The sequence below is a fragment of the Lissotriton vulgaris genome, chromosome 9, assembly GCF_964263255.1.
Source record: "Lissotriton vulgaris chromosome 9, aLisVul1.2, whole genome shotgun sequence".
NCBI lineage: Eukaryota > Metazoa > Chordata > Amphibia > Caudata > Salamandridae > Lissotriton > Lissotriton vulgaris.
This window is the reverse complement of record NC_141697.1, coordinates 262,895,864-262,967,952: the sequence shown is the minus strand read 5'-3', so window position 1 is coordinate 262,967,952 and position 72,089 is coordinate 262,895,864. Positions and strand designations below refer to the sequence as shown.

At 46.3% G+C, this 72,089-nt stretch overlaps 1 protein-coding gene across 1 annotated transcript; it reads right to left on the bottom strand.

Moving 5' to 3' along the window:
* Positions 1-15,979: 15,979 nt before the first annotated feature.
* Positions 15,980-64,762, bottom strand: BATF (basic leucine zipper ATF-like transcription factor). The gene is made up of 3 exons (XM_086936616.1): positions 63,986-64,762; positions 34,024-34,128; positions 15,980-16,744 (listed from the first exon to the last, which is right to left on the bottom strand). Exons 1-3 carry the CDS (start codon positions 64,052-64,054, stop codon positions 16,547-16,549), a joined length of 372 nt encoding a protein of 123 aa, XP_086792742.1. The 5' UTR covers positions 64,055-64,762; the 3' UTR covers positions 15,980-16,546.
* Positions 64,763-72,089: the final 7,327 nt, after the last annotated feature.

Genomic DNA, 72,089 nt, shown 5'->3' with positions numbered 1-72,089 from the left:
TCCCCATCGACCTGCCTAAATTGATGTGGGGTCCCCCTCCGATTTGAAGTGTACTTACTTTTTACCAGTGGTTACTGGTTGTGTTCTACATTTCCTATTTGGTGCTACAATTACTCTATGTTCTAAGTGCTATTCCTACAAAGTGCTATTTCCACAAAGTGCTAGTTCTGCCAAGTGCTTATTCCTGACAGTGGTCCATGTGGCCCTGTCCTGTGTATATAATCCCCTGTAAATTCCGCCCGTGCCAGTGGCACAGTGTAAATTGTGTGTTTATTATCTAATGTGTTTGGTATAATACAAAGGCTATTTTTATATATAACCTTGTGTGGAGTTTCCTTTGTGATGGGCCTTGGGTGTTGTTGCTGGGTGCGCAAGCAAACTCTTTACACATTGTTTCCGGGATAAGTCTGACTGCTCGTGCCAAGCTACCAAGGGGGTGAGCAGGGGTTATCTTGGCATGTGACTCCCTTTCCCTGACTAGAGTGGTGGTTTCTGCCTGGCTTTGGCGCAAACCTTAGCCAACCAGAAATCGCCATTTCTAACATCGGTGCAAAATGTGCTCGGGCAGGGGCTTCAAATACCCCAATGCTCAACTTCGGGATACCTTGGGAAGTAGGTGCAGTAGCAAAAATGCAGGATGTCCAGGAGTTCCGGTCCCACGTCTCTCGTGTCAGCTACAGGTCTCAGCTCTGCTGGGAACTCGTGTCAGCTTCAGAGATGTCTGGAAGTCCATGTCCTGTGTCGCAGATTCTTCAGGATCCGGCAGGAGCCTTGAAAATGCAGACTGGCAAAGATGCTTCTTTGGCGCCTATTTGAACAAGGAGATCACTTCTTTATCACAAGGGAGATTCTTCAGTCTTTCAGTCAAAATGAAATGTCTAAGGTCCAGGATTTCTTCTTCAGAGTTTCGTCCAGGGTAATCTAAAGTCTTAGTGACTGGGTTCTTATTCTTATGGTAAGTTTAGGGGTTGGACTAACTATAGGGTCTCACCAATTGGAGGACCTGGGGAGGGGGGTGTTTATACCCCGTTCCCTTTGTCCAGTTTCGCGCCAGAGCTGGAGCAGAGTGCCCCAGCAACCAGTTTGAACTGGGAAATGCATGGAGCACTTTGTGTGCCCCAGGCAGTGTCTGAAAAGCATTCACTGAATGCAACCCACCCTGCCCCAATACACTAAAGCCTGTCTGGGGAGGTGCCAGCACCACCCTGGACAGGAAACCTATTGTCCAAGCCTCCCCTGCCGGAGTTTCATCCAGCAGCAGGAGGGCAGACTTGTGTCTGTGGCAGCAGCATTCATTTTGTGATGCTGGGGCTCTGTTTAACTTTAACCGGGTATACCAGTGTGTACATGTCTTCTCCCACTAGAAGCATGGAATGCTACCCTGCTGCCAGAACTGGCGGTGGGTAGTATTCCAAAGTGTTTGACACCAAACATGACATGTTTTGATAAAGCCAAACCAAAGTTAGCATTAACCGCGAGGATTATAATGCACTTAAGAGTATATGGTATGGCTATATCATAGAACAGCTATAAGGAGATATTTCTGAAAGCTGCAGAGGGGCTCAGCTCATGCTAGGACACCCTCTCACACAAATCCAAGCACTCTGCCTTCAGTATTGTCAAGGCCTGCCATAGGAGTGACTTGTAGGTTAATATGTGTCTATATGTAAAGGTAGATATAGGTATACTATATCTAAGTAAGGGGTGCTTACACCACCTTACCCAGGCTTCAAGTGCAGACCTGTGGTGTCAGTATGGAAGGCTAGCCAGGGGTAGCATAATACATGCTTCAGGCCCTGGTAGGCCTCTGGGGTACCTATGCCCTGGGTACCTAAGGTACCCTATACAGGGACTCACAAAGGTGACCCAGTAGCCAAAGTGGTATGTACCTAAAGTACATGGTATCAATTTAGAGAGAGAACAGCTAGGCTGTGGTCCTGATTAGCGGGGGCACAGCCAGACTAAAGTAAAAAAAAACTGTGAAACACAGCAAAAAGTGGGGGTAACCATAGGAAGCAGACCCTACTCTCCTACAGTCTGCTTGTTTGTTTCTGAGTGTGTGCATGCTTGAGAATATATAGCATTGTGCCAAACAACATATAACAGTATGACATTAAGAAGTTGCAATATTAGAAAACAAGGAAATATTAACATATCTTGTTTAGCTTTCATTTTGTGTAATGATTTAACCTGTTTTGTTTACATAAATGCATTTCTGTTGTGTTTTGATATCTGCTGCAACTGGTATAGAAGTCATTAAGTATCATTATTTCTTGCCCTTAGCCCCACCCATAGCCCTGCCCACTTGCCAGAGCTCTAGCTCATTTTAGTTAGTACCTGCACCTATTTGTTCCCATTTAAAGCACTGTAGTGCAGGTGATTTTCAAACATGAAAAAGTGCACGGAAATATGAAGGGCAACAGGTAAAAATGAAAAAAGGAAAAGGCATTCATATAGGAGCGAGGGGGGGGGGGGGGGTGAGTGTGCCCACCATAAATACCAGAGTCAAAAAGGAAACTTTGAAACTTACTGCCCCCCACCCAAAAAAATGACCAGCGATTAATGTGCAATTAATGGTAAATAAGCGAACCCAATAAGATAAATATATTTCATTTTCAATCTTTATTTCGACCATTCGGTCATAAAAGATACACAGTACAAATAAAATCACATGTAACTCTGTCATAAACAGATAAAACATTGAGTACATATGTTAAAAAGAACAGACATAAAGACATCTTAAAAAAGAGCAGCATTTCTAGGTCCTACCCAGCATTTTTTAAAAAGCGATTACGCGTGTACCAAACATTAGTAAAGAATTTGGAAAGTGCAAAAACAGTTGGGCCGGAAACATCGGATTTTAAAATCCTATACATTGGTGCATATTCCCTGCCACCCAAATTCTTTATCAAGGGGAGGAGCCAGTATTTTCTAGCTGCCTTGTAGGCTGGGCAGAAGAAGATCACGTGCAAGTCATTTTCCTCTTTGTCAGCACAGACAGGACAGTGCTTTGTGGTGGGGGCCAATGACCAGGAACTTGTAAAGGACCGAAAGGGCAATGTACCGTATCTCCATTGGAGGAACAACTTCCTAGCAAGTGTGGGATATATAGGGTCCAATGCCTTCTCAAATCTATAGAGATCCTTACTTTGCAGGAACACAAATGATAGGGACCCCTCTGTCTGGGTAGCTTGGGCCCTTGCCCTTTTGTGTTCATGATACAAATTCGCCAGGGACCTCTTGGAGATGCTTGGTGCTATATTTGCCGTCTCAGTCCACAAATCAGGGAGCCCCAGTTCCGCGCAGGTAGCTTGGATGTTTTTGACCCAGGGAATGCTCAGCACCTTGGGGTGATTCAGTAATTCGACCAGTTCCGCCCTATAGTCGGCAAGATCATTGCTGCTCCATAGCCTACGCCAAAAGGCAATGGGTCTCAAGCTTATCTCGTCAGCAAGTGGTCGTAGCCCTAGGTCAAGCCTCAAGGGGAGGAGCGGAGCACTAGGGGGAAGTGCGGCTATCTGTCTTATGAACTTATTTTCTGTTAGTGACAGGTTCCGGCATGGCATATGACCCCACAATTCAGCCCCGTACATAATCGCCCCCCTAGCCTGGGCCTTATATATCTGAATTAAAGCCCCCAATGGGCGGTAGGACGAGCCGGTCATCATCCGGGAAATACCCCCAGTAGTTTGTATTAGTTTAAGGTTTGCCCTACTCTGATGGGGTTCCCAGGTCATGGTTTCGTTGAGGGTCACACCAAGATATTCAAAGGTGGCTACTCTCTCCAGCCGCACGGCTCCCAGTTGTGGATTCGGGCGCTGTTTCAGGCTCGGGTTCAAAACCATGAATTTGGTTTTTGTAGCATTAATTTCTAGTCCTCTATCAAGGCAGAAAGCCACAAAGGAATCAAGTATCCTTTGTATGCCCATGGGTGTTTTAGATAGCAACAGTGTGTCGTCCGCAAACATAATTGCGGGCACCCTGCTGCCATTTAGTTTGGGGGCGTCAGTATAGTCGGTGGCATTGAGATGGGCGATTACCCCGTTGACAAAGAGGCAAAACAGGGTCGGCGCCAGCACGCAGCCCTGTCTTACCCCTCTGCCAACGGGGAATCTGTCAGTCAATTCCCCCGACCTCCCACACCTCACACGGGCGTAATTGTTGTGGTGCAGCCTCTGCAAGATCAGTAGGATATCTGGGGGCACACCCATCTCTGCCAGGACGCGCCAAAGTTTCCCCCTGGGCACCAAGTCGAAGGCGGCCCGTAGGTCCACAAAGATTGTGTACAAACTGCCGCCCTCGAACTTTGCTGTCCTCCAGTAGATCAGATTCAATCTAAAAACCTGATCCACTGTGGATACCCCCTTCCTAAATCCCGCCTGGTAGGGACTAAGGGCGCCCACCTCCTCCATCCAATCCTGAAGCCTGTTCAGCAAAACCCTGCCGAACAGCTTCTGTGCTACATCTATCAGACTAATCGGTCTGTAGTTGACTGGGAGGAGGGGCGAGCCCTTTTTGAAGATAGGGACCACCTCAGCCCCCAGCCAAGTACTAGGGATTTCCATCCCTCCGAGAACACTGTTAAAAAGGGCAGCAAGGTAAGGCGCCCAGATGGTGGGCTCCTGTTTAAACAGGTCCCCCGGTAGCCCATCCAGTCCCGGCGCCTTCCCCGAAGCCAGACCTGAGATAGCAGCAGTAACCTCACCTAATGTTATTGGATCCCCTTGGCAGCCCGGCCACTCCACCTCAATAGGAGCCTGGAGTTCTCCCGGCTCAGAGCTGTATAGGGACTGGAAATGGGCCTGCCACACTCCAGGTGCTACATTGGGCTCTAATGCCGAATGTAGACTCCCTGATCCCCCATTCACGGTCCTCCAGAACAAACGTTGGTCTTGAATCGCTAGGGCCTTAGTGAGTTCTTCCCACTGGTTTTCCTCCCATTCTACTTTAGCCTGGACAAGAAGCTTCTTATAGGCTTGCCTGCTTTGTTTAAGGCGTTCCCCTCCTATACCCTCCCTAATTACTCCAAGAAGTTCTGTTTTGGCCCGTCTACATGCTACATTGTACCACTGTGTTTTGCCTTGGCGCCTTTCCCTTGACTTTCGTGAGCTACAAGTGAAATGAGGTGCCGCAACTTTTATAAGTTCCTCATGGGCTTCAAACAGTTTGCTCTGTGAGTCTCTATTGTTTGCCTCGATGTCAAGGCTCCCCACGATTTCCAAGATGGGAGTAATCTCCGCATAAAGCAGAGGGAGTTTATCCTTTTTTGTAACCATGTGTTCCCACCTGATTCTTCTCCTGTTGTTATCCAGGAGAAGCGTGGGGTTGTTCCCTTCCTCCTAAGACACTGAAGCTTGGGGGCCTGGGTGGACAAGGTCAAGCTCAAGGGCGTTGTGGTCACTGTCGGTCCTTTCCATCACCCTAAAATCCTGTATTGTCGACCACCTCACTAATTGGACCAAAACGTAGTCCAAGTGGGACTCTCTCCCCCGTCTATTGTAAGTATTTTTACTGGGAATGTCGGATTTCGTTCGCCCATTACAGGCTCTGAGTCCGAACCTTAGAGTAAGGGCAGTAATTTGGAGTGCTAGTGGGGTCCAGGCTTTCGGGGGTGGAGCTTCCACCAAGGGTACTGCCCACCTAGCCTCTTCTTCCGATGAGAACCCTTCCAGAAGGCCGGGGAGTGGCTCAAAATGAGAATTAAAGTCCCCACCCACCACATAGTATGAATCAGTCGGTAGTTCAGATAAAAAATTTGAAAGTTCATCAATGGTTGGTGATTCCTTTGCCATTCCCGTCGGCCTGGAATAGATGTTGACCAGCAGAAGTTTAACTTTGTTTGGCCAAAGTAGTGAGACCACAAGGATGTCATCAGAATTAAGCGGCCACCGTGTGGCCACGCAGCCCAAATGAGCTGCAACCCACGTCGTGAGCCCCCCTGATGGGCGGCCTTTGCCTCCCCACCTTGCTGGGATGGAGAATGATGAATAGCCTTGATGTCCGTGATCCTCTCTGGCCCAGGTTTCTTGGAACATACATATGTCGCCTGTCTCGATGTAGTTTGCCCAGTCTGGCTCATCCAGTTTGTTGGCCAATCCCGCGATGTTCCAGCAAATTAGCTTCAAGTGTTCGGGGGTGGCGGTTGCCATACCATAGGGGATAGGGGAGATGATTCCGGGCCCCACTTCTGTTACAAGGCCTGCGGCAAGGGCAAGGTGAGATGTAGGTGGCTCAGAGAGTCTAAGCACACCATTGTCCGCAAGAAAAAGGACCTTGGCTGTCCCCTCAGCTACAGCTACATTATCAGCGGTTAGGTGAAAAGATTCGCTGATGCCGTAGTCAAGAGCCACTAGATCGTTCGATGGGCCAGGGGTTGTGCCAGGGGCCACGGTGGAAGGTTCAGAAAGTCCGCAGGAGCCATTATCCCAGGTCACTGGCTTGTAAACAGTAAGTCAGTCCACCCCGTCCAAGCCATTCAAACAGTTGAAGCGATTAAAATGGCAATAGGGTGTGTCCGGCGGTTGGAAATGCGGGCGTTGTGCATGGCCCTTGTGTCTACGTCTGCGTTCCACCATTGTCCAATCATCATACGATGGAACCTGGTGCCTACGAATGGGGGGGAAGAAGAAAGATACTGGGAGGGCCTGTATGGTAGAATCCAGCGATCTATTTACTCCTCCACAGATGTGCAGAACAGTGCCCGGGTCTTTAAAAGTTACCAGAATACAGTCCCCTATTATAGTTTTTCTGGTCTTCCCTAACCAAGGGACCCTTCTCACCATAATGATCTCGTTGTTAAAATGGGATGGTAGGGGTCGGTTCCAATTAAGCCATTTAATGACCTTTTTCTTTAGGGATTGATCATCTTCATTTTCCCCTGATCTTAGTTGGGGGCACCTGCTAAAACCACCGTTAGGCTATTAGCTTCTGGTGGGAGGTCTGGCCTCCGTGGTCTTGGGGCTGGCTGGACTGGAGAGTGTGGAGGGGCAGTGACCTCTTCCTGGCCTCTTCCATTAGTCTCCGTTTGAGATCTATGTGGGGCATTGTGTAGGTCTATTGCTTTGGTTGTAATGCTGCGCCTGGAGTGGGATGGCCATAAGAGGTTGCAAAGGGGGGGCAGATGGCGCATTCTGGGGGGGGGGGGGGGGGTTTATTAACATTTGTTACAGCTCCTACTTTTGGAGGGTTCCCAACAGAAGAATAAGTTCCCACTAGCTTTGTTTGCTTACTTACTAGGGTGTTCAGGGTAGTAAGGGATGTTTCTAATAAAGTGAGCCTAATCTCAACTTTTTTCAGACTATCGCTAATGGGCTGCAGGAGGGAGCGGATTAAGAATTCGATACTCCCTGAGGCTGTGAGTGGAAGGATTATGTTCGATGTGTTAGCCTCTGGTTCTTTGGTGGTAGCAACTATGGTAGGGCTTTGAGGCTTAGGAAGCGGGATGGTAGGCACTGTCTCAATAGCCTTCCCCGGTGGGAGGATGTTAGTATGTTTCTTGCCAAAATCAAGGTGAGATATTTTAGATTTCCCCCGTCCCCCAATTGACTTCCTGGCGCGTTTACTAGGCGGAGGCCTATGCACCTCCACCACTACGTTTAGTTTTGGCTTGCTCTTCTTCACTATTTGCATAGGGGGAGTTTGGGTTACCAGGTTGACAGGAGTAAGAGAGGACTCTTGGGGGGCTAGCTCTGCGTTTTTTCCGGGCACTCTCCCTGGGGTGGAGGAAATTTCCCTTAGTAAAAGGGGGAAGTCCTCGGGTGTCGGGTTGTTTAAGCTGCTGGGGGGCGTGCCTTCCTCTTGGGAACTGGGGTAAGGGATAATGTCACTCAGTGGTCTGTTTTTCATGGATTCAATGGAGCGCCTGCGCTCCGCCCTACGTTTCTCTAATGAGCTTTCCTTTCCCGCATCACCCTTAGCAGATTTAAAATAATTGTCCAAAGTCCCTGTACTGGAGGCCCCATCCCTAGATGGAGTTTCTCGTGATGATGGCGAGGGCATTGCCTTACTCGTTTTGGGGACTGGGATCAAGGGAATGGGCCCGGCCCGGCCTCCTTCGGCCCCGGACGGCCACAGACGGTCCCGCCCTTGTCCCGGGCTTCTCCCGGCGCCCTCCCGCGCGCTCCCGCGCAGCGGGGCTATTGCTTCCTCTTTATGGATTTACAGAGTACACCGAGGGGGCGGGGCCGGCAGGGAGAGGAGCCCAGCTGTAGTCGGGCGCGCGGGGACTCCTGGTCCGTGGAGTCCTCCGCTCTACCCTCGCAGCCCTGCCGGTCTTGAATTCACCAGGTGTTGCCCCTTGCAATAGACAGCCGCTGGAAGCCGCAAAGCGGGACCCGCGCAGCGGGTCCGGCGAGGCGTGGCGGCTCTCAGCAGGCTGAGTCCGGGTCCGAGGATGTCAGAGGTCCGTGCAGCGTGATGACAGAGAATAATAAGATAAATATATGAAACTGACAGGGGTTGAAGTATTAATATATAAGCAGTGGAAGGGATGCTAGCGTAGAGGCATGGGTCGAGATACTAAGGTATAGGGTTTGGTAGAGGGAGAAGCTGGCCTAAGTATAGGAACAAGGATTAATAGAGGTGGTGAGAAAAGTGAAGAAGGGTTTGAGGTCGGAACCCCTCCACAAACAAGAAAAGAAAGAGCAGACAGAGAGGAGGGAGACTAGGACAAGGGGAGCCATCATAAAAAGGTAATAAGGGGCTATGTGCTCCTGGAAAAGGGTTGGTTGTTTTTATGATCGACAATCGCCAGAATGGGTGTAAAACTATGTGAATGCTGTTCACTTTGAAGAATATCGTGGAAACAAGCTTCCTGAGCGAAACTTTCTCCAGATCACGTTTCTTTAAGTAGGTTTTTATCCAGAATCCAAATAATCTTTCAACACATATTGAAGCCTGACTCTGCAGCACACAGGGACACAGCACACACAGATAGGAACAGTGTGACTCCCCACCACACAGGAGCACAGCACACACAGATAGGAGCAGAACGACTCTACAGCACACAGGGGCACAGCACAGAGATAGGAGCAGAATGACTCTATAGACACACAGAGGCACAGCACAGAGATAGGAGCAGAATGACTCTACAGCACACAGGGGCACAGCACAGAGATAGGAGCAGAATGACTCTAACGCACACTGGAGCACAGCACACACAGATAGGGGCAGAATGACTCTACAGGGCACAAAGGTTACTGTAGCTTGATACTGCATTAGATACAAGCCCGAAGGGGGGGCCTGGCTTGGACGCCGTGCAAGATGGCCGGCTAGCTGCGGAGCTCCGCCGCATCACCGACTCTCCAAACAGTTTTCCCGATATGAAGGGTACTGTTTCTACAGCGGCTTGACAGCATTCGGCACCGGAATCGAAAGTGAACATCTGGGTTGTTTTTCCGACCCCTTGCGTGCCGTTTTTCCAAATAAATCGCGACACGCCTGTCGCGTATTGGTAAACGCGCGTTTTTGGACAGCTGCCATTTCGCGCTCACTGCAGCGTTAACGGACCTCTGTCAGCTTTCACGTCCTTCAACGCTGTCTTCTCCGCTTTCTGCATCTTCATTTTGCGGATAATGTGGTAAGCGCCAAGTCATTCCTGATATTTATGACGCGCCCTGCCTGAATTGAATTTCTCGCTCAAGATGCGACTATTGTCTGTCACACAGCCGCCATTTTGAATGCGTTTATAAACGTGCTGCAGCTTAATTGAATATCAAGTTTTCTCCTCACGGCTGGTCAGCTTGAACATTGTTTTTCTGCCCTATTTCATCACTTGCTTCGATGCTGCCATCTTCTACAGAATGACTGTCGCACTATTGATATATACTACGTTTGTTTCTGTGTATTGAATGAGCATCCTTCATGTTCTACCTTCGTCTGGATACACCGCAATGCTTACATAATTGCCTCTCTTAACTGCCTACAGTGAACCTGATTATTAGGAGGCTTCCACCCTTTTTTATTATGTTTAGTAATTGTGGATTCCAGGATTTCCTCAGCCCCTTGTGAATACGCTCCAACCATTCTGCGTCTTCTAATATTTCACATGTCCTGGATGGTTCCTCTATGTTATTAGCTTCTCATTGTTCCACTTGACAGTCTTCTCTCAGTGATCTTATTGAAGCCTGTCAGTAGAGTTTAATGTCCTTCGTTTGGCTCTCATTCATGCAAATGGTAACTCTACTTCACTAACTTTTACTATTCTCATGTTATCGTTACACTGGTCTTTCTCGTATGGTCAAGCTACGCAAGCCTAAATTTATATTCACTTCCTCTGTGAAGAATCCATTACCTCCTCCTGCGGATTCACTCGCCTCCTCACAGACTCTCAAGATGGCGACCTCTACTTCTCAACGTTCTTCATCATTGCAATCCTCTTCAAATAAAGCTTCACCCCCGGCGTTTTCTTCCAAACGACTAAAGCAAGATCCTCCTTCACCGGATAAATCTTCCTCTTCATCATCCATCGATTTGATTTTGGAAGAAATACGGGCGTTACGCCCATTCGTCGAGTAAACAAGTAGGGATATGCAACTTTTGAAAGATAAGTGGGAGACCATGGATAATCGCATCTCCTCCATTGAACAACAAATTCCTGAAGTTCAATCCAACACACAACGCATCACCTCTTTGGAAAAGACTGTTCTCTCACTCCAACAGCATACAGAGGATTTGGAATAACCTACGCGTTTACGGCCTGCCAGAATCCCTTGAGGGGGATGACCCAGTCACTTTCTTCACCTCCTTCCTTCCAAAACTTCTGGATATGCCGCCTTCTACATCCATCAGCATTCAAAGGGCTCATAGACTTGGTCCACGTACAACTACATCTACAAAACCTCGAGGTGTCATCATTCTTTTTTTGAAATTCACGGATCTTCTTTCCATTCTTTCTGCAGCTAGAGCTAAACGACAAGTATCCTGGCAAGGTCAACGTGTGTTTCTAACTCAAGATGTATCTAATGCCACTGCCTCTAGACGTAAGGAATTTCTTTCCCTTCGCCCCTCTTTACGCTCCATGGGAGCCCGTTATGGACTGTTTCATCCCTGCACCTTCAGAGTGACTCATCAAAATAAGACTTGGTCCTTTCAAGATCCTGGTGAACTCTGGAACTTCATCCTTCTGCAGAATGGTGGTGATGGAATGGAATCCTCCCCTTCCAATAGTGGCTAGCTGGTTTTACTATTTTCTTGCCTCTAATTTCTAGATGCTCTATTGGTTCTTATACTTATGCACTCCAAGTTTTTGTGCTTCTCGTTCTTTCTCCCATTATTCATTCTCCTCTAGTCTGTTATGGTGTTTATTTACAACTTATATCCCGTTTACTTGTATTTTATACTGTTTCTATCCTATATTCTATTCTGTTTTCGTTACCACGACCCTCTTATTAATTGTTTTCCTTTCCTTCTCTTACAGATTTGTACTCTGCTGATTACTCCCCTTACCCTGTTTCATCCCTATGTAGTACTATGAGGTCTTGGTGCGGTCTTGTCCCTGCTCCTGGTCGGATCCGTCTTGTTACGCTTCACCACTTCCCCATTCCCATTATTTGCGCTCCTCTTCAGGTATGTTGTTTACAGTCATCCTTATGGATTTGTACTGTCTTCTTTGTCTATTCTGTCTCTTTTTTTCACACTAATTTTTCTCCCTTTCCTGTATCCCCTCTTTTCCCCATTTCCCTAGTTCTTCTCTCATGCTTTCTTATTTCTGGCCTTTGTACACCTACTCATTCACTCTTATTGTATTTTTTGCACTCTTTGAATTTTAATTGTTTACTCTGTTTTAATATTGAAAGTTGTTTCATGGAATGTGAAAGGTTTTAATAATGCTATTAAGCGGCAGAAAGTATTATCTCACCTTTCCTCTTATTCTCCTGATATTGCCCTTATCCAAGAAACCCATCTCTCTGAGGTTGAATCTTTAAAGTTGAAAAGACAATGGGTTGGTACTGTGTTATTCTCTCCGGCCCCTCATAAAAAGAATGGAGGTGCTATTTAGATCCACAAACGTCTCAAATGCAAGGTTGTGCTTGAGGAAAAAGATGATGAAGGTCGTTGGGTATTAGCTAAATTACTTATTAATGGAATTCCGATTACTTTGTTTAATGTTTATTGTCCCACGAATTTTGATTCTTCTTTTTGGCCAGCAATTACTTCCAAATGTATCCAACATAAAGATGATTGTTTCCTTCTAGGTGGCGATTGTAATCAAATAGTTGACCCCTTCATGGATCGTAAATCCTCCGTCCGCTTCACCCCACATAAGTCCCATAAACAGTTCTTGGATACTATTGCACAGGTCCACCTTGTAGACTCTTGGAGACTCACACACCCAGACACTTTAGATTTCTCTTTCTTCTCTCCCCCACATGCCTCCTTCTCTCGTTTAGACTATATTTTTCTTTCCTCTTCTTTATCTCAGAATCTTTTATCTTCCTCTATCGAACTTATCATAATCTCTGACCATGCTCCTATTGTTACAGACTTTGACCTCCTTCCTCCTCTTCCTAAATCATCTCGCTGGCGTTTCAATTCTTCCCTACTAACTGATTCCAATTTCTCCACCTCTTTCCGCTCTTTTACTACGGAATTCTTTCAGCTCAACTCTGATCCTCTTATCTCCCCCCATGTTTTATGGGATTCTTTCAAAGCTACAGCCCATGGTTTTATTATTGATTATGTGTCTAAAAAGAAAAAGCAGTTTCTCCAAAAGCGTGCTGTTGCCTTGGCACATATTAAATCTTTGGAGCATCAGTTTTATACTTCCTCCCCCCAACATATGCCCTCTGAGCTCCTTCAGGCTAAAATTGCCTTCAACAAACTTATCACTGATTCGGCCTCTTCCTTCCTTCTTCGTAGTAGCGCTCGCTATTATGGAGGTCGTAATAAATCAGGCAAATTACTCGCTAATTACCTCAAGTCGCGGAAAGAACGAACTTTCATAGATTCCATCTATTCCCCTTCTAATGTTCTGTTACATACAGATAAGGATATTTTACATCAATTTCAATCCTTTTATGAATGTTTGTAGACTCCCGAAAATCCCCCTTCACCTGCCCTTCTTCAATCCTACTTTGATAATATACCTCAATCAGATACTTCTCATCTTCACTTCACAGACATCGAAACTGACTTTACCTTACATGAACTTTCCACTGCACTGTCTTCCCTTACCAAAGGTAAGACTCCGGGTCCCGATGGTTTTCCTGTCGAATTTTATCTCCACTTTTCTGATCTTCTTTTGCCCAAACTTCTTTTCCTCTTTCAATCGTTTTGCTCCAATGGTCTCGCTCAAGGTTCCTTTCAAGATGCCACTATCGGTCTTATTCCTAAAGAAGGTCGCGATCCTAAGTTCTGTAGAAATTACCGTCCTATCTCTTTGGTTAACGTTGACTATAAACGTTATGCTAAACTACTATCCCTACGTCTTGACCCCTTCATGCCATCCCTTATTGGGAAAGAACAGTGCGGATTTGTTAAAGGTCGTCTCACCTCAGATAAGTCTAGACTTTTTCTTAATGTTCTAAATAGAGCCTCTTCTCTTTCTATCCCCCTGGCAGCCATTTCTGTAGATGCTGAAAAAGCTTTTGACAGAGTTGATTGGTCTTTTTTACTAGCTTCCCTAAAATGGCATGGCTTTGGTCCTAAATTTATTTAGTTTATTTCTTTAATTTATTCTACTCCCAAAGCTTCAGTCCTTGTCAATGGTCAGCTTACTTCATCTTTTACACTTCAAAGAGGGGTTCGTCAAGTTTGTCCCCTTTCTCCGCTACTCTTTATCTTAGCCCTTGAACCCTTTCTTTCCTCTATTTGTAACAATTCTTCGATTTCTGGTTTCCCATATGGAGACCATCAACTCAAGTTATCTGCTTACGCTGATGATATTCTTTTGTTTATCTCAGATCCAGTTTCCTCTGTCCCCTCTTTGTTGGCTGAGTTTGAGAAGTTTTCTCTTGTTTCAGGATATAAAATTAATTCTGATAAGACTGAAATTCTTCCAGTGACCAAATATTGTCTCCCACATTTCTTTACCTCCACAGGCTTTGCTTGGAATAGTAATAAGATAAAATATCTAGGAGTTCTTTTTTCCAACTCTATCTCATCCTCTATCAAACTTAATATGAACGCAGTCATTTCTAGAATTGAACGATTACTGTCCTCCTGGAATCCCCTCTTCCTTTCTTGGTGGGGGCGTCTTGATTCTATCAAGATGATGATTGCACCTATTCTGATTTATTTATTCTCTATGCTTCCTGTCCACATCCCGACCACTTACTTTCGTCGCATTGATTCTATCCTATCCAAATTTCTTTGGAAACAGAAAAAATCTCGTATATCTATATCGACTCTTCGCAAGCACAAATCGAATGGAGGAACTAATTTTCCAAATTTTCAACTCTATCATAAATCCTTCTCTCTTCGTCAAGCCTCTCGATGGTTATCGTCAGAGTTATCCCCTTTTTCCCCCCTTTGGCTTCATGTTGAGCGTTCTTTATTATTACCCTTTTCCTTTCAGGATGTTCTTCGCTTTACTTCTAAATCTCCTTATGTCACCTCTCCTTTGTTCAAACATACCTTTTCTCTTTTGAAACCTTTACTTTCCCCGCTGACTGTTTCTCGTGAGTCCTTTCTACTTTCGCCCATTTGGTATAACTCACTTATTCTTTTGCACAATAGACCCATTTCCTGGACCTCTTGGCGATCGAAAGGTATTATTTGGGTTCATCATCTCTTTGATGGCTCTTCACCTCGCTCTATTCCTCAATTTCAATTGCAATTTCACTGTCCTCCCTCATTTGCACAGAATATTATATCCTCATGGAAATTATCCTTGATCGGTATTACACTTTACCTTCTTCAGAACTACCTTCCCCTTCTTCTCCTCTTCTTTCTATTATTTCCACTATTCCTAAAGCCTCTCTTATTTACCGCTTCTTTTCCGCCCCCAATCCTGAGCGCCCCAAATCTAAGATAGAGTTAGCCTGGGAGAAGGACTTAGCTTGTTCTTGGTCTATCTCTCTCTGGGATAAATTATGGATCAAAACTTTGAAGACCTCTCGCTCTGCATCCCTCACTCAATCCATCTTTTTCTTCTATCATAGACTTTACCTTTCTCCTCTTTCCCTGTCTCGTTTCCTTTCTTCTTCCTCCTCCAACTGCTGGACCTGCAATACACCTGAGGCTGATCTTTTTCACCTTTTCTTTCTTTGTCCTTCTGTCCAAGTTTTTTGGAAAAAAGTTTGGTCCCGCATCTCACGCATTTTCACATTCTCCGTTCCCTACTCCAATTCCCTTATTTTTCTAGGTAGTCTTTCAGAATCTTTGAACCTTCCTTCACATTCACTAGGTCTCCTTGACCTCATGCTAGCCCATGCACTTCAACACATTGCCTCCAATTGGAAGTCACTTACAAAACTCTCCATTTGTTGTTGGTGGAATCTCCTGTGTCATTCCCACAGACTTGATGTTGCCTTTGCCTCCTCTTGTAAACCTCCTCGCAATGTGAAGCTTTATTGGTTACCCCTTACCTTGTATCTAGATCAGTCTGTCACCAAAGCTTATACTCCATTTTCCGCTGACAATTTTAAGCCTCCTTGAGCATATACACTTCTGCCTGTAGTTTCGTTCTTTTACATTTCACAGTTTAGGTCTTTCCACCCAAGTTGTAATTGATACTTCTGTTTTTCTTATTGTGCATTTGTTTTCTGGTTTTACTTGCCGATACTATTTTACGCATATACTTATATATATCTATGATTACTATTAACATGGTTTTATTTCCCCTCTTCCCCCCCCTTCTTCCCTTCCCCCCCTTAAAAATCTAGAAAATGCTTGGTTTTTCTTTTTGTGCCACCAGTAGTTTAGTATGTTTTTTTATTTCATATTTCTCTCATTTACATTGTACCTACTGTTGTCACCTCAATATCCTGTTGTTTTCAATAAAGCTTTCAAACACAAAAAAAAAAAGGATACAAGCCCGAAGATGACACTGTGTTTCTTTACTAGTACAGATTGGTAATATCACAGATAGGCTCTGTATCCTTGTTTCTGATCCACTGATGTTTATTGGTTACATTTCCAGACTCCCCTTTACAAACATGTTTCTCACCCACAAGTGGTCGGTGACTCCGATTCCTGCCACCGATTGGTCAAGCCAGTGCCACTGGTTTCTTGCCAGTGTGATGCCCTATCCCAGTGATTCACCCCATGAAAATGCCTAGTTGTGAGCCAGATACTGACCAAACCAGTCTTCTCTGACATGAAGGACCAATTCAAAAGGTTCACGTTCCTCTTCTGTGATATGGAGGATGACCACTTCAAAAGGCTCCTGTCCCCTCCCCCACCAGTGCTGAAACACCCCACTTTCCACTGTTCGAACCTCTGTGGACCCGTGCTCTCATTTTTCACCCAAAAGACTTTTCGTGTCCTTGATAACAGAACAAAGCTTAGGGACTTGGAGACAGAAACCAAGCAGGGGCTGGTGCAACTAAATGCATCCCTTCAACCGAGGCATTAGTTTATCCGAAATGTCTGTCGGGCACCTGGGTCAGTGCTGAAACCGTGCCGAGCTAATGATTGGCTGGAAGGCGCGTGGCCCATAGGAGACGTCAGGGGGCCCGGAGGGCAGCAGCGAGCACAGGGCCTCGTGGGAGCTCAGCAGCGACGAGAAGTACTTCACCTCTTCCGTCAGGCGGCGCACTTCCTTGCGAAGGGCGCTGTTCTCCCGCTCAAGGCCCTCACTCTCCTGTCAGACAAAAAACACGGAGGTTAGTGAGAAACACAGGCCTAGGCCCTCTGACTAGTCTTATCTCTAATTTACACACTTCATCCTTTGTAGGTTTGGAAGAATACAGCATTCAACCCAAATCTTTCAGCCATATAAGAAAGAACTTTGTGTATTTATGGAATTGTGACTTTAGAAGCAAGAGAGCTATGCAATTATTGAGCATTACGTGTGGAGTCGAGCAGTTCCACCCTCCTCAACAAATTTAGGGGCATATGTACGACAAAGTGGCGGAGTGATGGCTTAAGGCCTCACTCCGCCACTTCTGAAACGCAAGGCTGCACAATATTTACAAGGATATGGTGCAGCCTTGCGTTTACCAGTGTAGTACCAACGCAGGCACCCTTGAACCATAGCGTAAGGGTGTCTGCGTGCAGGGGAGATTTGTTTATGTATAGGAAGATGTCCTTTCCCCGCACATTAACAATCCTAAAATGCCATTTTGTTACTTTTATGTGTGCTGCTTCATGTAGCACACATGAAAGTCACAAGTGGCATTTTATTTTACAGATTGTGTATGTACAGGAAGGGGAATCTTCCTGTACATAAACAACCCATGGCAGTTTGCTTTTTTTAGGTCTCGCCTAGCGTTGCAGCACGCATCCGCTGCCCGTGCGAGACATATTGTAAGAGAGGAGATTTCAGAAGGGGACTTGAAGCCCCGCCTATCATTTTCATTGGGTCGCGTCAACGTTTATACTAAACACTGGCTTCCTATTGAAAAGGATGCTTCTTGGTTACCGCCCTGTCTCCCTTTTGGATGGCCCATTCAGACTGGGTCGACGGCTGTCGGGAAGGGATTTCTTATCTCAAGGGGGCGTGTAAGTGTGAACACATCTGTTTCACTCTGCCGCATGTTCATTTTTGCAGGTCCCAACCACTCCACCCCGTCAGCGTCTGACCCTATTCAGCCCTGCTCTTCGTACTCACTGTTGTTTCACTCTGACTTCCCACTCACTGCAAATAAATGGTACAGAGTCGAGCCCACACTTTGCAGCCCTTAACGCTGTGCCTCTGACCTCACCCCGAGTACCCTTATCCCTCTCTCTCTCTGCCTCATTCTGCAGTTCACTCCTTCTCCCTCCTCACTCCCTCCTATCCTCTGCCTCCACGTTTTATCCAGCCCGACCTCTTTGCTGAGCTTCTGCGCTCTCTCCGCAGCCTCTGCTGATGCCCAGCCCATACTGTCTCTCTCCCTCCTTCCCCCTCCCTCCCCCTTGTTTGCTCCATGGTCATCTGCTGTCTTTTTGTTTGCGGTAGAAACAATTTCTCTTGTCCTGTAGCCCAGGCTGGAGGGATGGAAGCCCTGTGTGCTGGCTCTGCAGAGCAGGGCGGACCGAAGTGTTGCCCCCACCTCAAGGAGCCCCTCTCTGCCCGCTCCACCCCATGGGCTCTGGGAGCATGCAGGGCAGGAAACTTTTCGCAATCTTGGGGGGCAGCCGAAGCATTTGACCCCTCCCCACATCTTCCACTGCCAGGTAAGTTTCTCTTGTCTTTGCTGACATGCGCGAGGAGCAGTATTTTACCAACCCGGACCTGCATGCCGGGACACTTCTGAGTAGCCGTGTGCACTATAAATGGAGGATAACATAACATAATGTGCATGCATTATGGGTCGTTCTGGGACACATCTGTGGTGCGTGCACCCGGCCGTGCATTGCTGTGCAGTCCTGCTGAATACAACTTTCTGATTCTTATGTTGAGTGGCGAGGGCAGGCTGTTTTACAATGTACACTTTGTCAGGGTGCTGTGTGTACGACATTCTGCTCTGGATACTGGCTGTGCACGCTTTTGACTGCAACATACTGTTCTGTTTACTGTCTGTAGCACATATTCGCTGACTGTTACAGCTCACGGAGGGTGTCTCGTTTTCTACATGTTGCCGTCTGTGATCACACCGTGCAGGTTCTGTCTGTCTCATATAGTTTTATCATGCGGTGCAGAGTGTAAATGTGCAGATTGCTGTGTGCACACAGCGTGCAGTGTCTCTCGCATGCTGTTGGTACTGGCTGCCTCGCTGACATTGTGCAGGCTTCTTACAGAGCCTGCCGCAGATTGTGGGATGCAGGCTGTGCACAGTTTATGAAGAGTGTGACTGTGTCTGAATGTGTACTTGCATGAGTTGCACAGTGTGCTGATTGCTGGCAGTGTACACAACATATTTTCCAGTTGAGAATAAGAGCAGATATCAGTTTAAGACTAATGCAAAATGTACTGTCACTAGGGCAAAAATGCTCAGGAATGTGCCTCACACCGGAGAAATGTATGTGATCAAGAGACAACTTTGAGGTGCCCTACTACCTCTGACAGCAACTGAAATGCTAATGCACTGCAACCCTCTCATCTTCGTATGATCTTGGTGTCCATGTTAGAAGCAACAATTGATACTCAGAGTGAATCTTGTTTTTAAGTTTTATCTGCAGTGATAGAGATATCACACCTACATCTGCAGTGATGGCGATCTCACACCTGTAACTGCAGTCATAGTAATCTCACACCTATCTGAAGTAATAGTGATCTCACACCTATATCTGCAGTAATAGTGATCTCACACCTATATGTGCAGTAATAGTGACCTCATACCTATACCTGCAGTGATAGTGATCTCACACCAATATCTGCAGTAATGATGATCTCACACCAATATCTACAGTAACAGAAATCTAATATCCAGAGGCTTTTTACAGAATGGGTGAGTATATGTAATATCCACACGAAGTACCTTTTTACACAATGCATGGGTATATGTAATACCCACTCAGAGTCCTTATTCCAAAATGGGTGGGTATTAACATTTTAAAAGCATTATATTTATGTTGTAAAAAAAATATCACATTAATAAAAGCCAGTACCATTTACAATACCAATAATTCACACTAGTACAAATGCAATGCAATAGATTTTGCAGTTACAAAAAAGTTAGCTATTGCCATTTTGCATTACAGCATTTGCTTTATGTTTCATGAAGGGAAAAAAAAGAATGTAATTTACAATGCGGATGGCTCAAAATAATGTCATTGCGAGACCTGTTGCATTGTAAATGCTAGTTATATGTGCTGAACAAGGCAGCACACATGAAAAAAGCAAAAACAAGGAGAAATAATGCATTTCTCCTCGTTTCGGCAAGTTAAGACCAGGTTTTCCCTGGTCTTAATTTTGGCGCTGCCTCCTATGTACGCTGCCCTTGTACATAGGGGGCAGCATCAAAATCAATGGGTGTTTTGGTGGAACGCCCACCACAATACCCACTGCATGCCCCTTTAACGCTAACCATAGTGTGAAAGGGGGCCTTATTTACAAGGCAGTGTTAAGCCACATTAAGTGACTTAACACTGCCTTGTAAATAAGGCTAATCCCCTAAGACCACCACAGCGTCGGAAAAAGTGACATTGTGGTGGCGATAGGGGCTGGTACATATGTGCCTTACAGTTTTCAGCGAAGGCGCTGTTCAAAAACACATCCAGCCTTGAAAGAAACTATCCTAGAACCAAGCATTGAATGTTCTCACCCCTCTCTACATGCTAGAGAACCTGCCTATAGTCCTCTTTACAAAAAAGATGACTTTTTGTATATTTTGTGACTCAATTGTATTAAAATGTTCCTTACCAATTAGGGCTAATAATGGAAACATTATTTTTTGACTTTTTGCCACTGTACTCCTTGGCTGCAATAATCATCTGTCTTGTCCCATTACAATGAGTTACTGCAAGCTACACTTCATGTGCGAAGACAAATGTGACCACAAGCTAATAAAAAGAGCGATCTGAGCAGAGTAAAAACTCTGCTTTTGCATATGTAATTTCAAAAATGTTAATAAGATACATGCTTTTTTTTTACACAACAAAAATAAAATAAGAGCAACTGTCAACATTATAAACTTGAAATGTACTTTTGAGTTGAATATGAAACGTGGGAAAATGAAGGCATGTCCAGTGCAATGTAATTGTGGTTGTTAAATCGTTTAATATATGCCAAACACCTTGGGGTGAGTAATGGAATTTAGCTTAACAAACAGTGCATTTACAAAGTTGTCTTGGTAGAACCAGTAAGACTAATATATCACATAACATTGAGTTGTAACAGTGCGCAAATGGGCACACCGTGTTTGGCATACATGAGCAATCTGGCAGCCTTATGTCTGTCATATGTTATTAGCAGAAAGATGCAGATGCTGAATTGCAGTGTTACATGTCCATCATTATACCACTAAGCCCAATGACAGAACAAGCTTGTAGAGGGCGCTGTATTGTTATCTGCAGGCAACCATGCCAAAGAGGCCAGGGATTGGATGAAAGTGACAATGAAGTATTCCATCACCACGTGGAAATGATTTCTAAGCCGGGACGGAGTTTGCGGAGCACTCCGCCAAGCTATGCACAGTTCAGCGAGCAGCAAAGTGGTTAATTTACGCTGTTCGCACTGATTTTTAGTGCTGGGTGTTTGTCCCGCGCTGTAAAATCAGCACGAACGGCATCTTGCACAACGTAAGCGGGCGCTGCTTCTTTCTGCTGCTAGAGTAGGAGTTCGACTTGAGTGGCAGCTTCCTCAATGCGAACGAAATGTTTCTCAACTCTAGCGGTAGCGGCAGTCTGTGACCGTCCGCTTCGAGAAATCCCACAGGAAAGTAGTCTAGCATTGGATTTTCCTCGCTCGTGCTCATTTTTATGGGTCCAAAAAAGGTACTACCAGCTTTGAATTGCTGCAACTTGAAGAAACAGAGTAAACACTAAAGGGTAAAAGAATGTAAAAATACAATGGCAATGTAAAGGACTGGCCCAACAGAGCCTTAGATCTGTAGTGCTCTTTTCTTTAGGTGTATCTATACATGTGATCAAGCAAACTTCCATCACTCACAGTCCGAAAGAGTCAAAAGCTGAAGTGTGCGGACCCACTGCCTCTTGCTGTTTCCCGTGGTGTGTGAAAGTGAGATGTGAATGACAGTTAAAAAGTCCAAACGAAGAGGTCTGACCTAAAACCCTTCTATGTAAGTATATGTGTATTTATGTATGATTTTTTTTAAATACACGTGGCTGGCAAAATGAATAAAGCTGTCTCTATGCCTAACCCAAAAAAGTCTATTAAGATGAAGAAGGACCTATGGGAGATGTGGATATTTCACAGAAAGCCGAAGTTAAAGGGTTAGTACAGGCCACAACAAATCACAAGAGGTTTAGAGTCAGTCATGGGAAGCTGGTAGGACTGAGAAAAAATTAATGAACAAGCATAGCCCGCCGCATGTTGGACCTCCCTCTGAACAGCAGCATACCTGCTGACAGCGCTGTGCAATGTCACTGTGGTTTCCTACAACTATTTAGTCTCTTGAGAAACAGTTCGTAGTAGGTCCCTGGTGTCTCTCAGGCTGCCTAAAATATGAGCAGACTCCTGGGTACCAGCCAACTTTCACATTGAGACCGCAGCAGAAAATAAAGCTGTACAGCCAAAGTGTGCACTAAATGCAGAAATGCCTTCATTACTTACTGTTAACCCCATTGCTTCAATTATCTCTGCAAAAGGCTGGTAGGAGTCCCCTGTCCCTGGAGGCAAAAATGGTTCAGGAGGGGAGCTGCAAATCGGTTTCAGATCTCCTGAAACATCTCCAGAGCTACATAGTGCTCCAGGGTAGAACAAATTAATGATTGAATGCGTGAGTGAATGAATAGTAGAAATCTTCACTGTATACAGTAACTTAAAACCATAACACCAGTACAGGAAGGATGGAAAGATAATGGAAAACATAGGGTGAAGCAACTTGTCTTTGCCCCCACTCACACAGCAGGACACACACTCCACCCTGTCTTCGCGGTAGGAAACAGCATCTTCATCAGTCACACCATGGAACTGCTCTGGACTGACCACCACTGCATCCATCTCTCCTTCAGTAAACCCACTGCACACAAACACATGCGCCGCCTCCCACACAGAATCTGGAGCCTCCCACACAGAATCTGGAACAAAGTCTCTGAAGAACACCTCATCCCTGCCCTCACCTGCACTCCACCCCAACTACGACGACGCCAACAACGCAGCAAGCACCCTCCACCAATAGATCGCGAACTGCACCAACACACTTGCCTCCCTCCAGAACACCAAAAGACAACACAACAAGAAAGCAAACTGGTTCACCATGGCACTCCAAGAATCCAAGTGCTCCTGCTGATGACTGAAAAAAGACGTGGAGAAACAGCAAAACCCTGGAAGCATGTTCCGCCTACAAAACAGCCGCCATGGCACACCACCAACTCATAAAATCCACAAAGAAGAACTTCCTTCAAGACAGAATCCTCTTCAATGCCCACAAATCCAAGGAACTCTTTGCCATCATATAGGAATTTTGCCAAACCCAACAGCGAAACAACTGATAACCCCCTCTCTCAAGACCTCTGCAACAGAATCAGCTCCTTCTTTCACCTCAAGATCAAGACGCCGTACGACAACTTCGATGACCAAGAGTTCTTCACTGCCCCACCCCCATTCCCAGCGATGCCACCCAACAGACCCTTCTTAACTGGATTCCACACACAACAGAAGGCACGCTAAAGACCATGCAGAGCATCCACTCCGGAGCACCTTCTAACTTCTGCCAGCTGCACATCTTCCATAGGGCCGCCATCGCACCCAGGCTATGTAAAACCATCAACGGCTCCATCGAGACCGCCACATTCCCTCACAACTGGAAGCGCGCCAAAGTCAACCCCCGCCTAAAGAAACCCTCCGCAGACCAGAAGTACCTCGAGAACTTCAGGCCCATCTCACTGCTTCCTTTTGTAGCCACTGTCATCGAAAAGGGCGTCAACACTCCGCTAGCACATTTAATTGAAGCCAACTACATCCTAGACACCTGGCAATCCGGATTCCGCAGCAATCACAGCACCGAGACCGCCCTCCTCGCTGCCACAGATGACATCTGTGCCCTCCTCAAACAAGGCAAAATGGCTGCCCTCATCCTCCTGCACCTATCAGCATCCTTCAACACCGTCTCCCACCACACACTAGCCACCAGACTCCATGACGCCGATATCCAAGGAAAGGCCCTAGACTGGTTACGTTCATTCCTCACAGGTAGAACACAGAGAATAAGACTCCCCCTTCCTCTCAGGACCGACAGAGATCAAATGCTAAGTAGCCCATGGATCCTCCCTCAGCCCCACCCTCTTCAACGTCTACATGGCTCCCCCGCATCCATCGTCAGAAACCATGGCTCAACATCGTCTCCTACGCCGATGACACCCAGCTCATCCTTTCCCTCACCAAGGAAACCAACATCACCTGGCGCAACTTCCAAGAAGGGATGAAAGCCATTGCAACCTAGATGAGGAACAGCTGCCAGAAACTCAACTCGGAGAAACAGAAGTCCTCATCCTCGGCTCCACCCCCTCCACATGGGACGACATCTGCCCTTGGAAACCACCCACCCCGACGGACCATGCATGTAACCTTGGCATCATACTGAAATCATCGCTCACTATGAATCGCCAGATCAACGCCATTTTCCCTGCATGCTTCAACACTCTCTGTATACTATGTAAGACATTAAGGTGGATTCCCCCTGACTCCAGGAAAATGGTCACTCACGAAATTGTCACCAGCAGATTGGACTGCGCCAACACCCTCTATGCCGGAATCAACAAAAAACACCTCTGCAAACTCCAGACCGTCCAGAACGCTACAGCCAGACTAATTCTCAATATCCCACGGCACAACCACATCACCTGACACCTCCATGACCTCTACTGGCTCCCCGTCTAAAGAAGAATAACTTTCAAGCTAATCACGCACGCCTACAAGGCCCTCCACAACATTGGACCTCAATAACTAAATGTCTGCCTCTCCTTCCATGCCCCCAAGAGAAACCTCTGCTCTGCCGACCACTCCCTAGCTGCCGTCCTACACTTCTACAGGACCAGAGGGTGTGAAAGGTCCTTCTCCTACCTCGCAGCCAAGACCTGGAACGATCTCCCCCTTCACCTCCGACGAAGCCCAACACTGCACCAATTCAGGGAAGATCTCAAGTCCTGGCTTTTCGAATGATCCCGAAGGAGCTGCACACATCCACCCCTCAGCGCCTTGAGACCCTAACTGGTGAATAGTGTGCTCTACAAAACCCTGATTAATTGATTGAAATCGCAACTTAAAGTGACTGTCACCAATTTGCCCACTCTTCTGATGTGAATCGTAGAGTGCAGAGAGATGATTATCTATCCACAGGTTCAAGTTAAAAGATTCGGAACACGTTTCCCAACTTGATTTACATTGAACCTCACCACCATGCTGCCTGTTTTTCCCACAACCAGGTGGTGTTGGGCTGTGTGAACTTATCTTAGCAGCACCTACATGTCGACAAATAATTTCTTACAATTGCAGGACCAGTAAGACCCTTGTTCTGAGTAGTGATCATGTAAGTCCCCCAGGTTAGCTCATCCAGACCCGGAAGTATCAGAGGCTAGACCAACAGACTCAAATCTCATAGAGTGAAATCCTGGGCCAGGTGTGTCCACCACTGCTCAGTGTCCAACATCTCTTCCATCACTGAATTAGCCAATTTGTGGAGGTAGGAAAATCTGTCCTATCGTTAAATGATACGTTTTGCTGGTGGACACAGATGTAGAACTGCATAACAAGCCACAAAAACTGATGAGACCAGCATACATGAGACACACAGAGACAGAAAAAGATTATGGTCGTCTGGCAGTTTTCAGTGTCGTGCCTTGCAGAACTTGTATCACCCTTTTCTCTTGTGGGTAATGCCTCCAAATTCATTCTGGCATAGCTGGGAGTAGGCCCATGCCTTCATGCCCGGAGGACCAGCTCTGGCACCACTGTGCCAGTTGCCATTCCCGGATAGCACAAGCCATAGGGTAGTATTTCTTGAACTATCGCCTGCAGCAGAACACCTGAATAGAGAAGATTTAGACCCAGAGCTACTTTCAAAGGGAAGAGCATGCTTCCAGCTGTGTCAGAACTAAAAAAGAGCCCTTTAAGGACTTATCAGTACTCCTTCTGTATTCTTGTTCTGGTTTAGACATGGTGCCTGTCTGTCACCAAAGTCTCTGTCACACTCGATGAAGCACTCACACCATCACAGAAAGCATCAGCAAGAAATCTAGCCTGTAATTCCATAGGTGGAAGAAAAACAACATTCAATGGAGAGAATATGGCGCAGTGGCCAAAGATGCCAACTCCAGAGCTAGGGATTCGGGTTTGAGTCTCGACATCAGCTCAGCATCCTGTGATTCTGGGCAAATCACTTAATCTCCCCAGGCCCATGGACCGCAACTGGATATCTTCATGGGCGATAAGCAGCATAATATAAATCTAGAAATTTAATTTAATGGCTTTTTGTCCTCTTGATCTCCCTATAAAACAAGCATTTGCAATGCAATCTGTCTCACCTTTGGGACCTTATATGTATTTAGCTATGCAGCACATTAGCCTAAATGCTGAAACATCTACTGTTCTTTAACTGGGAGGGAAAATAAGCACCAAACTGCATGACACGCCAGGAATGGAAACACATGGAGAGAAATATTGCCTTTCAGAGGGAAATGGTATAGTCCAAAGCTCTGTTTTTAATATAAAATCCGGGCCTTCAGCGGCCATATTACTAAAAATACAAAATGTATTTTATTGTCTACGGGTGCTCGTAGAAGACAATTGCTATGGACTGGAATCTAGAGAATGCCATAGTGAATCTGGTATTTTCCTGTCCTCTGCTGGTCGTTTTGTATCAGGAAAGCTAAATATAGGCAGTGGCCAGAAAAATTAAAAAAAGAAAGTCCCTCAGCAGTAAGTAATTCTGGTATTTTACTGACCTCTACTGGTCGTTTTCTATCAAGACAGTTAAACAGAGGCAGTTGAACTGAAAAAAAAGTCCCTAAGCGGAAGCAGACAAGTTCTAGGGCTGATCTCCCGAGCCCACAAAGTACATACACATATAAGTATATACTAAAGTATATATAAGAGGTCTCGATTTCTCAACCTAAATAGGGCTACAAGTACCAGAATGTAAATAAAAACACTGGGGTGAATGAACTACTCATGCCTGAACTTATTATACCTGAAAGCTCTGCAAGAGGACCAGTGGTGGACAGGAAATATGTGCATACCAGGCCCGTACTTTACCGAGTTGGTATAGTGAGTTAGAGCAACCGTCTCCAGGAGGGTTGAGCAAGGAAGTTATATGTGTCTAAATTAAAATTGAGTACATTCCCTCAGAGCCAGGTTAGCTAGCTGATGATTCCCCCGTCCCCAAAAGCAGCCGCCTAGTTCTCAGCCTCCCAGGAGTTTATCTGAGTACCATATGGCCAGTCCAAAACTGGGGGTTCAGGAAATCAGCCTGTACCACCCGAGGAGCATAAGGGCTTCGCATAATTAGGGTACAGAGTCTGTGGATTGCGCTTGGTACTGGAAATAAGGTAGTGCGGTCAAGGGTGCATACATGGCCCTCATTTCTAGACCTCAATGCACTTTGGTCTGTGGGTGTGCACTATACGTCCACTGATATTTCTTGCCCCTATTGCAATCCACAGGCTTTTTTTTCAGATCGTGTTTTCTTCACTGACCTCTGTGAAGGTGTTCAATGAAGGCAAGGGTTCCATGGGCCCTAGAGCAAGCAGGAGAGCCCATTATAGGAAAATACAGCAATATTCAGCATTCAGTGGGCTCAGACCTCTGGGCCCAGCTGCCACTGCACCAGCAGCACTACAGATTAATTTGTCCCTGGGTAGTGCCGCCACTGCACAACTTCATTTCTAGGCCGTAGTGTGCGCAGGGATCTATGCAGGTTCACTTTCTGCTCACAGTGCGTAGTGTGATCCACGTGGCCTCATTTTGCTTGCACCTTGCACAAGCAGGCACCACATCCTCTTTTAACCTTTAGATCTCGGGTGAGCACTCCAGGCAGTCCTGGCTTGTTTCGTCCACATGGCTTCGCTGTAGGCTGTACACCATCTTACCCTCTTGTTCCCGCTTCATACTATGGCCGTTTTGGGCGCCTTTTCTGCCTGTGGCGCAGACCTCGTGGAGCGACACCTTATTTCCGTTCACTAGTGCAAGCTGCAGGTGTCATGGCCCATTTCCTGTTCCCATTTCACAATTCGGGATGTGTGGCTTACTTTCGTTTCTGCGGTACATACCACAGGCTGCACTGTCTCCTTTCTTGTCACTTGCACACACCATTGCTAAACGGCTCTATTTCCTGCCACAAATACAAATTGTAAACTGTAAGTCCTAGTTACGTGACTCAGGTGTGGCTGCTATGTCTTAATTCCTGTCCACAGTGCAGACAGCACACTGCTCAACCACAGTCGGTCTTCTCTACGCATTTTGGGTTCTATGGCCTAAAAGCCACATGTAGCCTATGTCTTCAGCTCACCTTTTGGAGAACCAACCCCCAGTGCTTAATTTGTACAAAAATAAGGGCTGAGGCTCTCGTCAGGAGGCAGCTTGCACCAGCCCATTTCTCTTGTTAGCGCTGCCTAAAACAGAACCAACGACTAACCATGAAAGTGGGAAAAGGATGTGGCACAATAGCCAGAGCTGCCGACTTCGGAGATGGGGAACCAAGTTTGAGTCCCGGCGTTGGTTCAACATCCTGTGATTCTGGGCAAATCACTTCATCTCCCCCTGCCTACCATAAATGAATGTGTCCTTAACAGGGGCTCATGAAAAGTGCAGGTTGTGATGATTAAGTGCCGGTGCTGAGCACCGGAAACCATCGGCTCAAATTAAGCACTGCCAACACCATATTTAGAACATCTGTCAAGCAGGCAGGGGTTTCTGTGCCTCCAGCGGAACCGCCAGTGGAGTTGCAAAAGTGTTTTTTTAAAAACGAACTCCCAAAGCAGAAATTTGTTTTCAGGAAAAAACACAATGGTCATGGCGTGCAGAGTGTTTTCTCCCTCCGCATGGGAGCGACTGTACGTTTCCACTAAACAGCACCGCCGTGCCTCGCACGATGTCCAGCGGAGGCTCTGCCGCGATGAGATCCCAGCACTTCTATCGACTTAAACAGAGCGGGGGAACCGCAAGTTTGGCCCATCGCCCTTTGACAGTGAGGATCCCGTTCCGCAAAACTCGAAGGACCATAATTATTAAGGTTTTGCGTCGCCGATGCACCACGCAAGGGGGCACAGCGCGACGCAAAACCTAAGTGAGATTTATCAAGCCTGGCCCTGCATGACTTGATAAATCTAGAGTAACGCATGCCAGCGCAAATATCTGCTTTGTCTTACTCTGCCCCAGGGAGGCGTTCCATGGGGGTAGCATGGGTATCAATTTTACCGATAGTGGCTGACCTGGGAATGTGTCAAAATGCAACGTCTCCCTGAGTGAGGCGTAACGGAGAGACATATCTTCATGTCTCTTCGTTTTTTCCTCTTTCTACGAGCGCTGAATTCTGCGGCAAACATAGAAAGAGGAAAATGCCTCTCAGGATGCCCCTTCCTGCACATAAACAATCCTGCTTATAACGCAGGCCCCCATGCACCATGGTGCAAGGGCGCCTGCGTTGGCGCTAGGCAGCCAAAGGTGCACCAATGCTGGAATTCACCGTATAATGCTAAATAAGGTGCATTCCTGCCCTTTCACCTAGCGTAGCAAGATGGCTTGCTGCGTTGAGTGATAACTTGATAAATATGAGCCTAAATTACTAACTGGGTCCCTTTCATTGGGAGGACTAGTTTGTGGGCTGCATGGTCTCATTTTACACCCATGTTTTGTACCCTAGACTCACAGATTTATGTCCTGTCCCCAATGCACACCAGACTCTACATCTTTCTTCCTTCTTACTTGTTACTTTGGTGCCAATTGACTGCCTAGCCTCATTTCCTATCACTGCACTGATGTTCACACATAACTTGAGCTGAATGCCATGATTTCCAGTTTGCAGTGTATTGCATGGCAGCCTATAGAGCCTAGTTGCCTGGAACGTGCACTGAAGGCTGTAGTGCCTTGTTTATCTCCTATATCTTGCTTTCATGGTCAACTGCCTGCCAGGCAGCACACTTGGGGACAGATGTAGGTCACCAAATACCGGTCGGTATTGGCCGATTTCGGCCGTTACCGACCGGTATTTGGTGATTGAGATGTAGGGGGCCTTAAATTTACCGATTCGGTATATTTACAGAAACGGTAAATTTACCGATTCTGTAAATTACCGAATCGGTAAATTTACCGAATCTCAAATTTGTGATGTAGGTGGCACTGAAAACAGTGCCACCGGCCCTTAAGAATTCGTATTTACCATGACATACTATGTCCAGAATTACAGAATCAGTAAATACCGATTCATTAATTACTGAATCATACCGATTCAGTAATTAATTTGGTAAAATTACCTACATCCTGATTGCCAGTTCTTAAATACCAAAGCGGTATGACTCGGTATTTAACCCTTTCGATGCTGATGACGAGCTCAGCTCGTCATCACCCACGGGTGGCGTGTGCTGATGACGAGCTGAGCTCGTCATGTAACGCGGCTTTTAAAAAAAAGCCGCACAGCGCAAAAATCGCCGCAGCAGCGATGCGGTTAAGAATCGGTAATCTGGGATTACCTACATCGGGCCCTAATAGTTTTGACCAGCCTGGGTCACACCACTAGTGCTGCTGGCAACTATTTCCCATGAGTTGAAGACCCTTTAATGTACCTGCTGTGTGAGCATGCCAACATCTGCCCAACACTGTCTTTATTAGAGTTGGCTTCAAGGCGCTCTGACTCATACCTTCTACAAAGGAGAGTTAGTGGGCATAGTCACATCCAAGCCTACCAGACCAGCCACAACAAGCAAAAGATAATATTGGGGATGTCAGCCACAATGCCCTAAACAAACTCAGTCTGCCCCCAAGGAGTTATATCAGATATGGACTACATCATTCAAAGGTACCACAGCCAACTAGCATTGGTAAAGCCAAAAAGGGGTTGCTATTGTTTTTTTACTAACACTGGTCAGCATCAGATAAAAGAAAAAAAAATGGTTAATGCTGAAGCTGAACAGCATCGGGGGAAAAAGCAGGCCGATGTATTTAATCAAGTCTGCGTCATCATACATGTCATGTATGTGTCATGACACTACATGGCCCCGCGTGAGCACATATACACACACGCATGATTCTATTCTGAAATATTGAGTACAAGAATATTGTGGCACACTAATATCATAGCTAAAAGATCAAGGGACAAATATTGACAGGTAAGTGCATCTAGGGAAATAAATCTTTTCCTATTTCCTCATCTATGTACCTCTGACAATGTGTATATCGTCAAAGTACATAGATGTAGAGTTAGGTATTGAAAATCTATACATACTTGCATTTTGATATTTTGTCCCCGATGTTAGAGTCCCACAAAATTCTGTATGTATTCAGGATCCACAGCCACATACATGTGTCACTATGTATGCACACCTATTCATCATTAAGCTGTGTTGGATATTTTTTTTTCTGTTTACCATTCCAAGATGGCAGACTCATATCTAGGATTGATAAATTACAAAAATATAAAAAGTGCACGAAAGCATCTCATTTAGAAAGGAGCTGTCTGGCCGCAAACTGCAGTGGCAAAAATACAAATAAATAGATATTTTTTTTAAATCATGAGGCAGAGGGGTGGCAGTGGGCTTTAAAAATGCTGCAAAATAATGCTAAGTGGGACGGGTTGGCATCAGATGAGGTAGTAGGCAGAGCAATGCGGAGAGCGCAAGTGGGGCGGAATGTAAGGAGAAAGCAGCGCATAAGGGAGAGGGTAAGAAAACGTATGCACTCCCATGGGATCTTAAAAGAAAAAGAAGAAGGATAAAAGTCATCTAATGAAAAGTATGGTAAAAAAGCTTAGATTCAGGAATGGGAGAACTACAGGAAGAAAAAGAAAAGGCATCTAATAAGAAGCAAGGACATGGGATTGACAAGAAAGCCGATCAATGGTAAGCAACAGGCTGACCCAAAGGCCAGCGTATTGTACACAAAAGGTCTTCAATAATAGACAGCTAAAAGTCGTCTGCAGGTGACACCTAAAAACTACATTGACCAAAAGATGTTGGAAATAGCTCAGTGCTCAAATAACAGCCCAGGATATGGCCCAGGTGTTTCAGTGTTCTTGCCGAGAGTCAGAATGGGCTTGCATCAAACCCATTATGACCCATGCATCTGAAACTGAGAGGTGTACCCCAGCCCGATATTGGGGGATACCACTTACCAAGAATGGCCAAAATATCAACTTTTCTTATAAACAAAATAAAATAAATCAGACGGTCACACGTGCAATACAATTGACTGCATTTTTGCAGGCACTGTCGGGCTCACGTGTCAGATTAAGTTAAAGAAACAAAAATGCAGCTGGAAAAGACAACACTGATCGCAATAAGAGAAGATAAAAGGACAGGGTCCACTGACCCCCTGGAAGATTGTAACTAGTTGCTTAATATTTATAGTACAATGAAGCAGCTGGGGATGTCATGTTCAACACTTCCTTTTGTAGGACATAGCAATATGGACAATATACCACTTTTTTATGTATCCCTTTGGTGCCTGGCACACCCTGCAGCCTCTTTTACGGTCACTGCTCTTGCTGAACGAGGGCGGTATATACTCGATTTCCAGTTAGCAAGTGCACCAGAGCAGCCAAATGGCCTAGTTGTCAACAAGGTCACCAAAGGCCGTAGTGCCCCATTTTCCTTCTCAGGCCTGAATTGCTGGTCGTGTGATTCCCCTGCAGCCAGTCAAGGTCTTTGAACATCAAGAGCTACCACTAAGGCTGCCAATAACTTTTTCCCTTGCACTCCTACTGCAAATGCAATGGAGAAAGATTTAAGAAATCTTCTGTTTAGTGCGGAAAGACCCATATCTGGTGGTGTGGATGAGAGATAATTTGGTGAACAGCATAGAGTACCTGTCATATATTATGTCTGTGGTGTGGACGGGCTTGCTCTTGCCCAACGCTGTATAGGAACTGGTCTCAATGTCATGCGACCCATGACTCCTCCAATAAAAAGTGAGTGGATCTGGTCACACCAACTCTTCTTGGTCAGCATCACCAAGCTACTCCTCCTGAGGACACCCACCTACAATGTCTTGCCAAAAGCAGTCTGTCAATGGAGTAATGTCTAGGCCAGAGAAGAATACATAACCTAGGGCAAGATGTATCAAAGGGTTTTACTCATTCTGTGTCTATGGGAAATGTGTTCATACATATGGCCCTTAAACTACAACGCACAAAAAAAACTCCATTGAATAAAGCATTCTAAATGGAGCTCAGTGCTCTAATAACAGCCCAGGATGAGCCACAGACACATCAGCATTCTTGCTAAGACCTAGACTCAAGCCCCTGAGACCTGTGCAACTGCAATGGAGGGGAAAGCAAGAGGTGCAGCCCAACATTGCACCAGATTTTATTTAGTTTATTATAGCACGTTTATCCAAAGTGCTGTTCAAAGAATAACAGTGCAAATTATAATGCAGAACAGTATAGTCACTACCAAAGCTAAAACCGTTGCCAATTAGTCAGCAAAGGCAAGCATTCTTTCAGCCGAGCCTAAAAGACAATAGAATTGAAGGCGATCTTACCGCAAGCGAAAGTTTGTTCAATAACCAAGGAGCCAATGATTTGAAAGAACAACAACGTGACGAGGCGCAAGGAGGACCGGGTAAAGATAGAAGACATAAGGAAGCGAAGTGCAACGGGCCACTACAAATCTACAATCTCGGATAGAGCGGTGGCAAATAGTGAAAACATCTAAATACAAACACAACATTTTTTATTTACACTGACAAGAGGTGGTAGCCAGTGAAGATGATGCATGTAAAAGGAGGTAGAGGAGCGAGGAGAAAGAGAAAAAAGAAGACAAACAGAAGTGTTCTGAATAGACAGAAGTGCCTTTGTTCCCAGCCCAGTTTGATCATCTGGGTGTGACCACTTTCCAGGAATAGCATCAAGATTAACAAAATACTTATGTCAAAGTGGAAAGAGTAATGAGGTAAGGTGTCATCTTTGACAGGTACGCGCCAAGATAGGCGGACCACGTGTGATTTGACATCTCCGATATTGGTTTTAGGCACTGTTAGGATCCCATATACATTATTTTAAGGGTACTAAATACGGATGGAGAATACATTACTAAAGGCTTTATGTAAAGTTTTTCTGTTGTAGGACATTGCTATATTTACAGCATAGAAGTATATTGAAGATTTCCTTTTTCACTCTAGGGCTAGTGTTTTGGCTTTGATGAGTCTTTGTGGGTTTTAGCACCTACCAAGTGTAAAGTATCTGCTTTTTGTGTTTGCCTCTGTCGACTCTTCTGAGCAGCAATGCGATTCTTCTCTCTCCTCTGAACTTTCCTCATGTCATCCGATGAATCCTTTAAAATTAACAAAGAAGCCAGGATTAGTCAATTTATCACAAACTTCATTTTCAACAGCCTATGACACTCCACTGGTTCCACCTCTCAATCCCAAGTGCTGTGTTCTTGAGGTTCAGAGAAATTACAGTTAATTCCTCATTGTATCCCCTCTGATCCCACTTACTTCTGAAAAAGCAACAAGAGACTTCACTATAAATCAGGTTTTCCATGAATTTGAATAATTTGGTTTCTCATTGTTGAACTATTTCCCCTCCGTCTACAATGACTAGTCTGTCAGTGACTCTGCACAGTCCCAGTGAAATACTTATCCAAACTTTTCAATACATACAAATATCTATAAGTTAGACCCCATGAGCTGAGTCACAGATGCTCTTGGACATTGACCGTTTTCACTATTTATTGATCAAAAAAGGAGAACATCCCTTTGCTTGTCATGTATCAAAAACACATTGCTCTCTCTCCAAGGTGGTCTGCAGACATTCAACGCCAGGTTCACAAAGCTAAACTTACACTTATCTTTAAGTTTACTACCTTTTGATATTCAAAAAATAAAAGTTTAATTTTACTAATAGTAATTTTACCACTGCTGAAACACAGGATATAAAAGATAGGAAAGGCCTCTCTTTTTATGTGCGGAGTGTCTGGGATGAGTTTGTAAATACCAAAAAAATAGCAAATTTACACACAAGTGCAAATTTTACCTTTGTGACGCAGGCCCAGAATGTTTACTTTTAACATTTAATGGAGATCTTGCAAATGGCTCATTTGAAGACATTTAAATATGGGCTTCATTTGATGTTATATAAGAAGTCTCTACATCAAAGTCTTTGAATGTTGTGACATAATCAAGTTTGATACAAGGTGTGCCTGCCCTACTCTGCAAAGTCACGATGTAACCGTACCTTATTAACCATCGAATCTGACAGATGTTGTTATCCTTTTGAATTTTTGAAGTCTATTATTATTATTATTCTTTTAGCAGGAGACTCCTGAGACGGCACTATGTCAATCTGAAAACTTTCAAATTTGAATAACCGTAGTCTGGTAAAATTATACCGGAACCTCCAAAGTGAGGAATCACCAAAAGATCAAAATGCGAAATGCAGTATCACATATTAAGCTCCAGAATGTGAATACAATTTCATAAAAAGTGTTAAAATGGTAGCGGAATTCCTAAAATAATAGGAATAGTTAGAATACTCGAAACAAAATGCACAGAAGGATTTCAAAATCCCACACTTCTGTTCACCAGGGCGAGGGGGTGTGAGATGCCAAAGAAGTAGCAAGGGGCTATATATGGAGGGGAGGTAACAGTGGTTTCGGAGATGAGGAGAACAGAAAGAGACTCTGAAGTAAAGCAAGAGCAAGCAATAACTTTTGGAAAGTGCCCCCCAGAAAGAAGAACTGGGGAAAGCGTTGAGGAAGTAGAAGCAGAGAATAGGAGAGAAAGGTAATAGAAAAGAATAAAGGTGGGTGTGGGGAGTATTTCCCCTCAATAGAATAAAACGTGTAAACTAAAGGGGAACTGTCAGTTTGAGGATCACAGATAGGGATTTGCCAGGCATAAATGTATTTGTATCACATAACACTCCGCAGCCTTAATTGGATGGTCTCTGGTGCTCCAATGTATAGTAGGGGCCCATAAGCACTACACCAGTTGACTTCATGTGTATGGCTATTACTAGCCAAGAGGGATTACTATAGGCTCCTGAAGAAGGCTTGAGGAAAAGTGCTGACTAATAATATATGTTCATCAGATGGAATCATTCATACATGTTATTAGATGCTTTTAATACATCTTAATCTAAGATGTCCTGGACTCAGTGGATGGTTAGGTCTCGCCTGCGTTGCTTCTCTGTCCGGCTTCTCTGGAAGCGGGGTTGGTGTCTGCCCTGTCGGCATTAGGCCCCGCCCACCCGGACTGCATATTTTGCGAGCAGTGATCAGGCGTTTCATTAAGCATTACTGGCCTTTGTTGGTGTCTGCCCTGTTCATAAGGGCCCGCCCACCTTGATCACGCCTTTCGGGGAAGCATTTTTGGGGTTCGTAAACTTTGATACAAGTTCTCCTCCAATAAAGGGCCCGCTTCAGTTTGATGGCCCAGGCCCCGCAAGCAAGGCCAGCATTAGAACTGTTGGCGCCCGGTGCAGCAATTATTGTTTGAACCTCAAAGCCCCCCTTCCTCCCCCACGCCATGACCACCTCCTCGGATTCCCTCACGACCACCAGTAAAAAGTGAACCTCATCTCTCCATAGCCCCTCTCTCACATACATTTCATTGGTTGTAAAGCACTGGTAAAGGCTGGCTATACTGATAAGCATGTATATCTACCCAAACAAACACTTTTTAGCAACATTAAGAATAATAGATCATCAAAGCCTGGGGAAAAACATAACAACCTAACCTATTCTATACAGTTAGCATGCAGCTCTTTGATGACAGTTCATAACAGTCACTGTTCTATGTTAAGGTTGTGTCTTATGAACTGCAGTAACAAAAGGATGTCTGTGAAAAAAGCAGTAATCCACCCAACTAGCCACATAAAATACAGATTTGTGATCTGACAGCATGCATTCCTTGCACAGGCATATTAAACCTCTGCGCTACTTTATAGCAAGTCAAAACTGCCCCTAGACACAACTCTGATCTCTCTGTCTAGCAGGAACAATACTATCTTGACATTTTTAATGCTGCCTGAAAACTGGACGCACAAGGAATTCTGCTGAATGTGCTTTTAAATTGTAAGTTATTGCTAAACACAGCGCTCCCTGAGGTCAGCGAACCCTCCCCAGGTAAGCACCCAGTGCGGCTGCACCAGTCACACTGCCCTAAAGCCTGCCCTGCCCACAAGATTTCAAACATGTCTGGCTGCAAAGTACTCCACAGCGGTAACATTCTGAGTACACACTGCTTATCGAAAACGATGCTTGCCCCAGTCTCATCCGCTCTCCTACTTGAGCTTTATCTGCATTTAAACTAACACCTGTCACCTGTCACCTGCCACCCAGGGACCAGCCCAGGAGCTGACATGGTTCTCACAGTGGGGAGTTAGGTTACCTCCTACTCTACAAATTGATGTACTACCAAACTCATCATCAAGTCAACCTTGTTTACTCCCTTATCTAGGTCTGGATTTTAAGAGCACAGCTGTCAAACAGGCCTGCTGCTAACAGTATACATAAGAACTGGTTTTGGATCTGCCCTTTCAAACAATGGCCTTCTTCAACCAGCCTCTTTCAGCCACTGGCTTAAGAGTTTGACAATCACGACGTGGCTCAGCTCTGAGGAATATTCCTCTCTCAAATAATGCTATTGGCTTTTTCAGTATATTCTTCTTCCTCCACTTGAGTGCTTGCATTGACCTGCACGAGGGCCTACATTATTACTATAGCTCTCTCTGTCCACTCGTGCCAGCTCCTTCCCTTTTGTCTTGCTCTAATGTGCCAACACTGCAAATGTTAGCACATTAACCCATACCTATTAGCTTTGTCGCTACTTGTTATAAAAAACAAAGTATATACACATTAGCAGGACTATTGTTTTGAGTCGATTTCAGAGAGTCTAATTACATCCATGTTTGAAAAGCCTTTGCAATGCAATAGGTTCTTGCATTTGCAAGAGTTTAAGATATTGGCATTGTAAATTTTGATAATTAACAGATAAATAAAAGGCATTATCATTTACAATGCCAATAGTTCAAACTCTTGTAAATGCGAGACCTATTTCATTTGTAAAAAGGGTCCGTCTTTGCCCTGGGCTGCTTGGAAAGTAAAAGTGTGCATGACATGCTGAATGTTGCAGAAAAGCATGTTGTGCCTGCAGTAGGAGAAACTCGTTAAAGAAAATAGTGCTTACAGACTAAATAAGACATACTGTGTAACCACAGAAGTAAAAGGACCAGTCCTCATGGGAGGTTACAAATGAAGCTAAGGAGGGACTAACAGGCATAATACCGGATCAGAAGCCAGCATTTACAAAGGACAATGACACAAGCCAATAAAAAATATGGGCGGAGAGTGGGCGGAGCTTCAAGTTCATACTCTAATACAGCATGCGTCACAGAGCAGTGCATGCGCTGCCCAGGCTCGACCTAAAAATGAAACTAATAAGTGCAATTTTATTTAATATATATATGTATTGTTTTCTCATCTGACTGTCGTTCTAAGTCATGAATACTGGCAGTGCTGCCTTTAGTGTTCCTACCTGCGCTAGTCCTATTGCTACTTGTAATCCTACTACCTCTACTGGTACAACTGTTAGTAATTTTCCAAATAATATTGACAGCCCTGTCACTGCTGTGCCAATAACTATTAGTAAACCAATATTATTGCTGGTATTATTGTAAGTATTAATGTACCAAGAACTGCTACAACTTATAGAATGACCAATGGTAAGATTAATTTATCTATAATTATTACTACAACTGGTATCACTATGCGAGGTTGCATGTCTAGATGTAGTGCATTAAGTGCAACTACTAAAACTAGTATTATACTGGACCTACTAGTAATACAAAAAGACTACTTCTACTGTGACATTACCGCTACTTTTAATTAATAAAGTTGATTCTGATATGTTTGTCTTTACTAGTACTACAAGCATTTGTCCTGCAACAAGTGAACCTAACACTGCTGATAAAAAAGTACTGCCATATCTACTACTACTGCTCACGTCATGTGCTATAACAACTATTGATACTACGAATACTACGTCTGTACCCCTACCACTCATCTCAATACTCTTACAGAACTTTTACTAGTGCTATGTACGTCTTGTGTCGCTACAACTGATGCTTCTATGAATGCCACTATAAAACGCAGTTTTAACCACTTTATTTAAAGTTTTGAAACCTGTCAGAAGGGTGTTACAGCAACCGTCGCAGATACACTGTACAAAACAAAAGCAACAGTACTATACAAGAGCATCGCAACAGCATCCGACATGCGTAATATCGACTTACAAAATTAGACAACAATATTTATCTCTAAACATAGCCTACTTTTTCTGCTTGCCAATTCACGTGAGAACACCCAAATGTAAGATGGCTGCCTTTGGTTAAAAAACATGACCAGCAATACTCACTGTCCCAATTCTCAAAGGTAAGTTAAGTGGCAGTTTGGTGCAGCTGGAATGCACACAGACCCCTGTAGACTTCAGTACAGGGACCCTTCAGAGCCAGAAAATCTTGCCACCCAGCAGTGCACCGAATCTACTCTTTCGTATTAAAACACTCTCTTCCTCTGCCATTCTTTCAGGGTTGTTCTCATTTCCTCTTCCCTTTCTAGTCACAGTCCAGAGACTCCGAGATGAGTTAAGTCTAGGGATATTCAAAGTTCAAAGTGGCCACAGCGACGGTGCTGAAGGATGCCAGGGGCTCTGGTGCAAGCAAGGAAAATGGTCTCTTTGACTGATGTTGAAGTAGTGAATAAAGCAATTTTCAGGGTTAAATGGCCCCCGGTGCAACTGCACCTGCTAAACCAATGGTAGCTATGCCCCGGCACTTAAGCGCAAGCCTTGCACAACAAGACAATATAGTCGAGTCTAGTGTAGCGGTTCTTAATCTAGGACTGCTGCCCACTGGGTTCCAAGATGCCTACCTTGATGGTCTGCGGCCATTTCGAAATTTAAATTATATTAGCTGATTAATAAAGTATACATAAGAAGCAGATGTGTGTTTCTCTGGGTATGTATTTGTTTTTGCTTTCGTCCCCGCCGGTTTTTTAGTATTGCTATGAAGCACTTGATCCAGCTGCTCTGTGTCATTCAAATTTTTGTTATGGTGTATGTAAATATAATGTACTTATTGGCGTATCTCTCTCCTGTCTGTCTGCTGTAAAAAAAAGTCAATAAAAATAATTAAAAAAAAAAAAGAAGCAAAATGTAAAGTTGAAATTTTCGAAACGCTCTGCAAAAGTGAAAAAATGTGAAACTCAAGGCTAAAAATGAAGTCGGTATCTTTAGCTTGATTTATGGGAGCCACAGAAGCACACCCCAATATACAGAACACGATATGGGCAATAAGGGGCCTCCATTGAAGTGCTACGAAACGAAAAATTCCTGGAGCAAAAAAGATGAAGTGATACCCTAGAGTCTAGCATATCGCTTCCTCTTTAGAATTAAAAACAGTATTTAGAAAAACACCAACCCTTCCATTACAATTAATATTTTGTTTTTACTGTATTTGGTTGTGAAACTATTATATTTGATAAATTGTGTATTTGACGTGTATTGCTTCTGTATTTTTGTGCATTGTTGTGGGGTTCAAATCATATAAATTACTTATGCTGGGGTCCCCAAGCTCCAGTAATGACTCAATGGGATTCCCCGTTTCCCAATAATGATTCAGTGGAAGTCCATAGAAGTCAAAAGGTAAAGAACATTTGGTCTAGTGGGAAAGTTTCCAACTTTGAACATGTGTTGCTGGGTTCACATACCACGTAGCCATTTGCATTGCATGATCATGGGCAAATCACTACTCTCAATTCAAAAACATTAATTCTCTGCTTTGTATCTTTCAACACCCTCATGCTGTGCAATACTTAATTATATACCACCTGGTAAGCCATTCTCTGTGCAATGCACAGGTCTTGCACCAGATTAGTTTGCTCACCCTTGAGCATAAGGGCTAAGCTCTGATGGAAGCTAGAAAATACACCAATAGAGTGAGATACCTGCCAACTCCACCCTCGTGATCTCTCATTGGCTAGGAAGGCAACCGGCAGAAGCTTATTGGTTGTTAGGGTTAGCAGGACTTAGGCTGTCCCCTATCAGGCAACGCTGTGGATACGTTTATGGCTGCAAGTGTGCAAAGGAAATTCCACATCCAATCAAGCCCTGTAACAGAGTTAGGATGTTAGAATTAAATCCATAGACAATAAGTCTTCCATAGCCTTCCTCCTAAATTGGTACGGTTGGCAAATATGCGTTTCCATATATACTGACCACTCACTCAGAGCTGGAATAGCCATCACCTGTGGAGCAGGTGTCCTTGTGAATGAATTCCATAGACAGGATGAGGCTTTTTTTCTCAAGTTGATTCTGTCCTACTCCTGACCTACCTTCTCCCCACTGCCCGTTTCAAGCTTTCCTCTTACACAGTCTGGTGAATTCTTCCAGTATTGAGTGATTCTCATTTAAGAGTTACATGCTCAGGAGCACTATAATCGTAGGAACAAACTCTGTTGGGGCTCCAAGACCTCTTTGTTCTGTTAATTATTTAATTGAACTGCTCAGACTTCCCTTTTAATGGTTCTGTTCGTCAAACTGTCCATCAGAGTAAGGGACGGCAGGAGAAGCTATTTTATGTTATTGTAACTGTAGCACCGCTAACTTGAGAAAGATTTTAGGAGAGGCTCAACATCCCAATGACACTACAATTAGATAATTAGCAAAATGAAGAGGTCTGAGAGACCTCACTTAGTTTGCTCCTTACGGTTCAAGTACACGCTTAGGGAGAGCAGTATGATTTCAGATAGGTATGTTCTGTCACTGCGTTGGACCTTAAGCTCTTCGATTCGTTGGACGGCCCGACGTCACGGTGGGCATGTGCATCGGACAACCGGGGGTCGTCCGAACTGTGCTGCATCATTTTTTCCGCACTGCGGCAAAATGTCCACCGCAGCGAAGCGGTTAATTGATTTGCGGAAACATTCCGAACAGAAAACCGCACTTTAAGTCACATGACTACGAACATGTATGTAGAATGTCAGTTTGATTTAAGGTGTTATAAGGGTAGTTATAGACCTCTACTGTCAACTGATTAACAATCATTAAATAACTGACCTTTTGTGTTAAACGGAAGAGAAAAAGTTGGAATCAGTGCTTGAAATGGAAAGATAGAAGTGCAGGTACCCGATTCCAGAGTACCTGCCTGCTTCTGTTAAGTGCTGGTACTCTCCAATTAAAAGCATTATGTCACTCTTGACAAGTGCAGGTACTCTCCCTCTCAAAATAAAAAAAGTGCCAGTACTCAGTACCAGACAGTACCAGGCCATTTAAAGCACTGGTTGGAACTCCACAATCTCTGAACTGCACAACATGTATTGCTGGTCTCAGATCTGGCTTCCCTTTTTAGGTCTCGACCTGCCAAGGCGCTTGCGCATTACTGGCGAGACATATAGAGTGCCACCAGCAAATCCTACCAAGAGGGTTTTGGAGTGCGGATTACTCCCAGTGCTTGTGAGGCATTCAAGTGCGAAGCTTCGCCAGCACGCGCTTGAATGCCTCACATGCTGCTTCCCCTCTTACTTTCGTTATCGCTCACACCCATATGCTTGTTCCCTCCCTGACTTCAATGGAACGCCGCTCCCCTGCTCCCCCGCCCCCGCCACACATCACTTCCACTTCACATTCAAGCGTGAGCCTCGGCACCAGACTTCAAAGGCCCCCCCTTCCACAGCAATGCCGAGAGCTTGTTTAACTTTTTGAGTTGGGAGTCAGCCCTATTATTTTTGTTTTGTCCATAGTGGCTCCCAAATCCTGTTTTCTTTTACGATTGCCGCTGCTCTTGCGAGTTAAGCTGATGAATTCCTCGCTGGTGCTGCCTTTTCTGTCGTGCACCTCCATGGAACCCACGGCCTCCATCCTCCGCCGCATGAGCCCTGTTTGTTGTTTGTGGGTGCTTGCTTATTTTAAAATATTCGGCACTAACCCCTAATGCGCTCTGTAAATTGTTTTACGTTGTATACTTCAGCGCTAACACCCGATGTGGTCTGAAAATGCTTTGTTGCTTGTTTTTTTTTTAAGCAGGCACACCAGTCGCTACTTCCACCCACCCTTCAATACACATGCTGTGCGTATATGGGAGACCTAAAAACAACGTGCGCCAGATGCCTTACTAGCTGCATGTATAATTTTGCTATTAAAATGCCCCCATAGCAATAGAACCTTTGCCGTATTGTGTATACCTTCGCAGTAACTCTTTACATTTTAACATTACTTACTACTGCTTTCTTTACGAAAGCACGATCTTTTAGCGTGCTTTTTAATATTCTTATATTAAATTTAGCAATATACATAGCCCGTACGCTAGAATACGGTTATTACTCGTATCGCACTTAACCTTCAAACTCTTATACTTTAGCCCAGCCACTAATCCAATTTACGTACAGCATACTATCGGTCAATTTCGACACTGCACTATTTTTATGTACGTACAGTCGCATTCCCTAAGCTTAATAATAGACATCACTTTTATGGGACACGAGCTAGCATCTGCTGTTGTAAGACAGCATGTGTTTCACTTGCAACTGGCGTCATGCCACGTTAATTTGTTTCCTGCTTTGTTGTTAAACACAAGTGATAAAACTCTCACAAAGGAACTTCAGTGGCCGTCTCACTTGCACCATCTCTGCTTATTCTAGTCATAAACATTCCAAAATCTACAGCCTCCCCCACCAGTATCCTCAACAAACATCCACTTTATATTAGTAGTCTCTCCTCTTCCTCTTTATTCCTGCAATACCTCACATTTAAATAACATGTATCCTCCATATAACTACAATTCCATGCTGCTGTAGTTTACTTACAGCATACTACCTTTACATTAAAACTAACTATCTCTAGCGTATACTTCTGCTGCTCCCTATAAGACTACAAGTCGGTCGTAATATGCTGTTCCATCTCCTCAACACTGTCTTTCAACTACGCTTCGGTACCTCTCTGTTCACACTCATAAAGCTTCTCATCAAACAACAAGTCCGTACCCGTGTCCCTTGTTAAAAAAAAACACCATGTAACAAACATTCTACTAGCGTAATGTGTGCTTTTCTTATTGTCGTACTCCCTAGCAATAACTGCTATGCCGTTTTTATGTATGCTTTTTATGTGCATATTTGCGTGCTCATTAAAATAGTAAGCATAGTTTGTTGCATACTTTTCAATAGTATTATATTGCTTTACAGGAAAACACATATATTATGTCCGTGCACTTAACTTTTCAACTGCTTCTGTCATAATGCAACACGTGCTTCTTTGCTAAACTTCTGTTAATTTTGTTGTCAAAATACAGTACTCCAGCGTATGTGTTTACCTATTACATTCAGTTCGCAGTGGTTTGTTTTTTAGGTGCAAAATCTGTGCCCCTGTAGTCTACATCTGCCATGCCTTCCATTAAACTACAATTACATGCGTCACCTCTGCGCTCGTGCAGCCTCTCATAAACCTTTTCACCAATTTAAAAGTTAGTACCTCCAACTCCACCCTCCAACTCCACCCTCCAACCTCCATTTCCACCCTCCAACTCCACCCTCCAACTCCACCCTCCAACTCTACCTATCTATGCATGCGGAAGGGCAGGAGGTTTTACTGCGCAGAGTAGCCTCCTTACATAAAGCCAGCATGTTGTCTAAGGTATTGGATCGGGGTATATTACTTTAAACCCCTGTCCATTGTAAACAACGTTGTGCTATTTTTAGGCACAGGGAGATGGAGTGATTTGCACAGATTCACAGGATGTCGAGCCCACGGTGGGACTCGAACCTTTGTTTCCTCCGCTGCGCTTTGTTTTATTACCCCCACCTACCCCAAGTTGCTCTGTTCCTTTACTTTTAAATCTACTTTACCAGAAAGCATGAGGCATTGTAGCCCCTCATACTCCGACTTCCTAGGTATGGAGGGGGCTTCAGAGGGCTCGGGGGGTAATGGGGAGGGGCTGCATGCCTTTCTTATTTTCTACATGAGCCCGCTTTCATATAGCTCCGTCATCGTCATTTCTCCTCACTGTGTGTTAGTGTTGGTTTATGTGTTTTTATTCAATGCAACCCTGCCCCACCTCATATCAGCACATGGGGAGAATATAATGCTTACCCACCAACCAGCTTTCTTTAGTTTCTTATCTAGTCCTGCCAGATCCCCGACTCACCCCATTACATCAGTTACACTTTCCTACTACCATTAAACCCCACGAAAAATAAAATACTGTGAAGAATTCTGCTCGTTAAAAAACAGACTCTCCATTAGTCCCCATTCTACGGCAATTAACTTGTTACCTTGGATATCATTTTGGTGGTGCCTGCCACAAAGAGAAAGCCCCTGTAGTGGAATATTGGGTCATCTGCGTATACGGCAAACACATTTTCTAATCTTGGGGTTTGTCTCCTGCTGAGTTGAGCTGCATTTCATGATTCATTGATCTGCTTGTTTACACCTTTGAGTGAGATGTTTTTGCCTAATTATTCTTCAATATGTTTCTGAGAAGTTCTGTTGTTAGATTGTATGATTTTTTTATTTGAAAGCGTGCAGTTAATGTGACTTGTACTAAAAGGTCCATTGTAAACCTAAAAAATCAAACAACACGTGGATGGATATATATATTTGGGTCCAGAAGATCTTGAATAGTCGATTGTGCAAAAACCTTTTTATGTTATAAGTAGCAAAAAAAACATTTCTTCAGATATGATTACCGTCTCATTCCTATCGCTATCTATCTATCTATCTATCTATCTGTCTGTCTGTCTGTCTGTCTGTTTGTCTGTCTGTCTGTCTGTCTGTCTGTCTGTCTGTCTGTCTATCTATCTATCTATCTATCTATCTATCTATCTATCTATCTATCTATCTATCTATCTATCTATCTATCTGTCTATCTATCTATCGCCCTCTATCTATCACTCTATCTATCACCCTCACTCTATTTATCTATCGCCCTCACTCTATCTATCTATCGCCCTCACTCTATCTATCTATCGCCCTCACTCTATCACCCTCACTCTATCACCCTCTATCTATCTATCTATCTAACTATCACCCTCACTCTCTATCTATCTATCACCCTCACTCTATCTATCTGTCTATCTATCGCCCTCACTCTGTCTATCGCATTCACTCTATTATCGCCCTCACTCTATCTAACTATCGCCCTCACTCTCTATCTATCTATCACCCTCACTCTATCTGTCTATCTATCGCCCTCACTCTGTCTATCGCACTCACTCTATCTATCGCCATCACTCTATCTATCGATCGCCCTCACTCTATCTATCTATCGCCCTCACTCTATCTATCTATCGCCCTCACTTTATCTATCTATCGCTCTCACTTTATCTATCTATCTAGCTATCGTCTTCACTCTATCTATCTATCACCCTCACTCTATCTATCGCCCTCACTCTATCTATCTATCGCACTCACTCTATCTATCGCATCACCACCGCATCACTCAGCACCACCACAGCATCAGTCAGGGGCACCACAACATCACTATGCGCTACAACAGCATCACTGAACGCCACAGCATCACTCGTCCCCACCACAACATCACTCAACACCACCACAGTGTCAATCTGTGCAACCATTCAACAACAACTGGTTCAAATATGTTCTCTCAATGTTTCAAATTTTATTACAAATGTCACAAAAAGATGTTAATATTTCACTTCTGTTCTTAGATTTTCGTCACAATAAAATACACTGAACATAATCTTCACAAAAGTTATTTACAAAAGTTAAAGCTATTGCCATTATAAATTACAATAACTTTTATTTAAATATTATTTATTTAAAAAATTTAAAAGCCATTGTTATTTGTGATATCAATACATCTTAGTCACGTAACTACAACACATATTGCATTGCAAATGTTATGTGTCACATTTGCGAAAGTTAAAACTATTGGCATTGTAAATGACAAAGCTATTAATTTCGCTATTTTCAAAACCAACACATAAATACAAAATTTGTCATTTACAATACCAATAGCTCAAACTTTCCTAATGCGAGACCTATTGCATTGCAAATGCTTGTTAACCAAGCTATGTGATCAATGGCACGTTGCTTACTCCACTATGTATCATTTTCTTAACCATCCCATTTGAGACCACATTGGAAACAAATCAGTACAGGATTTGCAGTCTAAAAGAACCTTATACTCATATGGTTAATATAAAATAATCTTGCTGCCCATTTATTTGGGATATATAAACAGAGTACTTGAAAAACTGACACAGTTTGGATAATTAGTGGCAACAACGGGCATGGGTTATTCTCGAATGTTTTAAAAAGTATTAGTTTCAATAAATGTTGCTCATTGCACTAATATTATCGTATGTACTTGAGACACTAAGAAACTTTGGAAAGACATTTTTTTTTTAAAGTTGTTATCATACTTTTTACAGCATTTGTTGCCTGATGTATATCTTCTGGTGGCTCGGTTCGTGTTTTGGTTTTAACAGTCAAGCCTGGCACCTTGCTCGGTCTCCACCAGGTTGTCGGTGAAAATGTCCCCTTCCCCGGACATCTAGGGGCAGATTTATGATAACTGGCGCATCCCCAGGGATGCGCCAGTTATTTTGCGCCGCAGCTCCGCCACCCATGGTGCGCCGCATTTACAATGCGGCGCACCATGGTGCAAAAACGGCACAGATGCGTGACGCATCTGTGCCGTAAAGGTGGCGCATTGCTGGAGTTGCGTTGCAAGCGCGACGCAGCTCCAGCAAGGCTCGGGGGTGCCCTATCTGTCCAATGCTGCCTCAAGCCTTACGCCTGTTTCAAGCAGGCGTAGGGTTTTGACGCAGCATTGGCCTGTAAGTGACTGAGTGAAATCTTATAGATTTCACTCAGCCACTTCTGCAAGGCGCACCTGCCCCGGAACTCCCACCCTGCGCCGGAACGCCCACATGTGGCGCAGGGCTTTACAACGTGACGCATCTGCCTAGATGCGTCACGTTGTAAATTGGTCGTAGGGATGCGCCACGTTTACGCCGCAGTTGCGTGACGCAAACGTGGCGCATTACCAACATAAATCTGCCCCCTAGTGTCTTCTCACCCCTTGCTCGCGACCCTTGTGAATGTTTCGCCCTTCAGTGGCGGCCCGCTGATAAGGGCGGGATGAGGCGCCATGGTCACGTGTAGGTTTCCTCACCTGCTCAACCGTCTGCTCTGGGTTTAACTGGGCACTCCTCAAAGCTGATTTTGCGCCTTTCTGTTTCAGCCACTGAAAGCCTTGGCAGCTGAGAAATACTGGCGGTCACCCACAGCCACAGCCTAGCGGCTTGGGGCACTCGGAGCTGGCAAGCTGCAGAAGCCCGGACGGGGTTGGGGTGGGGGTGGGGCGGGCACTGAAGTGGTGAACAGAAACGCGGGGAGATGGCATTCGAACACCAGTGCAGTGGGAGGGGCGTAGATATCACGGTGCATCAAGTACAGTAGCAGTGCTTAATTTGTTGGTTTTTTTTAAACATAATTGACTGGGCTCTGGTCAGGATGACACTAGAGCTTGCACCACGCATTGCCCCTGACAGTGCAGCCAATGACAGTACAAACACAATTAATAACCATCACAATCTTACAAGTGTGACACTGCAGACTATTTTAGGCCCCCAAAGCTATAATAGTGGCTGCTGGGGCGAAAGGTATTAGTCATTTTTAATGTATATATAATTAATAATTGATTGTTGTGGTCATCTCAGAGACCACCACCTTGGGGCCATTGTTTTTCGAACCAAACCAGCGTTAGGGGGGGGGGGGCTTTTTCCTTGACTGTAGTAGGGTCCACTGCAACCCTGCTACCCCACTGGGCAGTGTTGAGCAAAACAGGCTAAAGCAATTAAAATAGGCGTGCAGGCAGAAGGGGTTGGGGTGGGGGGCGAATGACAGTGCCAGTAAAAAGCTGGCCAGCATGTTGGGTATGTTTGGTTCTTCCATAGCAGTCCCTGATTGGCAGGGAACTTGGCCAATGGTTGACATGGGCTAACACCACTTGCCCCATGCTGTATGCTGTAGTGGCTGGAACAACAAGCATTGGAAATGCAATAGGGCTCGCATTAGGAAAGTTTGAGCTATTGGTGTTATAAATGAATTATTTTTATTTATGTGTTTTTTTTTAAATAGCTAAATTAATAGCTTTGTCATTTACAATGTCAATAGTTATAACCTTCGCAAATGTGACACCTATAGTATTTGCAATGCAACATGTTTTGTATTTACATGACTTAGATGTATTGATATTACAAATAACAATGGCTTTTACATTTTTTAAATAATTAATACTTAATTTATTTAATTTGTAATAGCAATAGCTTAAACTTTTGTAAATAACATTTGTGAAGATTATGTTCAGTGGTTTTTTATTGTGACGAAAATCCAAGAACAGAAGTGAAATATTAACATCTTTTTGTGATTTGTAATAAAGCGTAAAAGCTTGAAAAATTGAAAGAACATATTTGAACCAGTTATGCTGTGGCTGTGCTGAGTGGGGTGTGCATCGGTGTAGCTGTTTGGTGGGTGCATTGGTGGAGCTTAGTTGGAGCATCGGTGGAGCTGTGTGGTGGGTGTCACGGCGGAGCTGTGTGGTGGGTGCCACGGCCGAGCTGTGTGGTGGGTGCATCGGTAAAGCTTAGTGGATGCATTGGTGGAGCTGTGTGGTGGGTGCATTGGTGGAGCTTAGTTGAAGCATCGGCGGAGCTGTGTGGTGGGTGCCTCGGCGGAGCTGTGTGGTGGGTGCCTCGGCGGAGCTGTGTGGTGGGTGCCTCGGCGGAGCTGTGTGGTGGGTGCCTCGGCGGAGCTGTGTGGTGGGTGCCTCGGCGGAGCTGTGTCGGTGGAGCTGTGTGGTGGGTGCATCGGTGGAGCTGTGTGGTGGGTGCATCGGTGAAGTTGGGAGGTGGGTGCTTCGGTGGAGCTGTGTAGGTGGAGCTGTGTGGTGGGTGCATCGGTGGAGCTGTGTGGTGGGTGCATCGGTGAAGTTGGGAGGTGGGTGCTTCGGTGGAGCTGTGTAGGTGGAGCTGTGTGGTGGGTGCATCGGTGGAGCTGTGTGGTGGGTGCATCAGTGGAGCTGTGTGGTGGGTGCATCGGTGGAGCTGTGTGGTAGGTGCATCGGTGGAGCTGTGTGGTGGGTGCATCTGTGGAGCTGTGTGGTGGGTGCATCTGTGGAGCTGTGTGGTGGGTGCATCTGTGGAGCTGTGTGGTGGGGGCATCTGTGGAGCTGCATCGCTGGAGCTGTGTGGTGGGTGCATCGGTGGAGGTGTGTGGTGGGTGCATTGGTGGAGGTGTGTGGTGGGTGCATCTGTGGAGCTGTGTGGTGGGTGCATCTGTGGAGCTGTGTGGTGGGTGCATCTGTGGAGCTGTGTGGTGGGTGCTTCGGTGGAGCTGTGTGGTGGGTGCCTCGGTGGAGCTGTGTGGTGGGTGCCTCGGTGGAGCTGTGTGGTGGTTGCATCAGTGGAGCTGTGTGGTGGTTTTATCAGTGGAGCTGTGTGGTGGTTGCATCAGTGGAGCTGTGTGGTGGGTGCATCTGTGGAGCTGTGTGGTGGGTGCATCTGTGGAGCTGTGTGGTGTGTGCATCTGTGGAGCTGTGTGGTGGGTGCATCTGTGGAGCTGTGTGGTGGGTGCATCGGTGGAGCTGTGTAGGTGGAGCTGTGTGGTGGGTGCATCGGTGGAGCTGTGTGGTGGGTGGATCAGTGGAGCTGTGTAGGTGGAGCAGTGTGGTGGGTGCATTGGTTGAGCAGTGTGGTGGGTGCATCGGTGGAGCTGTGTGGTGGGTGCATCGGTGGAGCTGAGTGGTGGTGCATCGGTGGAGCTGTGTGGTGGGTGCATCGGTGGAGCTGTGTGGTGGGTGCATCTGTGGAGCTGTGTGGTGGGTACATCGGTGGAGCTGTGTGGTGGGGGCATCGGTGGAGCTGTGTGGTGAGTGCCTCGGCGGAGCTGTGTGGTGGATGCCTCGGCGGAGCTGTGTGGTGGGTGCATCGGTGGAGCTGTGTGGTGGGTGCATCTGTGGAGCTGTGTGGTGGGTGCATCTGTGGAGCTCTGTGGTGGGTGCATCTGTGGAGCTGTGTTGTGGGGGAATCTGTGGAGCTGCATCGCTGGAGCTGTGTGGTGGGTGCATCTGTGGAGCTGTGTGGTGGGTGCCTTGGTGGAGCTGTGTGGTGGGTGCCTCGGTGGAGCTGTGTGGTGGGTGCCTTGGTGGAGCTGTGTGGTGGGTGCCTCGGTGGAGCTGTGTGGTGGTTGCATCAGTGGAGCTGTGTGGTGGTTGCATCTGTGGAGCTGTGTGGTGGGTGCATCGGTGGAGCTGTGTAGGTGGAGCTGTGTGGTGGGTGCATCAGTGGAGCAGTGTGTTGGGTGCATCGGTGGAGCTGTGTAGGTGGAGCTGTGTGGTGGGTGCATCGGTGGAGCTGTGTCGGTGGAGCTGTGTTGTGGGTGTATCGGTGGAGTTGGGTGGTGGGTGCATCGGTGGAGCTGTGTGGTGGGTGCATCAGTGGAGCTGTGTGGTGGGTGCATCAGTGGAGCTATGTGGTGGGTGCATCAGTGGAGCTGTGTGGTGGGTTCATCGGTGAAGCTTAGTGGATGCATTGGTGGAGCTGTGTGGTGGGTGCATTGGTGGAGCTTAGTTGGAGCATTGGTGGAGCTGGGTGGTGGGTGCATCTGTGGAGCTGGGCGGTGGGTGCATCTGTGGAGCTGGGTGGTGGGTGCATCTGTGGAGCTGGGTGGTGGGTGCATCTGTGGAGCTGGATGGTGGGTGCATCTGTGGAGGTGGGTGCATCAGTGGAGCTGTGTGGTGGGTGCATCGGTGGAGCTGTGTGGTGGGTGCATCGGTGGAGCTGTGTGGTGGGTGCCTCGGTGGAGCTGTGTGGTGGGTGCCTCGGCGGAGCTGTGTGGTGGGTGCCTCGGCGGAGCTGTGTGGTGGGTGCCTCGGCGGAGCTGTGTGGTGGGTGCCTCGGCGGAGCTGTGTGGTGGGTGCCTCGGGGGAGCTGTGTTGTGGGTGCCTCGGCGGAGCTGTGTGGTGGGTGCCTCGGCGGAGCTGTGTGATGGGTGCCTCGGCGGAGCTGTGTGGTGGGTGCCTCGGTGGAGCTGTGTGGTGGATTGCATCGGTGGAGCTGTGTGGTGGCTGCATCGGTGGAGCTGTGTGGTGGCTGCATCGCAGGAGCTGTGTGATGGGTGCATCGCTGGAGCTGTGTAGGTGGAGCTGTGTGGTGGGTGCATCGGTGGAGCTGTGTGGGTGGAGCTGTGTGGTGGGTGCATCGGTGGAGCTGTGTGGTGGGTGCATCGGTGGAGCTGTGTGGTGGGTGCATCGGTGGAGCTGTGTGGTGGGTGCATCGGTGGAGCTGTGTGGTGGGTGCATCGGTGGAGCTGTGTGGTGGGTGCATCGGTGGAGCTGTGTGGTGGGTGCATCGGTGGAGCTGTGTGGTGGGTGCATCGGTGGAGCTGTGTGGTGGGTGCATCGGTGGAGGTGTGTGGTGGGTGCATTGGTGGAGGTGTGTGGTGGGTGCATCTGTGGAGCTGTTTGGTGGGTGCATCTGTGGAGCTGTGTGGTGGGTGCATCTGTGGAGCTGTGTGGTGGGTGCTTCGGTGGAGCTGTGTGGTGGGTGCCTCGGTGGAGCTGTGTGGTGGGTGCCTCGGTGGAGCTGTGTGGTGGTTGCATCAGTGGAGCTGTGTGGTGGTTTTATCAGTGGAGCTGTGTGGTGGTTGCATCAGTGGAGCTGTGTGGTGGGTGCATCTGTGGAGCTGTGTGGTGGGTGCATCTGTGGAGCTGTGTGGTGGGTGCATCTGTGGAGCTGTGTGGTGGGTGCATCTGTGGAGCTGTGTGGTGGGTGCATCGGTGGAGCTGTTTGGTGGGTGGATCAGTGGAGCTGTGTAGGTGGAGCAGTGTGGTGGGTGCATTGGTTGAGCAGTGTGGTGGGTGCATCGGTGGAGCTGTGTGGTGGGTGCATCGGTGGAGCTGAGTGGTGGTGCATCGGTGGAGCTGTGTGGTGGGTGCATCGGTGGAGCTGTGTGGTGGGTGCATCTGTGGAGCTGTGTGGTGGGTACATCGGTGGAGCTGTGTGGTGGGGGCATCGGTGGAGCTGTGTGGTGAGTGCCTCGGCGGAGCTGTGTGGTGGATGCCTCGGCGGAGCTGTGTGGTGGGTGCATCGGTGGAGCTGTGTGGTGGGTGCATCTGTGGAGCTGTGTGGTGGGTGCATCTGTGGAGCTCTGTGGTGGGTGCATCTGTGGAGCTGTGTTGTGGGGGAATCTGTGGAGCTGCATCGCTGGAGCTGTGTGGTGGGTGCATCTGTGGAGCTGTGTGGTGGGTGCCTTGGTGGAGCTGTGTGGTGGGTGCCTCGGTGGAGCTGTGTGGTGGGTGCCTCGGTGGAGCTGTGTGGTGGTTGCATCAGTGGAGCTGTGTGGTGGTTGCATCAGTGGAGCTGTGTGGTGGGTGCATCTGTGGAGCTGTGTGGTGGGTGCATCTGTGGAGCTGTGTGGTGGGTGCATCTGTGGAGCTGTGTGGTGGGTGCATCGGTGGAGCTGTGTAGGTGGAGCTGTGTGGTGGGTGCATCAGTGGAGCAGTGTGTTGGGTGCATCGGTGGAGCTGTGTAGGTGGAGCTGTGTGGTGGGTGCGTCGGTGGAGCTGTGTCGGTGGAGCTGTGTTGTGGGTGTATCGGTGGAGTTGGGTGGTGGGTGCATCGGTGGAGCTGTGTGGTGGGTGCATCAGTGGAGCTGTGTAGGTGGAGCTGTGTGGTGGGTGCATCGGTGGAGCTGTGTGGTGGGTGCATCGGTGGAGCTGTATGGTGGGTGCATTGGTGGAGCTGTGTGGTGGGTGCATCTGTGGAGCTGTGTGGTGGGTGCATCTGTGGAGCTGTGTGGTGGGTGCATCGGTGGAGCTGTGTAGGTGGAGCTGTGTGGTGGGTGCATCAGTGGAGCAGTGTGTTGGGTGCATCGGTGGAGCTGTGTAGGTGGAGCTGTGTGGTGGAGCTGTGTGGTGGGTGCGTCGGTGGAGCTGTGTCGGTGGAGCTGTGTTGTGGGTGTATCGGTGGAGCTGTGTGGTGGGTGCATCGGTGGAGCTGTGTGGTGGGTGCACCAGTGGAGCTGTGTAGGTGGAGCTGTGTGGTGGGTGCATCGGTGGAGCTGTGTGGTGGGTGCATCGGTGGAGCTGTGTGGTGGGTGCATCGGTGGAGCTGTGTGGTGGGTGCATCGGTGGAGCTGTGTGGTGGGTGCCTCGGTGGAGCTGTGTGGTGGTTGCATCAGTGGAGCTGTGTGGTGGTTGCATCGGTGGAGCTGTGTGGTGGTTGCATCAGTGGAGCGGTGTGGTGGGTGCATTGGTGGAGCTGTGTCGGTGGAGCTGTGTGGTGGGTGCATCGGTGGAGCTGGGTGGGGGGTGCCTCGGTGGAGCTGTGTTGTGGGTGCCTCTGTGGAGCTGTGTGGTGGGTGCATCAGTGGAGCTGTGTAGGTGGAGCTGTGTGGTGGGTGGCACTTTTTATAAATCATTAGTAAAATATCAATGAAATTCAACTAAAACCCATATATAGCAGAAGAGGAGAAAGCTCTAGTAACGGGATGCAGGATGAATGTATTCCTTTGAAGCAAATCGCCAGCATGTGAAAGGTGTAAAATAGCAATCAGCATAAAATGAAAATGCCAGCAAAAGACTTTATAAAATTCTGTGTGGCCCTGATAAAATAATTAGAGCGTTTAATTATATCATGACCAACAACGGTTATTGTTTCAGGAGCAGCGTGGGAGATGGTTAGGCTGCAATATAAACAATCCCTCGGCATTGCTGTGGTGGGAAGGGGGGGTGCGAGGAGAGGCAAGAAGGGAAGAATAGCGGCCTTGCAGTGAATAATTAGGGGAGGAGAAATGCCGGCTGGGGGAAGTTTAAGATGCCTAAGGAGGCTGGTGGCTTTGATGTGCACGCGCTTCGGGCACTGCAACAAATCACAGAGTTAGGTAAACTATGTTTAAGCTGCAATATAGCTCGCCAGCTATGCGCAAGCGCATCAGCAGGCGAGCCCTAAAAATTTGAAAGACACAACAAAAGACAAATGAATGAAGAAGGCTGGCTGTAATCCTTTTTGGGTAGGTCTATTAAATGTATAATTTTAGTAAAATCCAAAGATCTTGGTTAACACCAGAACTACAAAATGACATCCAGATAGTTGGAGGTGGCAGTTGGAAAAGTAAATTGACAGATTAGGCCACCAGGCTGTGATCCAGACAGATGTGGGAACCACCAAGAAATAGCACTTCTCTTTTTTCAAAATTCAGCTTAAGTGCATTAGCCAACATCCTGTCCGCACCAGCGACCACTCAATATTGAAAAATAGCTGCATTAAGTATGGTTAGGGCCACTGGAATTATGCAATTCGGCAGCCGCTGCTTTTTATGCATAATTGGAACCATTGAGGTGAAATATTTGCCCAGAGAGTATTATCTTGTGAAAAAAGTAACAAAATAATGAAATAATACTTTTAACCGATGTGCAACATTATGCCGCACAATGTTCTTTTCCATGCCGCATAATTTAGTAAACCATGCCGTACAATTTGGTGATCTTTTTCCCGCATAATCCTAGTGGCCCTGAGGATCATGGACATAAACATAACAAGAGAAGCTGGGGGGGGGGGGGTGATTAGACTTCACAGCGGGCTCACATGAGCGTTGCAGAGTGTGGGACTCAAGGCAGTAGTAGCAAGCAATATGTTCTGAGTTTGATTGTGCTATCACGTACGTAGAGGTTCTCAGCTGTAGGGCATGGTGGGCGCTCTGTTGCAGATTTTTCTCCACTGGCTTTTAGTACAGAATAGTTCTCAGTCAAGAGAACCGACTCACAGGCATATACAGTGACATTCATGAAGAGCAGAGCACATGCCCTGTGTCAGATATCACTCACCAACCAATGGAATATGGAAGTAACTCGACAACCAAACCTACGTCCTTCACTGGGCCCCAAGGTCCCATCTCGCCTGCTCTTTACTTTGGGTTCAGTCTGGGTCAAGGGAGCCTGAGGGGCCTAATCCTACAAGTGAGGAATAAGAAAGCATATTTCTAAACTAAGAGACCACCTTATAACTGGATAATAGGAACATCTGTTCTTTACAGTGTTTAGAAATTCAGTTTGAAGCACTATATAAAAACATGTTGTTAGTACCATAGTATTGTAATTTGTCCTTGCAAACTACCCTTGAAGGTCCCCGCCTGTCAAACACCTTGCTGGAATCAGTACAAGATTAACAATGTGGTATGGGTTATAAAGGCCCTTCCTTGGTGGGGTGACAGGTGTAACTACTGGCCTCTTTGCTACAAAATAAAAAACCGAAGTGGTTCAGCAAGACAGGCAGGGACCTTAATGCATTCAGGGAGAATGGGTATCTCACCCCATGATTCCATGAGTAAAAGATATAGTGTAACAGGTGTACTTGTTGAAAGCACATTCAAACCAGTGGGTTTCAAGCACTACAGACAGGTAGCACATTAGTATTGTTAACCTAACTCAATGCACTCACTTATCGACCCCAGATGGATGATAGGTTGAATGTTCATGCTGGATTCGAGCCTGTGAGAATGGGGTCAAATGTACTGGATGCATTATTTCACTGAATCACCAGATCTGGAGAATACCAGGCACTCTAAATTGGGGCGAATTGGGCTAGTCACTCCCCGGTACCCAGAACCACTGCTCGTTGCACTGCTGAATAGCCACGCCCTTGAAATACAGGCTGTCTGGACTGATCCTTACAGGGTGCACAAAAAGCTCTCCAGACCAGCTTGGTGACCAGTTTCAACGTGTAACTAAGATGCCCTTCTGGTAGACGGCGAGTAAATGCAGCACAGTGCCGCTGGAGTGAGAACCCTGTTCTTCTCCGGGGAATGCACAGAACGCCCCGGAGCTGACCGCAGCGCTGCGGGGGCACAGGTCATATCTGGATCCCTTGCACTGCATCAGGGGTGCGCTCGTGCCTGTCCGCGTGATGCCTACGGAGATTCTAAAGAACTCCGCGATGGGAAAGAGCAGAAGAGCAATGATATTCTGTGTCAGTATACCCAACACCACAGCACTCTCACAGGCAGTATACCCAACACCACAGCACTCTCACAGGCAGTCTACCACACCACAGCACTCTCACGGGCAGTATACCCAACACCACAGCACTCTCACGGGCAGTATACCCAACACCACAGCACTCTCACGGGCAGTATACCCAACACCACAGCACTCTCACAGTCAGTATACCCAACACCACAGCACTCTCACGGGCAGTATACCCAACACCACAGCACTCTCACAGGCAGTATACCCAACACCACAGCACTCTCACAGGCAGTCTACCACACCACAGCACTCTCACGGGCAGTATACCCAACACCACAGCACTCTCACGGGCAGTATACCCAACACCACAGCACTCTCACAGGCAGTATACCCAACACCACAGCACTCTCACAGGCAGTATACCCAACACCACAGCACTCTCACAGGCAGTATACCCAACACCACAGCACTCTCACAGTCAGTATACCCAACACCACAGCACTCTCACAGGCAGTATACCCAACAACACAGCACTCTCACAGGCAGTATACCCAACAACACAACACTCTCACAGGCAGTATACCCAACACCACAGCACTCTTACAGGCAGTATACCCAACACCACAGCACTCTCACAGGCAGTATACCCAACAGCACAACACTCTCACAGGGAGTATACCCAACACCACAGCACTCTAAGAGGCAGTATACCCAATACCACAGCACTCTCACAGGCAGTATACCCAACAACACAGAACACTCACAGGCAGTATACCCAACACCACAGACCTCTAACAGGCAGTATACCCAACACCACAGCACTCTCACAGGCAGTATACCCAACACCACAGCACTCTCACAGGCAGCATACCCAACACCACAGCACTCTCACAGGCAGTATACCCAACACCACAGCACTCTCACAGGCAGTATACCCAACACCACAGCACTCTCACAGGCAGCATACCCAACACCACAGCACTCTCACAGGCAGTATACCCAACAACACAACACTCTCACAGGCAGTATACCCAACACCACAGCACTCTTACAGGCAGTATACCCAACAGCACAACACTCTCACAGGGAGTATACCCAACACCACAGCACTCTAAGAGGCAGTATACCCAATACCACAGCACTCTCACAGGCAGTATACCCAACACCACAGAACTCTCACAGGCAGTATACCCAACACCACAGACCTCTAACAGGCAGTATACCCAACACCACAACACTCTCACAGGCAGTATACCCAACACCACAGCACTCTCACAGGCAGCATACACGACTGAGATACGAGAACGGATTCACCGAGGACAGACCATGGGCAACAGTTCATAAAATATAAGACTTAGGGATCTATCATAATCCTATGAAATTTGTTGCCATTATGATGAGGCTCGGCTAACAAGCCTGAATGGACTTCACTTATTGACATTTCGACAAATGCTTTGCCGAATATGATTTGAAGCCTGAACAGTCATTACTGACCTACGAATGTGTTCCATCATTTGCGCACAATTGGAGTATCATATATCGCTAAGGGACACAGTATCTAAGGGAATAATTTCCACTACTTCCAGGTCGTTAAGAGACAATACTAAGCCTTGAGAAAGCCCTGTGGGCGAAACGAGCGTCGGCTGTTACTTGGATTCTTGTGAACTTGTGGAAATTAAAAAACAGACCTCAAGACAGAAGCTCTGACTGGACTATTTGATTGATTCTATTGAGATTTTTATGGATTTATTGGATACAGGGCGTTGAAAAATTATTGATCTGTTTGAAACAATACCTATACGTCCACCTGTGTGGGAATAATTATATTGGTGTGCTTGGGTATTTTGTATTCTCATATGTGACCTGGATTCGGCTGAATCCAAGGACTAATTGACACTATGGTGGGTAGGTGTCACATACCTTCTAAGCACCCTGGCCTTGGTTGCCGCGGATACTATTAGACTCTCTCTGCATAACTGGCATCACTTTGCAGAAGTGCGGTTCAATTTAAGAAAACCCATAATCTTTTGTACGCAAAGCATACACAACAACACAGCACTCTCACAGACTGCATACCTAACACCACAGCACTCTCACAAGCAGTATACCCAACACCACAGCACTCTCACGGGCAGTATACACAACAACACAGCACTCTCACAGGCAGTATACCCTACACCACAGAACTCTAACTAGCAGTATACCCAACACCACAGCACTCTCACAGGCTGCATACCTAATACCACAGCAATCTCACAGGCATGATACCCGACACCACAGCACTCTCACAGGCAGTATACCCAATACCACAGCAGCACTCTCACAGGCAGTATACCCAACAACACAGCAGTCTCACAGGCAGTATACCTAACACAACAGCACTCTCACAGGCAGTAACCTAACACCACAGCACTCTCACAGTCAGTATACACAACAACACATCACTCTCACTGGCAGTATACCCAACACCACAGCACTCTTACAGGCAGTATACCCAACACAACAGCACTCTCACAGGCAGTATACCCAACACCACAGCACTCTCACAGGTAGTAACCTAACACTACAGCACTCTCACAGTCAATATACACAACAACACAGCACTTTCACTGACAGTATACCTAACACCACAGCATTCTCACAGGCAGTATACCCCACACCACAGCACTCTCACAGGCAGTATACCCAACACCACAGCACTCTCACTGGCAGTATACCCAACACCACAGCACTCTCCCAGGCAGTATACCCAACACCACAGCACTCTCCCAGGCAGTATACCCAATACCACGGCACTCTCAAATGCAGTAAACCCAACACAACAACACTCTCACTGTCAGTATACCGAACACCACAGCACTGTCACTTTCACAGTATAGCCAACACCCCACACTCTCACTCTCACAGTCAGTATACCCAATGTCACAGCACTCTCACTCTCACAGTCAGTATACCTAACACTCCAGCACTCTCAGGCTCACAGTCAGTATACCTAACACTGCACCACTCTCACAGTCAGTATACCCAACGCCACAGTACTCTCTCAGTTGCAGTCATTATATCTAACACCAGAGCACTCTCACAGTCAGTATACCCAACACTGCATCACTCTCACAGTCAGTATACCCAACACCCCAGCACTCTCACAGTCAGTATACCAAATACCGCAGCACTGTCACTTTCACAGTATAGCCAACACCCCAGTACTCTCACTCTCACAGTCAGTATGCCCAACACTGTAGCACTCTCACTCTCACAGTCAGTATACCCAATACCACAGCACTCTCACTCTCACAGTTAGTATACCTAACACCCCAGCACTCTCAGGCTCACAGTCAGTATACCTAACACCACAGCACTCTCACTCTCACAGTCAACATACCTAACACTGCACCACTCTCACAGTCAATATAACAACCCCGCAGAACTCTCTCAGTCTTGCAGTCATTATATCTAACACCACAGCACACTCACGCTCACAGTCATCATAACTAATACCCCAGCACTCTCACAGTCAGTATACCCATCACCTCAGCACACTCGTAGTCTTGCAGTCATTATATCTAACACAGGGGCACTCTCACTCTCACAGTCAGTATACCCAACACCACAGCACTCTCACAGTCAGTATACCCAACACCACAGTACTCTCCCAGTCAGTATATCTAACACCAGATAACTTACACTCTTACAGTCAGTGTAGCACCAGGGCACTCTTACAGTCAGCGCAGCACCAGGGCACTCTCACTCTTACAGTAAGTGTAGCACCAGAGCACGCTCACGCATAGTAAGTATATCTTACAGTGGAGCACTATCAATGTGGCACAGTCAGTATACCTAACACCACAGCATTCTAAATCTTACAGGGAGTATACCTAACACCACAGCACTCTAATTCTTAAAGGGAGTATACCTAACACCACAGCACTCTAATTCTTACAGGGAGTATATCGAAGACTGCAGCACTCTCACTCTCACAGTCAGTATATCTACCACTTCAGCACTCTCACTCTCACAGTCAGTATACCCAACACCACAGCACTCTCACAGTCAGTATACCCAACACCACAGTACTCTCCCAGTCAGTATATCTAACACCAGATAACTTACACTCTTACAGTCAGTGTAGCACCAGGGCACTCTCACTCTTACAGTCAGTGTAGCACCAGGGCACTCTCACTCTTACAGTCAGCGCAGCACCAGGGCACTCTCACTCTTACAGTCAGCGCAGCACCAGGGCACTCTCACTCTTACAGTAAGTGTAGCACCAGAGCACTCTCACGCATAGTAAGTATATCTTACAGTGGAGCACTATCACTGTGGCACAGTCAGTATACCTAACACCACAGCACTCAAATTCTTACAGGGAGTATACCTAACACCACAGCACTCTAATTCTTACAGGGAGTATACCTAACACCACAGCACTCTAATTCTTACAGGGAGTATACCTAACACCACAGCACTCTAATTCTTACAGGGAGTATATCGAAGACTGCAGCACTCTCACTCTCACAGTCAGTATATCTACCACTTCAGCACTCTCACTCTGACAGTAAGTATACCTAACACCACAGCAGTCAGTGTATCTTACAATGGGGCACTATGTCTGCGACTCAGTCATGAGATCTTGCACGCTCTCTCTTGCTGTTAGGGTATCTTACACTGGGCTCCTCTTGTTACCCAGTCTGTATATCTTACACTGGGCTCCTCTTGTTACCCAGTCTGTATATCTTACACTGGGCTCCTCTTGTTACCCAGTCTGTATATCTTACACTGGGCTCCTCTTGTTACCCAGTCTGTATATCTTACACTGGGCTCCTCTTGTTACCCAGTCTGTATATCTTACACTGGGCTCCTCTTGTTACCCAGTCTGTATATCTTACACTGGGCTCCTCTTGTTACCCAGTCTGTATATCTTACACGGTGTCATGCTCACTTTCACACAGTTCCTATATATCTTACACTGTTACAATCTCACAAAGTCAGTATGTGTTACCCTAGGGCACTCTCACTGCTGTAATTTGTGTAACGTCTGGGCATGCGCGCTGTTTACACGGTTATTATATACAATACCGTGTCACAATCACTATTACAGCTAGTGTACCTTACATGGAGGCTCACCTTCACGGCTCCAGTCATTACACTTTAAACAGTGGCGCTCGCACCGCAGGCCCTCATTATGAGTTTTGCGTATTTGGTTTCGGGAATAGTGGAGGGCTCGAATTCCTGCACCAAAATTCACAGAATACTGTTTTTTCGATGGAATGGGGAATAACCACATGGATCCAGAAATACCAGATCCTTTGTTATGACAGGTTCTGTGGGTCTGGACCGAACATTATAGGGTCTGGGGTTTTAGAACCTGAACATTCTGGGCCCTGAGAGACTGGAAATTGCGGATGGCGAAATGTCACCTGGAATTATATATTGAAATATATAGAAATGTCATGTACAAACTCACACACATATATTATCACACTGGTTGAAATTCCACGACTTGCAAGGAGGGCTTTAGTTGATCTAAAACAGTAGCACACTCACTATTACAGATGATATATCTAGCATTGGCCCACACTCACTCAGTATATTTCATAATGGGGCGCTCGAACTGTTACAGATGGTATATCTAGCATTGGCCCACACTCACTCAGTATATTTCATAATGGGGCACTCGAACTGTTACAGATGGTATATCTAGCATTGGCCCACACTCACTCAGTATATTTTATAATGGGGCGCTCGAACTGTTACAGATGGTATATCTAGCATTGGCCCACACTCACTCAGTATATTTTATAATGGGGCGCTCGAACTGTTACAGATGGTATATCTAGCATTGGCCCACACTCACTCAGTATATTTTATAATGGGGCGCTCTAACTGTTACAGATGGTATATCTAGCATTAGCCCACACTCACTCAGTATATTTTATACCGGGGCGTAGTGTTTGTCGCTGGATGGAGTGAAGTAGTGTTTGTCGCTACCTGTTTGTTGCAGGATGGAGTAAAGTAGTGTTGTTATGGCCTGTTGGTCCTGGGATAGAGTGAAGTAGTGTTTGCTCTTGCCTGTTTGTCAAGGGATGGAGTGAAGTAGTGTTTGTTCTAGCCTGTTTGTCGCGAGATGGAGTGAAGTAGTGTTTGCTCTTGCCTGTTTGTTGCTGGATGGAGTATAGTATTGTTTGCTCTTGCCTGTTTGTCGCTGGATGGAGTGAAGTAGTGTTTGCTCTTGCCAGTTTGTCGCTGGATGGAGTGAAGTAGTTTTTGCTCTTGCCTGTTTGTCACTGAATGGAGTATAGTAGTGTTTGCTCTTGCCAGTTTGTCGCTGGATGGAGTGAAGTAGTGTTTGCTCTTGCCGGTTTGTCGCTGGATGGAGTGAAGTAGTGTTTGCTGTTGCCAGTTTGTCGCTGGATGGAGTGAAGTAGTGTTTGCTCTTGCCTGTTTGTCGCTGGATGGAGTATAGTATTGTTTGCTCTTGCCTGTTTGTCGCTGGATGGAGTGAAGTAGTGTTTGCTGTTGCCAGTTTGTCGCTGGATGGAGTATAGTATTGTTTGCTCTTGCCTGTTTGTCGCTGGATGGAGTGAAGTAGTGTTTGCTCTTGACAGTTTGTCGCTGGATGGAGTATAGTATTGTTTGCTCTTGCCTGTTTGTCGCTGGATGGAGTGAAGTAGTGTTTGCTGTTGCCAGTTTGTCGCTGGATGGAGTATAGTATTGTTTGCTCTTGCCTGTTTGTCGCTGGATGGAGTGAAGTAGTGTTTGCTGTTGCCAGTTTGTCGCTGGATGGAGTGAAGTAGTGTTTGCTCTTGCCTGTTTGTCGCTGGATGGAGTAAAGTATTGTTTGCTCTTGCCTGTTTGTCGCTGGATGGAGTGAAGTAGTGTTTCCTCTTGCCGGTTTGTCGCTGGATGGAGTGAAGTAGAGTTTGCTCTTGCCAGTTTGTCGCTGGATGGAGTGAAGTAGTGTTTGCTCTTGCCTGTTTGTCGCTGGACGGGGAGAGTCGGGTTGTTTCTCGATGGAGTTGACCTGCTTGAATTTGACAGAATGAGGGAGGAGACGCGCGGTACCTGTTAGGAGATTCAGGGAGTTGACCTGCTTGTATCTGACAGGGTGAGGCAAGTGTCTGTTTCTGGGAGGAGGCGCGCGGTACCTGTCTGTGGCTGGGTCCGGGGGAGCTGCTGCTGTAGCTCTGGTCGTTGCTGTCCGAGTCCTGTGGCATGCCTCTCGGCCTCTCCCTTTCACGTGCCGGGCTGTCTGACTGCAGCGGTGTCTCTTTCTCTGTCCGCCGCGTTCCGTCCGCGTCTCTTTCAGCAGGCAGCGGTCTCTTCGCCAGGACAGACTCCCCTCTGCCTCCGCACCTGTCCCTATTCACCCCCTCCTTTCTCCGCACACCACCGGCTCTCCCTGGCTCTCCCTGGACTCTCCGTGATGCTTCTCACCTCTGCTCTTCTCACTCTACCCTTCTCTGCCCTCTGACTCTCCCGTGCCTCCTTCTACACCTGTCTGGCTCTGCCCTTTTTTGACCCCTTAATCTCCTGCTGTGTCTTTGGACGCACTGTCCCTCTGGCTTTTTCTTACCCTCCGGCTCTGTCCTTCTCTGCTCCCTTACTGTCCCCGCTCTGCCAGTGGTCGTTTAATTTACCCCCTGCCCCATTCTACCTCTCTCTGACTCTGTCCTTCTGCCCCCTTCTCTGACTGCCCCTCTTTCTCTGTCCTTCTCTGCCCTCTCACTCTCCCCGCTCTGCCTGTGGTTCTCTCTCTGCCCCTCTGTCTCTGCCCTCTCACTCTCCCCGCTCTGTCTCTGGTCTGACTGCCCCTCTCCCTCCTCCTGCCTCTCTCTGCCTCTGTCCCGCAGCTCTCTCTGCCTCTCCGGCTCTCCCTATCTGCTGTCGATATCTCGCTCTGTTTCGGTGACATCTTTCGCTATGCTTGGGGGCCGATGTGGTTTCTGGTAAAGCGGCGCCGAGAACCATGAAACTGGAAGTCACGTGGGTTGGAAACTTTCCGCACTGAAAGAAAAAAATGCTTAAAAATTTGGACGCACACGAGACGGAGCGCTGCGAAATATCCCCCGAAAAACCCCAAACACTTGTAGAAAAGCAACCAAAAATACCAGCCTGGCACGAAAAACACACAGGCAACTGGTAAAGCACCGAGCAAACAAATTTGGCAAACAAAACTACGTCACTTGTAGGATTAAAGGGAGTCGAGTTTAAAATTAAAATGTACTAATCAGCATCACTTACGACTTATACAGCAGTTAGCTTCATCGATATATATTTATACGGGTATAAATTAAACATTCAGCACGGTAGTGCAGGAAAAAAAGATGCCAGTTTGGGTCACACCATCTCAGTACCAGGTGTTATTACACAAAGCACCAAACACCCTGGGGATTATAAACAATTAAAAAACAACATCAATGGGACCTTCTAATAGTAAATGAATATTCATCCCCTTATCTGTTTTCAGTTTCATGGATTCACAGCTGACACGTGTTTCGCCCAGTACTTCTAGACTTTCTCAAGGCTCCTAATGGGCTAATTATGGCTTTCACTATTATTCAGTTAACATTTAAAAACATATCTGTATTGAGTCCCCTACTACAAGATAATCGCTTGGCATTGCATGGTTCTGAACAACACGTGGCAAATAGCCCGTGTAATCATATGTCAGGCACTACCTTGGTCAGTCTGCCCTGAATTGAAACTTTTCTTATTATACCAGATTATAAATTGCTTATACGAGGAAACATTCATTGAACATTCATTGTGTGTATGTGTATATATATATATATTCACTGAAAAAACCATAGGTTTCACACCAGTTATAGTTAGGAATTAGCATTTAAAAAACCTATTAAATTCACTGAAAAACTTGACTTGACTATAACTTGCGCGCCTGCAATGCACTGCTGATGACATCACATATTACATCACTCATGACATGATCAGTGACATCACTCATGACATCACTGATGACACCATCCTTGTGACAGACTGACAGACCTCCTTTCAGTGTAATGTAACCCTTGAAACACATATTCAAAAATAGAAACTAACAATTTCAAAAAAATGGAGATACCCATACCAGATGCAACAACCAATTCAGTAATTCCACCATGTAAATGTAAATGTAGGTGTATTTATATAGCGCAACCTGTCACCCAAAGGGCATCCTGGCGCTTGCCTAGGGAACCCGTCCTGGTATTCCCCTGTGAGAGGCCCCGGAGGGGTGTCCACAGGGTGAAAGCCAGGCATCCCGCCGCGAGGGGCCGTCATGGAGATTAAGCAAGCTATTGCCCAGAGTTGCAGAGTGAGACCCCGTGAGTCGAGTAGGCACCGGAGCGAGAATTGTCGAGGCCGTGGAATTTTGAGCCCGAGACCCGCTAAGGCGGGGAATCAAACCCTGGTCCATGGTCGATCCCAGCTTCCGGGTCTGCCGCCTCTAACCACTGAGCCACACTTCTCCATCTATATACACATCCACTCATTCAGCAACAGTTCTATATAGTCACTCATACATATACTCACTCATCATATGTAGTGATACACATATTAAGCGTGGGCGGAAAATCCGTTCCGCTCGCGGATTTTGCGGATTTTCGGGAAATCCGCAATCCGCGAGATTTGCGGATTTCCCGCAAAATCCGCAAATTCGCACGCAGCGGATTTTTTTGGCGGCGCGCGGCGTTGGTGATACAATTTTTGCGGCGCGCGGCGTTTATCATCGTTTGCCGAGTTGTTTTTTTCGATAGTTTGCGAGTGCTGCGCCATTTTGGATCTTGCTGTGTGATCCCGCGGGAATTGGCGAGCGCGATTACGTCATCGCGGCTTGCCAGCGAGAGTTTGTCAACGCGAGTACGGCGAGATCACGTCTCGCGGTACTTCGCAAATTGCGAGATTTGAGATGCGGCGCGCGAAAATATAAATTTGCAATTCTGCACAAGAAATCCACCAGCAAGCAGCATAAACCTTCTAGAAATGATGATTTTTATGTGAATAACTCCTTAGTTTGACATTTGCCTGCACTTTTTTAGCGAGGAGTCCATTTTGGGGAGGGGGGCAGGGGGGTGGGAGGAAGGAAGTGCCCCATAGTCTTCAACTTCCTGTTCCTGTTCAGCAGGCTCCTCCCAGTGCTTTGTCCATCTCCTGGTCACTTTTCATTCGGATGTGGACCTGGAAGGATTACCTTTTGTGGATGCTGCTGGATCTTTGGATTTGAGGCCTTTTTGACTTTCTTTGGATCACTGTTGGATTAGAAATTTTACAAGTAAGTTTGTTTGGGGCATTACAGTTGCTGCAACTAAAATTTTGGGATTTTCGATTTTTTTGCTGTTTTGGGGCCTTTTCCCAGGGGTACTCAGTGGTGGGTGGACTGATTCTTTCTGTGGGTTGTCTTGAATTTAAACATCATGGAGGCCATAGATGAATTGGGATTGTGCTGATTTTTCTGTGTTTTTCGATTTTTTTTTTTTGTAAAATTTTGTGTTTTTCGATTTTTGACCTGTTGTTGGGGCCTTGACCAGGGGTAGTGAGTGGTGCATGGGGCCTAGTCTTTCTGTGGGCTGTCTTGAATTTAAACATCATGGATGGAATGGGATTGTGCTGATTTTGCAGTGTTTTTCGATTTTTGGGGGTGTTCATGGGGAGGGACATGCCATGTGGCTGGTGGCCATTTTGAGTGCAGCTACAGGCACTGGCCATGTGCTGGCAGGCAAGTGGCCATTTTAAATGCAGGCTTTGTTGTTAGGCCTCCAACCATTTTGCCTACTTTTCAACCTTTATTTATGCCAGGGGTAGTGAGTCTTGCATGGGCCTAGTATTTCTGTGGGTTGTCTTGAATTTAAACATCATGGAGGCCATAGATGAATTGGGATTGTGCTGATTTTTCTGTGTTTTTCGATTTTTTTTTTTTGTAAAATTTTGTGTTTTTCGATTTTTGACCTGTTGTTGGGGCCTTGACCAGGGGTAGTGAGTGGTGCATGGGGCCTAGTCTTTCTGTGGGCTGTCTTGAATTTAAACATCATGGATGGAATGGGATTGTGCTGATTTTGCAGTGTTTTTCGATTTTTGGGGGTGTTCATGGGGAGGGACATGCCATGTGGCTGGTGGCCATTTTGAGTGCAGCTACAGGCACTTGCCATGTGCTGGCAGGCAAGTGGCCATTTTGAATGCAGGCTTTGTTGTTAGGCCTCCAACCATTTTGCCTACTTTTCAACCTTTATTTATGCCAGGGGTAGTGAGTCTTGCATGGGCCTAGTATTTCTGTGGGTTGTCTTGAATTTAAACATCATGGAGGCCATAGATGAATTGGGATTGTGCTGATTTTTCTGTGTTTTTCGATTTTTTTTTTTTGTACAATTTTGTGTTTTTCGATTTTTGACCTGTTGTTGGGGCCTTGACCAGGGGTAGTGAGTGGTGCATGGGGCCTAGTCTTTCTGTGGGCTGTCTTGAATTTAAACATCATGGATGGAATGGGATTGTGCTGATTTTGCAGTGTTTTTCGATTTTTGGGGGTGTTCATGGGGAGGGACATGCCATGTGGCTGGTGGCCATTTTGAGTGCAGCTACAGGCACTGGCCATGTGCTGGCAGGCAAGTGGCCATTTTGAATGCAGGCTTTGTTGTTAGGCCTCCAACCATTTTGCCTACTTTTCAACCTTTATTTATGCCAGGGGTAGTGAGTCTTGCATGGGCCTAGTATTTCTGTGGGTTGTCTTGAATTTAAACATCATGGAGGCCATAGATGAATTGGGATTGTGCTGATTTTTCTGTGTTTTTCGATTTTTTTTTGTGTAAAATTTTGTGTTTTTCGATTTTTGACCTGTTGTTGGGGCCTTGACCAGGGGTAGTGAGTGGTGCATGGGGCCTAGTCTTTCTGTGGGCTGTCTTGAATTTAAACATCATGGATGGAATGGGATTGTGCTGATTTTGCAGTGTTTTTCGATTTTTGGGGGTGTTCATGGGGAGGGACATGCCATGTGGCTGGTGGCCATTTTGAGTGCAGCTACAGGCACTGGCCATGTGCTGGCAGGCAAGTGGCCATTTTGAATGCAGGCTTTGTTGTTAGGCCTCCAACCATTTTGCCTACTTTTCAACCTTTATTTATGCCAGGGGTAGTGAGTCTTGCATGGGCCTAGTATTTCTGTGGGTTGTCTTGAATTTAAACATCATGGAGGCCATAGATGAATTGGGATTGTGCTGATTTTTCTGTGTTTTTCGATTTTTTTTTGTGTAAAATTTTGTGTTTTTCGATTTTTGACCTGTTGTTGGGGCCTTGACCAGGGGTAGTGAGTGGTGCATGGGGCCTAGTCTTTCTGTGGGCTGTCTTGAATTTAAACATCATGGATGGAATGGGATTGTGCTGATTTTGCAGTGTTTTTCGATTTTTGGGGGTGTTCATGGGGAGGGACATGCCATGTGGCTGGTGGCCATTTTGAGTGCAGCTACAGGCACTGGCCATGTGCTGGCAGGCAAGTGGCCATTTTGAATGCAGGCTTTGTTGTTAGGCCTCCAACCATTTTGCCTACTTTTCAACCTTTATTTATGCCAGGGGTAGTGAGTCTTGCATGGGCCTAGTATTTCTGTGGGTTGTCTTGAATTTAAACATCATGGAGGCCATAGATGAATTGGGATTGTGCTGATTTTTCTGTGTTTTTCGAATTTTTTTTTTTGTACAATTTTGTGTTTTTCGATTTTTGACCTGTTGTTGGGGCCTTTTCACCAGGGGTATTTGAGTCTAGCATGGGCCTAGTCTTTCTGTGGGCTGTCTTGAATTTAAACATCATGGAGGCCATGGATGGAATAGGATTGTGCTGATTTAGCAGTGTTTTTCGATTTTTGGGGGTGTTCATGGGGAGGGACATGCCATGTGGCTGGTGGCCATTTTGAGTGCAGCTACAGGCACTGGCCATGTGCTTGGCAGGCAAGTGGCCATTTTGAATGCAGGCTTTGTTGTTAGGCCTCCAACCATTTTGCCTACTTTTCAACCTTTATTTATGCCCAGGGGTAGTGAGTCTTGCATGGGCCTAGTCTTTCTGTGGGTTGTCTTGAATTTAAACATTATGGAGGGCATGGATGGATTGGGATTGTGCTGATTTTGCAGTGTTTTTCGATTTTTTTGTGCTCTATAACTGAACTGATGTTCCTCTGTCTTCCATTTTTTTTAGGTGCACAAGACTCAAGAGAACCACCAGTGCCAGGAAGAAGTCCTGCAGCGGTGTGTGTGTGCAGCATAACGTCACGCGACGTCACGTCTGGCCTCAGACAACTCTACAATTCGTGCAACTGCGGCCTGCTGTCTGACCTGCTCTGAAGAAGATGGCCCCGCCCCCAAAGAAAGTTCTCCGTAGCTCCTCTAGCAAGAAAGTTGCTAGTAAGGAGCAGAAGAAGCAAGTTACCAAGGAGGCTGGTGTGTCACCCGCCACTTTTTTTGGGAGCAAAAGAAAAAGTACGCCTGCAGCAGCAGGATCTGCTGGGGACCAACCTGAGAGCAGCACCCCTGCTCCATTGGGTTCAGTGCCTCCACCACCACGCCAACTTAAGTCAAAGCCCTTGAGTGCTTCAGAGGCAGTCAGTGTACTTCTCCAATCACCATCGACCAGTGATGTTGGCTCATCGCAAGAAAGTAGCAGCAATGTCCCTGAATCAACACAGGTTGTTGTAACTCATCTGACAAGTGTTGAACAACCACAGCCGCAACAACAACACCATGTGCAAGTACACGCCCAAGTACATGTGGAAGGAGAGGCAGCAAAAGGAGATGCGCAAGCAAAGGTGCATGGACGTTCACAAGTGCCCACAATAGTTGTTCCTCCCGAAGTAGGGGCACATTTGGAAATCGACAATGAAGCTGAGGTATCATTGGAAGCCACTCCTCCTGATGATCATTCATTGTCTTCCACATCCCTAGCAAGGAAAAGATCAAGGGGGGTGTCTACATCTTCTTCAAGCCCACCTCGTTCTGGTGCAAGTGATCTGTCTTGGGAACCACGACAACTGCGGTCTGACAGTGAGGCAGAGGCACACCATGATCTGCCACCGGTACCTAAGCGTAAAAGGAAGGTCGTCCAAAAACTCAAACCTATGGAGTGTGATGAGGCTCAACAAGAAGTGACAGATACTGCTGGTGATGAAGCCTCTCACGATGACGACGAGGCAGTCATCACAAAGGTCACTGCAGCCCCACCGGGCATGCAGCAAAGAGACATTTTGACCCTATCCCGAGAAGCTGCTGAGCGTGATGATGATGTCGGCGAGGAGGCAATGGAAATGGAATCATTAGATTTGGAGTTAAGTAGTACACCAAAACCTACCGCTTCCATATTTCTTCCTCGCAAGAAGGTACCCACCTCGTCCTCGACCTCAATTCGTGGTGGTGAAAGTGCAAAACGTACTGAAGTTCGGCAATCCACATCCTCCACTTCATCTGTCATTAGCAGCAGGACCACCACCACCAGTATCGACGCCTCCTCCGGCGGCGGCCCCCGAAGACATTTCAAGTCTCCAGTTTGGGACTTCTTTAGTGTTTGCCCAAAAAAGGCAAACGTAGCCATTTGTAGCCTTTGTAAGCTTCGATATAGTCGTGGTAAGCTTGGTTCTAACTATGGTACCGGAGGCCAGAGAGGTCATCTTGAGAGAAGGCACCCTCTCGAATGGTTTCCGCACCTAGAGGCGGTCAAGAAAGCCGGAATTGCACGTAATGAAAACGTTGATTTGTCATCTGCTGATGACGAGGAGGTAGAAGAAGACGATCCAAACACTTCACTTACACCCAGTTCCCATGTCAGCAGCACACCCCATGGGAGCCACACTAAGAGTGTGGGAGAGAGTGAGACATCAATGCGGAAAAGTTCATCAGCGAGCGTAACTGGGTCGAAGAGATCATCATCCCGTAAATCATTGGTCCAGGGCAACATTAAAAAGATGTTGTTTACAGAAGCGCAATATGAACGCAACCACCCAATGACCCGTCTGTATAACACTAAGCTGGCTAAAATGCTAGCTCTGGACCTTCTCCCTTTTTCTTTTGTCGAAGGGGTTGGTTTTCTAGAATTAGTGGCAGTGCTCTGCCCTAAATGGAAGGTTCCTAGCCGGTTCTATTTTGCCCGAGTTGCGGTTCCAGCACTACATGAAGATGTTCTGAAGGCGATTGGGGCAGCTTTGCAGAAGAGTGCTGTTCACACTATACATCTGACAACAGACATGTGGACCAGTGGCGCAGGCGCTGATTACATGTGCATCACTGCACACT

Excerpts from the sequence above, each read along its gene's own strand:
- BATF (XM_086936616.1), bottom strand. The coding sequence starts at position 64,054 with ATGCCACAGGACTCGGACAGCAACGACCAGAGCTACAGCAGCAGCTCC. Across the intron at positions 34,129-63,985 it reads CCGGACCCAGCCACAGACAG|GATTCATCGGATGACATGAG; the intron begins GTACCGCGCGCC and ends TTAATTTTAAAG. Across the intron at positions 16,745-34,023 it reads AAGCAGATACTTTACACTTG|GAGAGTGAGGGCCTTGAGCG; the intron begins GTAGGTGCTAAA and ends TTTGTCTGACAG.